Source organism: Salarias fasciatus, chromosome 13, assembly GCF_902148845.1.
Source record: "Salarias fasciatus chromosome 13, fSalaFa1.1, whole genome shotgun sequence".
In the NCBI taxonomy this organism is placed as follows: domain Eukaryota; kingdom Metazoa; phylum Chordata; class Actinopteri; order Blenniiformes; family Blenniidae; genus Salarias; species Salarias fasciatus.
In genome coordinates, this window is record NC_043757.1 from 21,356,523 (window position 1) to 21,412,934 (window position 56,412).

Below are 56,412 nucleotides of genomic sequence, written 5' to 3' on the forward strand. Positions count from 1 at the left end.
TTTGTTCATCTGATTGTTGTTGTGGCAATGCCGGAAGCTGAACTGAACACAGAACTGTATGATTTCATTAGAAGGAAGACACTGAACTCGTGTCGATTTAGCTAACCTACAGAACAGTGAATGCAATGTCATATCTGGAAAAAAAAAAAGAGAAAAACACTTAAACAAGTCCAAATCCAGTGTGTGCACTATTTATGGCAGAGGCCAGTGCTTCCTTGAAGTCCATGGAGGTTTTGAAATGAGCTGGCAGCTTGAGTGCTTCAGAGCATGTGGAGGACGTAGAAAGGCTTCCGCACAAATCTCCACGTTCAGTTGAGGAGGAAGCATCTCCCAGCTTTTTCTGATTAACCATGTTTTCTGATGGATTTCCCCCCAGGTCCCTCGAAGGAAAGTCTTAAATAAACTGACTCCGGAGAGGTTCGACCGGCTGGTGGAGCAGGTGCAGGAGCTGAACATCGACACCGAGGAGAGGCTCAACAGTGTTATGGACTTGGTGTTCGAGAAGGCCATCGACCAGCTCAGCTTCTCCGTCATGTACGGCCAGCTGTGCCACCGCCTTGCCCCTGTAAGGACACTTTATTATTGATCATAATTAGATAAGAATCAAAGTGTTAATTTTAAAACAGAATATAGGCTTACAGTTGTAAATTTGTCTATTTAAATATCAAGTTGCTTGTGTGATCTTCAGAGCCCTGATTGTGTTAATCTCTTGTTTTGGAGACTAATTCATTTGGTAATGAATGTTGAGAAAGTGGACTGACTGTTGGGATTAGATTTCTAATAAATGCGTTTTGTTGTCATGAAACAGAGAAGCAATATTATCACTTTCTCTCATCTTCCCCATGTTTTTCTTTCGATTAGCCACAAATGGATCAGATGTTTGCCAGATGGTGAAACTGATCAAGGAGCACCAGACGTCGCATTGATTCGGTTCCTGTTGCAGGACATCACCGAGTTAAAACAGGAGAGTTTTTGGTTTAGAGATTTGTTCCAGTCTGAGGTCCTGGCAAACTTTGACCCACACTGATTCATTTTCTGGATTTCTTGAACCTCTTGATTCAGAAGACTTGTGTACTGGCCACATTTTTATTGCCATCTACTTGAAGTAATAGTTTTTGCAAAATGTTTAGAAAAGAAAGCAGTCAACCAGGCTGGGATCTTTTTTTAGTCTATGAGTGGTTTTTAAGTTGGTTAAACAGAAGATAATTCAGAATATTCTTTGGATATTTAATGTGAAAGTGCAGAATCTGAAACAACTCTAACTCCTCAGCTGACAATAATAAAATCAATTTATTCATCTCAGAAAAACTGGGTTCCTCGGAAGGCCGACCAGGGCCCAAAGACCATCTTCCAGGTCCACAAAGAGGCTGCGATGGAGGAACAGGAGGGGCAGCGTTAAAGGAATACTCCGAAGATTTTGGACCCATGCCCTTTCCCTATCATTGACAAAGTGAGATAAGCTCATAAATACCTTTTTTGTGTCTGTGCATCCAGTGGCTGGATCCCAGCTATTAGCATCGTAGTTAGCTTAGCTCAATTGCTAGAGGGCAATAGGAGACAGAGCCGGACTGACGAAAGTGGACAAAATACTCCTTCCAGTGGTCCAGGGGACGGCGTATTAGTACGTGAAGTAAATCTGAATGGTTATAAAACATTTTAAAAGAAGTGTTTTCTTTTCAATCTGTTAAAATAACGTTTTCGTACACACAGACCTGCGCATGCGCAGTGCTCCGCGGAAGGATATACCGGAGCACAGCAGTAGAAGCCATAGACTCAGCCGCTGTGCTCCGGTATATCCTTCCGCGGAGCACATGCGCATGCGCAGGTCTGTGTCAAAACGTTATTCTAACGAATTGAAAAGAAAACGCGTATTTTAAAATGTTTTATAACCATTCGGATTTACTTTACGTGCTAATACGACATCCCCTGGACCACTGGAAGGAGTATTTTGTCCACTTTCGTCAGTCCAGCTCTGACTCCTATTCACCTCAAGCAATTGAGCTAAGCTAACTACGATGCTAACAGCTGGGATCCAGCCACTGGACGCACACACACAAAAAAGGTATTTATGAGCTTATCTCACTTTGTCAATTGATAGGGAAAGGGCGTGGGTCCAAAATCTTCGGAGTGTTCCTTTAAGTAAACCAGAAGCTTCTCTCCAAAGACGGCAGGAGGTCAGTCCCTCAGTGGAAATCCTCTATAAGGCTGAGAATCACTTCCTTGTCAGAAAGACCACCAGGACCTTCGTCTCTCGCGAGACCCCCAAGATTTCAAAAGTGAGACCCACTGCAGGCAGGGTGAACTCCACCTCCAGCAACTGGATGGAAACGACTGATTTTTCACTGATTTTTTACCACCGGTCACACTGACCTCCTCCAGAAATGTATTTCTCCAAATGGAGCAGCATGAGCACATTTTTATTGTTTTAAGAAAAGACTGATAGAATACACTTCTTTTTCTGAGTGTGACATCTCTTCAAGACTACAGAATCCTTAAGAATCTCTCTATTTTCCTTTTGCAGCCACAGTTGGATGAAAAGATTGTGCTCACAGGGTCAGAGGTCATGGGCAAAGAGATGGAGAGGATGGACTCGAGCCAGCAACTCTGGTAAGATCTTCCACTGAGCTGAGGAAGCCTCCATCATGCAAGAAAACACTTTTTTCCTCTCAAATTTGACGTGAAATCAATTTTTTCCTCGATTTCTGTCTTTTGTTTTATCAGAAGTATCCCAGAGCTCTGGCATTCACCGATACCCTGCGGTGAGGTCCACACCTGGGGAGCAAGAGGCAGCTGGAGACCGAAGGTCATGAAAGGACTCCCGGATGTGGAACGTAGCAGAGTGGAGCCAGGTGAGACGACTGTGCTCAATTCCAAACCTGCATGACGCAAACACACATTTTAATATGATTGTTTCGTAATTTCCAGGAACAAATAGTTAGCTTCTCCATTAGTTGCTAGGATTGATATTTTTGCAGAGGCTGCAGCTATTTGATTTTGGAGCTCCAGAAGTTCCTTTTCTTGTGAGCTCCTGTTCCTGTTTCTCCCGGTGTCGTTTCTCTTCCACAGCTGTTGCACATGCGACCAGCGCAGCTCTCAGCCTCAGCTCTCAGGCTCGAAGAACCTGTTGAGCTTCAGCTTTTCCTGCTCCAAGCGATCCCTTTGCTGGCAGCATTCCTCACACCACACTGCTGGAGTCAGGTAGGACACAGATGATCAACATAGATGAGACACAGAACAGAGGATCCATGATGGAGACTCGCAGGAGCAGAAGCCACATCAAGACGTCACGAGCACGGACAGGATGCTGACGTCGGTGGAGCAGACGACGTGTTGTTTACAACTTCTGTGCTTTTCCAAAACATGCTGACATTTAAAATTTCCATTAAATATTAAAGACTGAAAATGGTACATGTTTCCACGAACCCAGCATAAAAATCATAGAAACCCAGACCAGGCTGGCATCCTCCCTGCTGCAGTGCCTACAGACAGCGGCTGAGCTGTCACAATATTTCTTTAACTTTATTTGTTGACCGGCGGTGCTCCAGCAGTCCCGACTTACGACTTCTCCTGCTGTAGGCCCCAATGGTGGCGATTTTCATGATGCTCAGTGCCATGCCATGTCTCCTCTTTGTAAGCAACAAAAATGGGAGTGTGTGTATGTGTGTGCATGCACACGACTTGGACGAAGGTGTGGCCTTGTTTTTATACCGAGTTTTGTTCTTAAAACTAGAGGTGTGACGAGATCTTGCGATATTAAATCATGACGATATTTCTCGTTTAAACAAAAAGCCGTCTGGTGGGCACAAGGCAGAAGCCTATCAGACTGCGAGCACACACCGAACGGAGCGGACACCTTACCAAACGTGGACAACTGACGAGTTTTTCTGGCAAATTTCTGTCAGAGCGGACAGGAAAAAGGCCATAATATGGTCGAAATACAGATTTTAAGTCCATCTTCCCAGTGTCCTGCAGAAGCTCCTGATGTTCTTTGGTTTAATAAAGCATTATCTTCTTGTGTTGCATTTGTTTACAGAACATGTACTATAGAGCTCATGTCTTCTTCTGTGGTGTATTTCTGGCAGAGTTACAGCACCACCTAAAAGAAGGGCATATGAACTACCTCATTTTGAGTTTGATGCAGACACACTTAAGCCCAAAATGATTTATATTCCTGACTAATTTAGACTGAAAGTTACTTTAATTTCAACCAGAAAGTTTTTTTTTTCTATTTTTATTTACCAGATATGATTCAGGCATTTTCCGAAAGTTAACAAGATGATGTACAAGAAGAAAAAAAAAATATTGATTTGCTTTTATTCACATTTGAAAAAAAAAAGTGGCATGTCTAAAACTATTTACATCCTTCTCAATGATTAAAAGAAAAGTCTTCATTAGCTATTACAGCCATCAAACTCTTCCTATAATTAAGGAACAGCTTTTGGCATGTCTGCACTGGTATTTTTGACTTTTCATTTCCAGCAATAAGCACAAAGTCTTTTGTTTTAAATATGTCCTCCATTTAGTCCTCATAGCATGTCCCTCTAAAGAGACACCTGTCTCCAAAGGACACTGCCACTTGGATTTTAGGGTGTCCCCTCATTATACCTGTGCACAAAATACACCTGTATTGTTTTGTGACTGTTCAATAAGAAAATCCTTTTTTCTCAGTCATATATTTTGTCATTTTAGTTTACTTGAAAGTAAAGCGAGAATTTCGTCTCGTCTCGTCTCGTCTCGTCTCGAGAGCTGAGCTAAGTTGTTTCACCCAATTAACCTTAAACGTATTATTCAGAGTCTGAAAATCTGGAAAATAAAGACCACCATTATCTTCAGGATTCATAACAAAAGACTTCTTTAGGTAATGAATTCCATTCTTCCATATAAAGTCCAACAGCAATTTGTCAGTCTCTCTTAGCTTCTTGTCATCAAGATGCAGAGCCAAAGATTCCCTCTGCTTTTGTTAAAAGAATTCCACCTCAACAACAAATCACCTAACAGCCACTGGTTTAGTTTGCATTGGGGTTTTTTGTAACTTAAAAAGCTTCTTTAGTTGTGATCTTTAGTAATTAAAATGCCTAAATTTTGCACTCCATTTTTAACTGAGATGTTATAAAGATCAGATTAAGAGCGATCTTTAAGCTCAGTGAGCTTCCAGTCATAAGACAGACAACCATGTCTATGAATAACTTTGGAGCGCATTGCTTCATCGCCTTTAAACTATGAAACCAGGAACACATGTGAGAAAACAAAAGCAAGCTATCAGCTGTTTGGTCAGGGAGGCGTCCGTTCTGGGAGTTTACAGTGAGCAAACAGCTCTGATTGATCGTATGTATACTGACTCCTTTCTTGAGTCATGATAAGAGCAGAGAAAAAGACCACTTCTGCATAGCAAGTGTGAAAGTAAAAGGGTTTCTCTGTATCCTCGGTGGGCCCAGCAGGGTGTCGCCATGAGTGTTTAGCAGGTGTGAAGATATTTGCTTGATATGGAGGAAAGCCTAGAGGGTTTGTCCAGTGGACTTACATTACACACAGTATAAAACCTGGACAGAATATAACTTAAGGCAGATTTCAAACCAGTCTAATCAATTATTACCAGAATTTAGACCTAATAAATCTAACTCTGTTGACTCTGTGTGCGACAAAGTCAATTTATGATTCACAGGATTCGTCATCTTTGTCTTATTATTAGTCATTTATAAGTGATGTCGAAACTCCTTGACAACTCACGCAACATTGTTGTTTCAAACAGTGAGGCAGCCGCAGAAATGTGAGCTCAGGGGGCTAAATCAGTGAAACAACCTGTGACTGCCGATAAAACAAGGCTTCGCCCCCGAGAGCAGCAGCTGAAACATCTCCGGAGAATTTATGCTATCCAGGGATTTGATTTCAGAAACAGTGGTTAATAAATCACAGCAGCTGTAAAGAGAACAACTCCACTTCGCTAAGAGTGTATTTCAGCGCCGATACTGCCTGCTGGGTTCAGTATTGATAATAAACTCACCCGTGATTCTGTTTCAGGCATTTAGAAGGCTTTTCAAAAGCACAGTGTACTGCAGTTGTGTGTCCTGCTTCTGTTTTGGAGGGTTTGATATTTAGTTAAATGTGTGAGACGGACTTTTAAAACTTTAATTCATAGTTTTTAATGTCGTCTGTCGTTTCAGGCTCTGCGGCTTCCCATCCTCGTGCCTGATGCTGTTCCCTGCCCTGATGTCGTTCACCTGTGCCTGATTGGTCACTGCTGTCACCTGGTGCTTTGGGCCTATAGGAGGCTCTCTGTCTTTGCCCAGGTTGTTGGATTGTCCTGTCTCCATGCCACGTTTGCTTGTCTCATGCTCATGTCTTTTCAGTGGTGTCAGTTTGATCGTCGCACCATTTTCACCTTGTTTTTGTAGCAGTTGTGAGCAAAGTTGCCAGGAATATCACATTTGAATGATAATTTGACCGCTTTGTACAGTGTATTATCAATAACCCTTTAAAAGGTGGAATGCACATTCAGTTGATCATGTTAATGAAGCAGCTAAATTCTCTTGCACAAGTGACATTTGTCCTAAAATGTGCAACACCAGGCTTGTTTTTTTTTTAATCTGATGAATATACGATGCAGTAATATTGATTTGATGTTCCTACATGTACCGACTTTCCACACCGGCTTTTAAAAACTGTTACCATCATCAGAATGCTCTCAGTTTAGATGTTTAAAATGTATTTATGGTTGTCTTGTATCCGAAAAATGAACAAGGTAATAAAAATGCAAAACACAGAGAGAAACCTCTGCGGTAAACACAGCTCGCACATTATCTTTATCAGTTTGCCCCCATGGGAAAGATACGGATACGCTTTATGAAGTGTGTACACAAATCACAGATAAGATCCCTAATAAAGTTGTGCAATATCAAGCTTGTAGGATTATGTGATTTATTGGAAAAATAAATAACTTGTCACAAAAATATGTGAAAGATTTCACTTTTGAGAAATCTTTGTAGTCGCAGCTTGACACTTAACTTTTTTTTTTTTTGTCTTTTCTGTTCAGGCCATTTATGCTCATTGCTTGCTTTTCTGTATCTCCAATTATTAATCCTCTGATTTATTGTCTTCATTGGACTTGAATAGCTGAAAATCCTGAAGGGACCGGATGTGTTTCAACACAGTCGTCTGAACTGAGGAATCCGTCCTCACTGTCTGCAGTGTTTACGGATCGTGTTTCTTTTAAATGTGCGTGCACGGCCCTCCACATCACAAATCACGGTGCACTGACATCTCTGAATACAACCTGGCCCAGAGAGGATATCTTTGTGGCTTTCTCAATACAAAGCAAGTAACAAGAGCAATGTAAACACTAAATAAACAGCAATGGTGAAAACACTTTGTTACACTTGGCTTTGTCCTTCAGCCCTGACGGTTAACTCTTTATTTAGATTCATGACACTTTTTTTAACCTCAGTGTGTCACTCAACTTTCTTACATTTTTTTGTGAAAATCACACGAAATAAACAAACCCTATGAAACCATTCTCCAAATAAAGTTTCCTCTTCTGCATGTGTTTTGCCATGTTAAATAATTTTCGTGTAATTTCACAACGTTCTCTCACAGTTCTCCTGGAGTCTGTCTGAGGGAATAGAGAGAACATCTATCCTTAAAAGATTCACTTTGAAAGACGAACACTTGATTTGTTGAACTCAGATCGAATGTAGACATCTTTAAGCTTCACAAAAGGTTTAAAACATCTTGAGTTTGTTTTGCACCGGTCTTCATGACTTACGACTCAAGACCGACTTGAAAAACGACAAACTGATCTTCTGAGCCCCCGGGCTCAAAATTCCTCTGATAGATCTGGTTTGATGCAGCAACTTCTGGATTTCAATCAGAATTCAAAATATGAAAGGATCTGGTCTCAACCGTTTCAGATGCTTTCCTCGTCTCCAAAGATAGAGAAGTGTGCTGGATTGAAGAAAAAAAAAAAGACAGAACATCAGTTTGTAATCAGCGCTTCTGCAGCTGGTCTCTGCTAAAAATAGACTGTGACACAAAGGTTCCATAAAAAAACATATAGAGCAACATTCAGGCTTTTTTTTTTTTTTTCCTTTTTTTTGACTAAACTTGTTCAAGTAGAACACCTGAAAGTGAAGAACTGGGATTGCAATACCACTTTCCATTTCACAGAGTTGGTGAGGATTCTTTCACTGAGATGATTGAACTGTCAAACCTTCGAGAGCTGGCGAGACATCACCACACACACCGAAGAGTCATTCACAGTCAGCATTAGACCCATTACCAAAGGCTGGTGAACCGAAAAGAGTACGAGAACTCAAGCACACACACACAGGGAGAACATGCAAAGTCCACACAGGACGGCATCTGACCCTCTGGAGCAGAATACACCTCCAGATATCAGGTCATCCCTCTAAGAAGACCGACTGTAATGCAACGCTGACTTCCCTTTTCCCCCTCTGTAAGTCCGACTCTCTGCACGGGACTTGTTTGAACGACGCTAATAAATGTAGAAGATCTACAGTAGATATCAGCGCTCATGCCACCGTTCTGCTTTCTCATGTTTGATTTGAAGAATACTTTCCTAACGACGGAGCGGTTCACCTGAGGCAACATTTTTGGGAGCATACGTAACGTCTTGAAATGAGATCCTCTTCGATTTTTTGATATTATCTTTAACTTTGTGTCAGCGACTCAGCTGTTCTCGTATCTCGCCGATCTGCGATAACAACATGTTCTATTCTGAGAATATTGGGAAGGGTTGATTTTGGAGGGAGTTGCATATAGTGTGTGTGTGTGTGTGTGTGTGTGTGTGTGTGTGTATCTGGACTCCCCGTGGTCACTCTATTGGTCTTCTGAGTGGGTGGTCCGTTCCAAGAGAAGAGGACTGGAAACTTTATACCAATATGCACTCACACACACACACACACACACACACACACACACACACACACACAAACACACACACACACACACACACACACACACACACACACACACAGATTTACAGACGTGCACAAAGGGAAACTGGGAATCACACCAACGCAGCACAGCAGAGGGTGGAGCAGGCAGGAGCCTTCTTCCAGATGTGTGACATTAATTTAGTTGATCCAAAACATGAACCGGTAGCTCCCACTCACTCATCACCACTGTGTGAGTGTGTGTGTGTGTGTGTGTGTGTGTGTGTGTGTGTGTGTGTGAGTGTGTGTGTCCTAATTCTTTAGGAGTCACATGCTTAGAAAACACCTGCAAGTCCACATTATCATCCTCTGTATTCAGAGAAAGTGAAGGGATGAAAAAGGAGGAGAAGGAGAGACATGAGATTCAAGGCTGAAGGAAAAGGTGCAGCAGACTGAAGGGAGAAGAGGGGCATGATGGGGAAAAGATGAGGAGTGGAGCAGGTTATGAGAACAGCCTCCACTCTGACCTGCGGAGCGGCGCCCCTGGACTTTCATACAATACGCTCCGCCGGGGAGGAGAGGGGGATACGGTGCGTGGAAAGACAAAGAGAGAGAAAAAATGAAATTAAATAAGAAAAAGCGGAGGAGGCGGAGATGGAGAGGAGATGTAGGAGGACGGAAGTGGTTGATTGGGTCCCTCCAGAGATTCTTTTGTTTAGATTGTTCTGCATTTCACTGCTTTCACTCTCTCCCCTCCACCTCCTCCTGCTCCTGCTCCGACATCTGAGGTAGATTACAGCAGAGACCCTGGGTCACATTTATGACTTAAACCAAGAACATATGGTGTGTGTGTGTGTGTGTGTGTGTGTTTGTACGTCCATTTGGATGTGGTGGGATTCCCCACCGGTCCCCGAGTGCTGGTCAGATTTATTTTCTTGTTCATTGTGTCTTGCTGGGATATCAAAGGCCTATTGTTTGTTGATCAGCGAGGGTGCTGCAGGTTACCGGCAGGTCTCGTTTGAGAGCGCTTCACCTCTTTCTCCACATCTTCGTTTCATATCTCTTCCTGCTTAAACTTCACTTTTCTTTTTTTTTTTTTTAAAGCATGTTTAATCCCGGCCGGGCCGTACAGTTTCTTCCTGAACAAACTACGAATCGCCGCCACATGTAATTAACAGGAAACAGCAGAAAAATCTCCCCATTAATTTCAGCACAAAGGGACATGTGTAAAAGTGTCAGTTGACTTTATTAGCATCGGCTTCACTCAGTTGAAGAAAAACAACTTTTGTCTTTGGAACGTTTACCATGGAACAAAAAACAAAACAAAAAAAAATCTACAAAAGAAGTTGTTGGAAGGACAATATATAAAACAATGGCATCAAAATAGCTTTGACAAGAGAACAAAAGAGGCTCAATTGTGTGTGTGTGAGTGTGTGTTTTTTTTTCTTTTGGATGCGGGGCATTTTACTCTTTTTTGCCCTGTTGTTTTACAAAATAATAACAAAAAGAGGAAAATCAAACAAAACAAAAAGGTATTTACAGTGCATATATTTACATTAAGGCATTTTTTTGCTGGGGAGAAAGACGGTTGATCTGATACAACCCCCGCTTCTACACAATCAAATAAATAGTCAGATTTACCATGATACAATACAGTGCTATATTATCGTTAGTCTACCTGCAGTGAATGAACAAGTACAGTTATAGGTGCGGGCCGGATCACGCCGTCAAACAGACTGGGTGGATATTAAAGGGAAGGTTCGTGTAATTTTTTTTTTTGCATCTCTTCATCTCCACCAAATCTACAAAGAATTGAACCTTTCCTTAAAAACATCCACGAGTCCATGTCCGATTGCCCGATAGAGTCGAGTTGCAAGTTAGCTGTGTACAGAGGGAAAAAAACAAAAAAACAAAAAAACAATCCACACAACGTCGGGACGTCTGAGACATGGTCGGAGCTGTCGCCTTACAATGAGATCAAGACTCGAGATTTTGAAAGAAATGCACTTTTAGTTTTTCAGAGATGAGTCTGCAAATAGGATCTTTTTAAGAAATAAAAACAGCACCATGTACATATATGTAAAAAAAAAAAAAAAAAGGACTTTCTACGCTGATCACAGCTCTGCTACCACAGGACAAAAAACAAAACAAAACACATGAATCAGACGAGGAGGCACTTAATAAGGTGTCAACCGTGGAGATGATACTTTGGTTAAAAGAAGTAAAAAGCCTGACGAGACACGTGTACAGTAATAGTCTTTTAAAGACGCTTAATTCAAGCTTGTGCATCAAATACAGTCGATTCTGTTTTAAGTGAATGAATTCTGGGCTTCGTCTACGAATTCTGCTTACATTTCTCTGGCTGGAGATCCATCGAAAGGCAACCTGAATAATTCATCACCTAATTGCTGCTCTTTAGCATCCATCCACCTCCTTTTGTTCCTCAGTCGTCCTCAGTGCTTCTCTCTCTCTCTCTCTCTCTGATCGCAAATCTTTCTATCTCCCCTTCTCCAACCTCCCGCGTCTCATTTTTTCCCCCCTTGCTCTATCTTCCCTCTCCAGAGTACAAATGCCTTCAATTTTTAATATCTGAAAAGTGATGATTTGTGTGGCCTTCTCAGACATCCAGTCCAGTGGCGATAACGATCGTTCCAGTGGTGAGTGAGATACATGGGTCAAAATAAAAGAAAACAAAAAAAGAGAAAAAGTCTTAGACTTGGATTAGCAATTCTAGTGCAAACCTAAGGATTTGATTAAAAATAAAAATAAAAATCTGGACATTCCAGTTATTTTAACAAACTAACAAACCAATGAGTAAACAAATATTTGGCTTGAATAGTTTTGCGAAAGCTTTTTTTTTTGTCATTATTAAAACAAAAGGAAGCCTGATCTACCTTAGAATAATGACAAGATGTGGTTTTAATGCTTTCATTCCAGCCACAAATGAGTCGGAGTGACTGGAAAGCGCACCGTGGAGCTACCGTTTTCTCTCGTTCCGTCATCGTCCCACCCAACAGCTACAGTGAGTTTGAAGGCCGACAGACCGGGAGCTTCATCCGGTCGCTCCCTTCCTGCTGTGCAGCCTCCACACCGTCCCGCTCTGGATTAAGAACGGCGCGTCTGTCGGGCCATCGTACGGTTCGAGCCCCCGACAGCAGCACCGAGGCGAGCCGGGACGCGGGCCGCCGCGGCTCGCAACGCCGTGGTAAAATGGGAGTGAGTGCTTTCATGTGTCAAGATAGTGCTAGGATGTGTGTTTGCACGTGTATGTGTGTGTGTGTGTTTTGTGTGTGTGTGTGTGTGTGTGTGTGTGTGCAAACGCCGCTAGTTCTGGTGCCTCTTCATGTGCAGGGCGAGGTGGTCGGACCGGGAGAAGGAGCGCGAGCACACGGCGCACTGGAACGGCTTGGCGCCCGTGTGCTTCCTGTAGTGCCGCGTCAGCTCGTCCGACCTGGCGAAGCGCCAGTCGCAGCTGTCCCACGTGCACCTGTACGGCTTCTCACCTGCACAGCAGAGAGAAAAGAAAAGAAAGATAAAAAAGAGCGAGTGAGTCCGGCTGCTTTGTGACCAGACGGAATGGAGAGGCTAATTCCCTAACTTACATGATTCATACAATTGGGTGGAGGAACAGGGAAAACAGGCTGCACTGAAAACTCCTCCGGTCTGCCAACATATACAATCACAACACTGTCGCTGACAGGCATTCATCAGCCGCTCAAACACCGACGCTGCACAAGTTTCTCACGGAGACTCGTCTGCATGCCGTCTGACTTCCCTCTGACGGACGCAGTATTCTCGCGTGTCACTCCCGTCATTCCACTGAGATTCGTAAAAGCTGGCAGCAGTGTGAACCTCTGACTTCAGGACCAGCACCGTCTCCTGGCCAAAAAACCATTCCAGGTGCCGGAGCACCAACATGGGGTTTCGTATAATCAGTTGAGGCAAAATAATGACACTAAAGAAACCTGCAGTTTTAGTGAAATCTCTCCACACACTGAAAAGCTAAACGTGACGATCAATATACAATCTCCACATGGAGAAATAAGCAATTTAGCAATGCAACGTGGGAAATTTAAAGGAACTTGACCCTTGTTTTCAAAGTATTTGATTACTTCTCTTTTATTTGCATTTTAAATTATTAGGTGTGGCACCATCCAACTGCAAGAGATAAAGCAGTGCAGACGCCTGTGCATTTAATCATCTAATTACATCATAATGACGACCAAAGAGAGGCTGCGACTGTATGTAACCCTCCTGAAAATATCAAGTATTCCTGCAAAAGCACTGTATCTGTCAGGAAACACTGATGCATTACTCCACAAATCTCCCCAGTAAACAGTTCCCGGTGGATTGAATGGAAAAAAAAAAAAAAAATTCAAAAAATGCTGACAGTGTTTTCTGTGGCTGTTTTCAGCCCACGGGCCTTAACCTAAAAATATTGATGATAAAATGGTTTTGTTATAAACATAATTTCAGGCACCGCCATTAAATCACAGTGGTAGCAGGGATCTCAGAGATTGATGCTTTAAAACCTGAACAAATACAAACACGGCGCTCCGCATGACTGGATACTGCTGGAGGTGCCAAAGAAAATATGTTTTGGCCATTTGTGTGAGCCAACTCTCTAAACAAGCACAGCAAGCTCTGCAGCGTTCTTAAAACAACCACAGTGAGGCTGATACACACTGGAAACACACACACACACACACACACACGCACACAATGACAAACAACAAAGAAAAGTCACTGAGAGAAAAGGAGAGTTCAGTTCCTCGTAATACACACAGACACACAAACAATCAGGGTAATGGATGTTGATGGAGATTAGAGTGGGAACTCCCACTGGGACCCAAACGCATTAGGAATCATCTCATACAGATTACTGACAGGTGTGTGTGTGTGTGTGTGTGTGTGTGTGTGTGTGTGTGTGTGTGGGGAAGTGTCTCATGTGTGAGTGCGTAAGTGTGCATTCAGGCGGCTGAATAAGAGAAGTTGAATGAGTAACAGACAAAGATAGAAATAAAAAGAAAGGGGAGGGGCAGCCGAGGAGGGTTGAAGGTGGAAGGATGGCACAAAAAAAAAAGAGAGAGAGAGAGAGAGAAGGATCCCAGACATGAAAGAGGAGAGAAATTTACAAGTGAAGCTGAAAAAGCGGGCGAGGATGTGTGTGAGCCGCCGCTCCGTAACCTTTTACATGCCGTGCTCTCGTCTTGCGGTTGGTAATAACGGCAATAACCTCAAATCAGCCTGCAGCGTGAATGACGCCAGATCTAATTGTCGTGTCATGTTCCCCGCGCTGAAATGCACGGCACGCACGCCCACGCCAGCTCCCTGCTTTCTGAACAAGCCGTTCGCGTTCATGAGAAGAGTAGATTTTGGGAAACGGTTAAGTTTTGTGCATGTGTGTGTGTGAGTGTGTGTGTAACTCCACGTGAGGGAGGAATGTGTAGATATCAACAGAAGCCGTGTTTTGTTAGCTGGACTAAGGAGAGGCCCAACACCTAAGGGCTTGTTTGTTGACGTTGCCTGTGCAAAAAAAAAGAAAGAAAAACAAAAACACCTAAATCACAACAATAACAGTGATTAAAGAAGATTGTAAGAAATTGAGTAAAAAAAAAAGAACCATTTTGGTGAATTCCCCGACACATTTTGTGACGTTAATAGCAATAAACAAGCTTAATGAGTCTGTAAAAAGTGTATCAAAGCATTTCAAGTATTTCTGAGGAGGCAACGGGATCCTGAGGGAGATGGCACCGCGCGTCTAGCACCGGCCGCATAGCCCGAGAGTCATCCCCTGGCAGAAGTGTGTCACTTCCACCTGTTTTGATGGAATAGTATATTGGGCAGAGGATGGGAATGGGGTAGGATACATTTACACACACATGCCAAGAACACAACACTCTGCCTAGCAACATGGTGCCCGTGCAGAACCTGAAACGCGAGTCCTATGGACGGCGTCAATTTTGATCGCTCTCTTTTTTTTGATGGAAAAAAAAGACATTAATCTTACCGGTGTGAGTCCTGAGGTGGGCTTTCAGATGGGACGACTTGGTGTAGACCTTCTTGCAGCCTGACGACAGACACAAACACACGACTTAGTCCAAATAACTCAGACATTCATCTACTGAGGAGTCGACTGAGAGAAATCTGTCCGAATGGTGAACAGAAGCCGTTTTGAATGAAACAGAGCGAATGTTTGTTTTGTGGAAGCTCGAAAATGGGAGCAGCGTGCGTCGTACTTTTCCGAACATATACACATGTAACACTGTTACCAAAGTCTGATGTGGTTCACCACAAGCTGATAATTACGCTGTACAAAGAGCTGATCAAAACTTGGGTTGGGTTGGCAATAAGGTCGAGGCATTTTATGTTTGTGGAATCCAAAGTACGTAGATTGCATTTTCAGAGGCTGGAAAGACATTAAAATTTTGCCAAAATCAAGGTGAGAGCAGAAGCGGCAGTGCGTCTAATATACACTCGGGTGAAGTGTGGATCCGCGGACGCGACGGATCTGCTTCATTTGACTTTAAAGGGGGGTAGACGTGCGCCGACATGCTGCGGGAGGTTCTGCTTAAGCCTACTTTACATGCTGCCACAGGCGAGTTGACATTACACGTCCTACAAGTAGCTGCACATCGTACTGCCACGGTGCGTGTGTGTAAAAAATAAAACCTTAATAGGAGTGAGTAATCCCAAATGTAACTGTACCGAACCTTGTGTGGGAAAAAATGATCAAATAACTCGAGGAGGAGGACGAGATCATTAACACACTCACACACGCACACATGACTTTAAAGCCACAACGTTGTGCTGCAGCTCATGAGTAAAGAGTGCCACCGTCATCTGAGGTGTGATAATGAATGCAAAGCGCTGTTTGAACTAGATTCTTCAATGACAAGCACTTTCAGGCTGTCTGCGCTGCCAAAACATTGTGATTTTAGGACAGCGTGTTCGCAGCTGCGGCTCAACGACATAATGTGACCCAAAGGCCAGAGCCACTCTTTCAAGGCGCAACATGTAATTTCCCAAAAATGCATGCGAGTTTTAAAAATAAAGCCGGTTTTTATACGGCTGACCTTTTGTGAGAGGCCAGACGTTCACCTGACCGCAGTGCGGCGAAAGAAGAAAAAGCAAAACAAACACACTCAAAGGCGACAGCAAACCGACACAGACGTGTTCCTCTCTAACCTGGGTAATCACAGTGGTGGATTCGCCGTTTCTCCAGGTCCGGGTTGTTCCTCCGGTTGTAGCGAACTGGCGCGGGGTTCGGCGCCGGGGTCGGGGCCTGGGCCGTCGTCGGAGGGTGGGGAAAGACGGCGGCCTGGCCCGGAGCCGCCGAGGAACCTGTGGTTACGGACATGGCCAAGCCGCCCGGTCCCGGGCCGGGTCCCAGTCCCGGGGTGCTACCTGCCAGCTTGGAGGCGATGGTCGCCGCGTACGAAGGCGGCGGGGACATGGTGTGGAGCAGCTCCTTCTGCCTGTCGGGACTGCCGGGCTCTGAATTTGGCGGAGAGGGCGGAAGGTATGGCACCTGCTGCTGCTGCTGCTGGAGGAAATGCGGGTGAGCTTGAGAGTGAGGGTGCGTGTACACGCCGCCGCCCAGGCTACAGTACGCCGGCTTGGCAGTTTGCTCCTGTTGTGACGCAGAAGAGGCGACGGGCAAATCGTGGAAAGGCGAGTGGATTGCGGTGGTGGAAGTGTGCTGTAACTGCTGCTGCTGCTGCTGATGATGATGATGATGATGCTGATGCTGGGGCTCCATGCCGCCGCCGTGGTGTTGATCCAAGCCGGAGTTTAGGAGCTGATACAGGGATCCGCCGCTGTGTTGGTGAAGAGCGTGCTGCTCGTACTGCGACGGCATCTCCTGCTTCACGAAGACCTCGGGCACCGAACCGCCGCCGGCCCGGCTGCCTCCCGACTGGTTGAAAACACTGGTGAAGTCCGGTAACCCTGTTAACGTCATGTTTATGGCTGAAGATTCCATGGCGCCGGCGCCGGGGCCGGGGCCGTGCCCAGATGTGGAGCAGCTACTCGTGGGCGTCGTGTTGGGGCAGTGAGGCTGGAGGCTGGAGGGGGAGAAGCACGAGGAGGCAGACTCGGTTTTGATCTGAGCCAGGCCCGTGTGGTTGAGGTGCTGCGGGGCCCGCGCCTGCTGGGACAGACCCATCCTCAGGTAGGCCACGTTGGGGAGGTAAAGATTCATGTTGAGGGTGTAGGGGGCCCCGCTTTGGTCTTCAGCGAAGAACTGATCCACCGCAGACGTTCCGTCCCTGTGTGGCTTCTGCTGGCTGTCTGCGGCAGGCGGAAGGGGAAGAGGCTGAGGGGAGAGATACCTGTCCATCTCACACTTGGCCTGCAGATAAAAAAAAGAGAGAGAGAAGGAAAAACACACTTTTAAAAATGGGAAACTGCTCTGACTTCAGCCAGCACTTGTCCCTAGCGACCAAGAGGCATTATTTTGAGAGGACAAAGGTTTGATAGGGGGAGTCATCACGAAAACATTTATCAAGTAGTCATCAATAGGCGGCTGCCACATTCCCTCTTCGCCTGCAAGGGTGAACTCAGAAACCCAGCAGCTGAGAGGCCAGCAAGTTAAGGGTCGGGCCGTGTTCTGATGGGAATAAAGAAATAAATTAAAGCGCTTCTTTTTATCGCCACGAGGAACTGAACACACGTGTAGTTCAAAGAAAACTGGGAGCCATCTGTCACGGGTCAGGTGAGCGACCCGCTCAGTGATATTATCCTTATTCACGGCCTTATGGGGCAACTCCTGCGATCGAGGAGAATTTTGAAAGTTAGAGGAGCCCTGCAGCAAAAGGATGAAACAGCAAACATGAAAGAGAATGGGGAAACACCCATGCCTCCCTGTCCTCTGCTGCTGCTGCTGCTGCAGTCTGGGGATGGGCTGCTATTTGAGGCTGCTGATCCGACCAGCTGTTATACAGCCCCTCGCTCTGCTGTTGCACAAGTTTCCCTGCTCACGACCTGGGGGTGGGTGGAGGTGGAGATGGTGGTGGTGGAGGCGGGGGGGGGACACAGAGTTGCCGGGACCTTTTCTGTCCGAAGTCAGTTGTTGTCAGCGTGGTATGATGGTGAGAGGAGAGCCCGACAACTGGCGACCAACTGGCTGCCATACGAGAAAACATGCGGTGAATGCAGGCGGCGCGCGCTCCGCTCATCGCCGCTAAATAATGCAAATATAAATCCATTTAAATAATCAAGAAAGCGGAGTCAAATCCCCAGGAGCAGAAGAGAAAATCAAAACAACAACCTCTATTTTTTTTTTTTTTTTTTTTTTTCATTTTTACAACCGATCTGCCACGCCCCATTCAATGAAACACATCACCGCGGCGTGAAGCGGCGCCTTCTGCCCGTACCTGCGTGTAGTCGTGCGGTCCAGCCTTGTCCGGCTCGGGGATCTTGCAGTCCAGGCCGAACAGCGCGGACTCCTCCAGGGGGAAGCAGCCAGCCTTGTGCAGCTGGTAGAAGGGGTCCTCCTGCTGCTGCTGCACGCCGCCGCTCATCGCCAGTGTCGCGGCCATGAAGCTCCCGACGCAGCGCCGCAGAAAGAAGAAGGAAAAAAAAAAAACAAAAAAAAGAAAAAGAAACACACGCACACACGCGCGCGTCTGGCTCGTCCTGTTTACTCAAACACACGGAGGATGCGGAGCGACGTGTGCGGCGGTGTTGGAGGAGCGATCACACCGTGCCTGTCGGCTTCATCTCCTTCCACTTGTTTCATCCCTCCGGCCCGCAGACAGTTTTCTATGGGCCGCGGCAGGGCGGAGTGTAGTGGCCCGGGGTAAACACACCGCCCACCAGCGCGAGCGGCTTTGATCCCTCACTCGGCGGCCACCGCCCTTCGCTCCATCTCCAGCGCATTAAAACACACCGAGCAACCGGCCGGACCGCTTCCAGGTGGAACCCGTTCACCAGCCTTCCAAACGACTGTTTTTACACATTTTCTTTTCTCCACTTGGAGCGTTGCAAATGATGAAAGCGCCACACACTGAACAAGATGAGGGGGGAAAAAAAATCCTCCCGAAACCAGTTTTCCATTGGTTTGGTGAACTCTTGGTTCCAGGACAGTTTCTTGTCATTTTGAAAATCACTTTTATACAACAAATAATGACTGAATGCAACTGAAACATCAAAACACTTTATATAAAGACACATCTTTAAGGTTTAAGGTTCTTATATTCCACATTCGTACATTTAATCAAAATTAACCAGGATTTAACAAAAAAAAATTCACAATTTCAATAAAATAACTCCAACCGAGCCCAAACTACAAATGTAAATAAACCAAAAGCACATATTTGTGTATCTTAACACAGTGACATTGTTAAGTGTTCTGAGGAGATAATCAATCTGCAAAAGGCAGTAGTGGATGTAGTAATCACTCCTTCAAGGTGACAATAGCTGTACTTAATACAAAGTGTCCAAAGATGAACAAACTGTGCTGTATTTTATAAGTATGGCTAGTCATTTGGTCATTACAGTCAACTGTCCTGGGCCAACAGGCTGTCTCAAAGAGACGCCTCCCCAACCAAAAACTGAGACTGTTCTAATCTGGAGGAATAGAACTTTATATATATATATATATCAAACTCCCTTTCTGGTCATTTTAGCATACTTTTAAGGTAGTTGGATGTAATTTTTTCTCTAGTTTTCAGACTGATTTCTTTAATGCTAGCAGATCGTTATACCATGGAGCGAACCTCCTCTGAATTGTTGAAGCATGGGGCAAAGTGAGACTGCTGCACCATCTACGATGAAATCACCGAATTCAGTTTTTCTTAATTGAAATAGCTGGGGAACAGACAGTCTCTACAGGATAAACACATGTTTGGTTGTTGGAGGATGACAGATGCAAGGAAGCAGCGGCGGAGCGTGTCAGGCTGCGACTGTCTGTAGACTCCTGGCCTGAACTCTGGATTGTCAAGAATTTGATGGTGTAATGAAATCGGCCATATTCCTGTTCCCCCCCATCAGACCAGGCTATCCCCCGGAAGATTTTTCCAGTTGTTTATGAAGCCCACGTTGCTTGTAGGACAGTCGGCCGTTAGACAGCCGGAGGTTAAACGACAGCAATGACGCTTTACTTCCACCCACAGTTTGCTGGGTTTGGCTCCAGCACCTTTCAACCCTAAGCTCGAACAAAGATGGACTGACGCACGAATCATGTAACCCATTGATAAGCAATGACTATATGTGTAAAGTAAAAGCTATATTTGCTTTCAAAAAGCAATGGGACAGAGGTAGACTGAAAGATAGAGTAGCCCTGAAGTACACTGTAAGTATACCAAAGATACAAAAGGTGCAGCATTTCATCTGTAATCATTTTTTCTAAAAAAAAAAAAAAAAAAAAAATCCAGATCATGTCCAAAAAGACATGAAAATGGAAAAAGAAAATCTGAGCTGCACAATCTGAAAAACTCAGATTTCAAATGTAATAAGATGAGTCAAGCTAAAAAAAAGCCTCCCCACGTAATACACATTTTATTGGATTGAGTTCTCTAACGCTCACTACATGTAAAACCATACCAGCAGGTTCTCAAGCAAGTTCTCTTTAATAAAAAAAAAAAAAAAGTAATCTTAAGCTGAGATGACTTTCTCTTTCAGAATCACAGAGAGGCAGTTGTTATTTTCAAGTTCAGTGGTGAACGCCTTTATGAAATGTTACTGTTAATATACAATCGAAGTGTCAATACAGCTGATTGCTTTTACGAGGGTAGACATCAAGTTATTGCGTCTGCGCCACACCCCGTCTCATTTTTACGCAGGCTGATTTGAACCCGAGTCCCCCTTAATGAAGGGAATGACTCAAAGCGACGTGCCACCGGGTGCAACATTTCGGGATTTATGGATCTGTTGAAAGAACATCTCGTCTAATCAGGTAGGAGTGGCAGGAGTGGGAACAGTGGCCTTTCTACACATTCTGAAAGCTTTTAAACCTCCTCAGGGCCATTTATATATGTATAAAAGTCTCTTTTTCACATCAACAAACAAACTGTCATTAGATTTAAAGAAAAGCTTGTAGTATGATGAGTCTAGTATCAAATTTATAGCTCAAAAACAGATTTACAGAAGTAAAAAACTGCTGAAAAGGACCAGACAAGCGTCGCAGCAATCCCCTGACCGAGTTTAATTTGACACCGATAAGAACGTGGTCTGAAATGATAAAGGTATGCCTACTATGTCTATATTTAAAGCCAAAGGAGCCTCGGCCCATGCAAATCAAAGGCCGAGGACCCTGCAGTGTTGTTTGTCGGCAGCAACCAGTATCTGCAAAACCTGGAAAAGATGAAGAAATAATGATAGACAGACCTAATAAAAGAGACCACTGCCAAGAAAGAGGAATTCTTGGGCAGTCAGTTAGCGAGGAATGTGTACCCAGTGGAAGGTAATACTTCTGATTTTAGACCAGAACAAAGGAAATGTATCCTCTGGACAACATTTAAAAAAAAAAAGGACACAACAAAACCAAAACAGTCAAACACAAGTAGCCGTTTGTGCTTCTGTATTTGATAAGTCTTTATCAAACGTCTTTAAGAAGTGTATTTTACAAGGTAAAAACAAACAAGTCTCAGTAAAAGTGCACAGTTGTTGAAGTCCTGAGTGGGAAATGGTGGTGAGAATTTTTCATTTGGGTTTCTGCCTCAGCTTTTGGTACCAATCAGGAGCTTCTTTATTGGTCTGTAAAAACAGAAGAAAAAAAAAAAAATACAAAAAAGGGAAAGAATGAAGTGCATGAGTGCTGCAGTTTCTCACAACGTTCTCCTGTTTGCCTTTCTCATGATTCAAACGTACAGACGACAGGAAGTTTCTACTCAGAAGAGTAAAACTGAAAGGCTAGAAAGTCATTTGTCATTTTCAGTGAATCTCTCGTACTGCTGAAGCAGGTTCAGGTGGCGTGACTCACGCCAGGGTGTAGCCGATCAGACACTTACAAACACCGTGGGCTTAGGTTTGTTTGGCGATTCTTCTTCTTCTTGTGTGATCCGGACGTGTTTCGAGTGTCGTTTCCCTGAAGCGGCGGCCCGCACTGCAGTTTGATCGGTTCCCAAGAGGCTGAGGGCTTCTCCCTCTCTGGGCCGCATGCTGAGCAGGACCTGCTTCATCATCGCGATCTCCTGATGAATCACACACATGATGAATAGAGGTGATGTGGAAACACGACCAAAGGAGGACATTACTTGAAATGTTGTGTTTAAAAGGCCAGAAATTTCATCTGTGGTGCATTTCTTCATACGTTCGTTTAAAAATTCCCACAAACTTAAAAATGCGTCACCAGAGATTTTTTTTTTTTTTTTTTTTTTTTTTAAAGTTCGATTCTTGAGATCCAACTGAAGGACGACTTCAGGCCGAAGGGTCTGCAGGGGCGGCAGCAGTGGGGCAGAGGGGAGGACTCTGGGCCATTTCACCGTTCTATTTATCACCTCTGAGGACATGAGCCCTGGCATGTTGCACACACGCACGGGCACACGCGCATACACACAAACACACACGCACCCCAGTGGCATCCCAAACAGCCAGGCTGAGGAACAGCTGTCTGTGACAGGGCGCATACTTCATACAGCAAACGGCTGGCTTGGGGCGAGGGAAACGCACACACACACACACACACACACACACACACACACACACACACACACACACACGCACGCACGCACGCACGCACGCACGCACGCACGCACGCACGCACGCACACGCACACGCACACGCACACACAGTCTTGAAGGAAACACAGCAGCAATGTGCAATGACTTGCATTTTGTGGCTGTAAAAATCGGACGTGTATTTACAGGCTGCTTAAATCAAACTTTTACATAACTAATTTTTATCTTATTTTCAACTCCTGTGTTTTGACTGTGACTTTGACACTATTTTTCCACTCCAGCTCTTCTAAAGTATTTGTTTTTGGTTGCTGATAAAAAGAAAAACTCAACTTGTCAACTCAGAAATGAAATCTCCTGAGAACTAATACAACTTCATTTAACACCAGAGTAATCGATAATACTCAATTCTGTACCTTTAAATTGTAACACCTTCCCACCAAGTGGAACCCTTTATAGTTTAAGGAACTGTTACTGCACCGTTGGCGCTTATTTCTAAAATTAAATTTCACTTGTAGATGTAGAAGTAGGTTCTTGTCTATTAAATTGTTTAAATGATAATAAAAGTTTTTAAAAATTACGCGTTGACCTTTTATCATTAACTTTACACGGTCACACTTCAAATCTTACAATTGCCCATCAATAAGGAACTCGCCTTCAACTGGGGTAAACTTAAGATATGACGTCTTTTCCAAGGACATTTTTGCAGATGATTTATTCATCTCAAATGACCAATCTAGGGTTTTGATCACAGCAGGCACTGCACCGCCACCTGCGCCACAAATGATAGCATGCTTTAACAAAACAGTAGCTTTGCTTCAAGATCTTTCACTGTTTAACTTCAACAATTAGTCTGTGTGTGTAAATGAGGCTCACCTTTAGTAAGCATAGCTGAATCACTGACTGCAGAGTTTTGAATGTTATCATCACCATGTTTTTTTTAATTGTGCACGGTGGCCTTGAGTGCCCTGATAAATAAAATGCAATATTATTATTAGCTATAGAGACAAAAAAGTATGACTGGATCTGCTTCTCAACTCTGCTGCTATGAATTTTCTTTGATATATGCAACCGCCGTACACACAAACGAAGTGAATTATACACAACACATCTGACTGTAAGCAGAATGCATCAATTTAATTTTTTTTTTTTTAGGTTAATTTTGGAATTTCCCTCCCGAACAATCAGTAAACAACAGCACTGTGTGTGTGTGTGTGTGTGTGTGTGTGTGTGTGTGTGTGTGTGTGTGTGTGTGTACCTCTCGATGGTTGAGAAATCGCTCCAGGTCGGCGGCCATGCCGTTTTTCACCTGCTCCAGGGCGCTCCGCTCTTTCCTCAGAGAACTGTCATCAGATCAACAGTTTAATCAATCAGACCAGTAATTTCACATTTCACTAGTTTCTATCATGTCTCATGTACCAGATCATCATCAAACCAAAAAAAGGTTTCATTTTGCCTGAAATGGGTGATAACAGGGTCAGATGTGTTAATCCTTAGTATATTTAATTTATGAGACTCCAAAACAAACTCAGTTCTGAGCCGGTCAGCACAAAAACACAGAGTTTGGTTTCCTCACTCAGGAAAAAAAAAAAAAAAAATCAAGTCAAAACAATAATTCACAAACCCAGGAGTTCTGAAAGTCTGAAACATAGAAAACAATCAGAGCAGATTTCCGAGGCTTTTATCTTTCCACATTACTGCCTCGCCGCCGTTTCCCTCGGGCTGTGGAACGGTGTAAGAAGCTTGACAGCGTTTAAACAGGATTTGCTCCCCGCTCTTCCTCCTGCCCCGGGACAGCGCTCGATGGCGGCGAGCAGCAAGAGAGGACCTGCAGCCGCTCACTTTGCATATCTGTCAGGTTAAAATGCAGCAGGTGACGGCAGGGATTTAGGTCAGAGCCGGGTGAGCGGAGGCATGTGGGAAAAACTCAACTATCTGGCGTAGACGGACCAGCGCGCACACACACACACACACACACAGGTCTGGAGGAAGGCGTGGAGTGACAGATGACGGCGAGGGGAGATAAGGACACGGCGATGACAATTAAGGGTGGATAGGTGTGGTTCACCAACATAATCAGTAAATTATAGGATACAGCACGTTACAATTTCAAAAAAAACAAAAAACAGTCACCAATAGGCTTTAATTAAAAAGTGCAGGGACGTCCGTCTTAATGCGGGTGGACAGACGGGTTGTTTATGTGGTTGTGTGACTGTACCTGACTTGGTCCTCCAGCGAGCCGACGCGCTCCTTCAGCACGCCGATCTGCGCGTCCCTCTGTCTCACCGTCTCGATCATGTAGCTATACGGCTGCTGCGTCTGCTGCAGCAGCTGGTTCGCTGCCAGCAGCTACAAAACAACAGGCATAACTGTGTAATTGGTGCAATTACAGAACAAAACGCTTCACCTGTACAATGAGGCCGGCTTGGACAATGAGGATACATCAGGCTGACATTTTCCCACAGAGAGGACAGAGACATCTGCTATGATGGGTTGACATACATTAAGACAGGAGTTTGTAATGTGACAGATTTGTTGATTTTAGCAGTCAAGGAGTTCTTTCTTTAAAATATATTTCATGTTTGGAATTGAAAATCGTGCACCACCTGCAGCCAGTGCATCTGCATCTTTGCAGACATCAGGTTTCATCCGAGCTGTGTCGTTCTTTTGTTTTTTTTTTTATTAAAAGTGTGTACAGTTGTTGCTCTTTCAGCGTCGCGATTCAAACCTGCCAACAATAGTTATAGTTCGGGTGTTACACATTAGCCACTTTTACAGCCAGTCAGTAGTGAGCAACACTGGGTGGGAAGGTGAGGACAATGGATGTGTGGGTGGCTAAAGCGGTTAACACCCTTCGCTCTTTCGAGTGAAAAAGAGGTGCAATTCTTCAACCTTTTTTTTTTTTTTTCCCCTTTCACAGCCGGTGAATCATAAGGTATTCCAGACGAGCGCCAGTCAATCACCGCTGACAGCTGAATGGCTGGTTGATTTAGCCTTTTAAAAGTGTCCGCCTTCTCGTTCCTGCCTTGCACAAAGCTCTCCTCTTCGTTCGGAGTGCGGCGAGAAGCGAGGCGCGCCGGTTGGCTGCCGGAGCCGTCAGTCTCGCGATCTGAGCCCTCACTGGGCGCCTTCGCGGCACGAGCGGCGGCCACGTGACCCCACCCAACCCCCGTGCACGCCGCCCCACCTGTAATCAAAGTCTCCGTGTTGCACTGGCATGAACATGATGCGACAAATACCACAAAAGCTCAATGATTAGTGCAGTGAGCTGTTTGGAGAGCGAGCAGCTCGTGGGAGGCTCCTGGCAGGCTTTGCCTCTGTGTCAACAAGGGTGGCAGGTATGATGGGTAACTCCACGCACCCCTGCTAAGCTGCACGAAGCTTCCACTTTGCTGACAAGGCGTAAAAAAGCAGATGTGCAGTTTTTGCTGGGGGTTGAACTTGCACCCAAGTTTTTTTAGAGTTTTCAAGAGTTTGCCCGAGCAAAATTACCCATGTGATTCTTGATGCATGAAACTCAATGTCCAGAGTTATGTAACCACATGGAAATAATAGTCGCTGATTAAACAAACATCAGATCTTGTCCACGCCTAGCTCTGACATTTGATTCACAAGATTTTAACAAAGGTTATTCAAATGCAACTATGGCATTTACACATGATGAAAATTGTTAAAAACCATTATACTTATTAAAATAAAACATATTTGACTATTTCTACCAAAAAAAAAAAAAAAAAAAAAATCCAAATTTGGATGGATTTGTGAAATGCAGAGGTCACATCAGGTCACTTTCCCATTGAAGCCCGCTCAGATTTTTGACTATTTTTCACATTTAAAATGAATAACTTGATTAATAAACAGCACTTGGCAGAAAGGTTGATCTAAAAGATCCTGTATAAGTTGCTTCACGTCTTTTATGGATCAAAGTCCGCTTGCATCTTTATCCCTACAAATTTTCAGATTTACTCCAGCGATCCGAGTTCCCCAGCAGAAAACTAATGAAGAACTTTTATTCAACTTATCCCATGCTTAACATCTGTCTGACAGGACGCTCGGCTACTTCTTCCCCTCCAGTGCAACACGCAAAACATCCAAAATCATGCTGAACATGATGGATTCCAGGAAGCTTCGCCAACTGTCGTGACGACGAGGAGAGGTAAAACCAGGTGAAACTGTTTTGCTGCTGCGACTATAATCTAAACTGCAGTGAAAGATTTATGTTTGGCAGGAGAGCAAACGGAGTTTGCAGGTGGCGGCCTGCACCGCCCCGAGATCTCTGTTGATTTTGATAATTAGCTGTAAATTCGACGTTCTCCTAATGGGCGCAGGCCTGTGTGTCTGTACCTCTTCAGACATCTCTCCCGCCTGCGCCTTGCGCTGCTCCAGCTCTCTCCTCAGGGACGTGTTCTGCCTCTCGAGCTGCAGCACCCTGCGGGCCAGATGGACGCTGCACGGCGGCAACGCATTCCCAAAACATGACAAACACCAACAAGACGACACTCGTGTGCGTTTCTTGCATTATGTAACTGCAACGGTGAAGCGAACGGACGATACTCCACCTCTGTTTCAGACGTCTCCGGGCCGTCGTCGGGACATTCGCTCCGTAGCCGTATGAAAACAAAACTCGCTCTGCCTCCTCTTCATTCTCAACTGGTAACGAAGGGAAACACAATACTGTTTGGACTGTTCAAAAAAAAAAAAAAATCACACAGAACTTAGAAACATATATTTTGTTGCTTAACTGAACATAATTTTTAAGTATATGTTAAAATCCATGATCAGAGTTTGAATCGGGTGCAACCCAAAATGTCAGGCCCTGGTTGGATTTACTGGAACGGCACGGGTTCCTCCTGGTCGGTGGTTTTGCCTGAAAACGCTGCTGCTGCTGCTGCTGCTGCTGCTGTGTTCTTACTCTCGGCGGCCTGCATGGTGACCTCGTCCAGCTCCCGCTCCAGCTTTTCGTACGTCTCCAGGCGGGCGGCCTGCTCGGCGCTCTGGGCCTGCAGCTCCGTCACGCGCTTCTCCGACGACGACTGGAGCCGGTAGAACTCCTGAGTGAGGAGCTGCGGGACGGGAGGGGAGCAGGGAGGAAATGAAGGACCGAACAGGTGGGTTTTCCTTCGCTACGTTTCAAAAAAATTCACTGGGCATTACAGGAATTTTTAACACATGTTCACACATTGGGCAAAAAAAAATACACCGTTTTCAATAGGTTTGGTGACAACAGATCAAGTAACATGAGTGGATAATACGATAAAGGAAGAAGTTTATGCCTCATATTGTTGCGACATTTTGAAATGATACTTCTGTTAAAGGGAAAACCTTGAGTGTTATGTACTCACAATACCGCCTGACTTCATCCAATAAAGAATCAACATGACACAACATGAATTAATGTGTGTGATGATCTGTTCCATCTACATGTTGTATCATCAATCCACACTTCTAAACCAGGAGTAATCTCATGGAAAAAAAAAAAAAAAGAAAAAGAGCAACTCCGCTGTGCTCATAGGTGGGTTTGCTCTCTGATTTTTTTTTTTTTGCCCGGGTATACCTCCAGCTTCTTCTGCTGCTTCTCACACTCCACCTGGCACTGGGCCAGCGCCTTCGCCGTCTCGTCCTTGACCAGATGAGCTCGCTCGGCTTCGAAGGAGTGCAGCTTGGCCTGGCTGGACATTTCTGCCACGCGGCTCTCCGTCCCCAGCTGGAGCTGACGGTACCTGGAAGAACGGCGGCAGCGACAAGCCGATAATCCGCTTGATGACATCTTTCTTTAAAAACGGGCATGGTTTGGACTGTCTGCTGCGCCTTTTGCAGTGAATCTTTCATGGGTTTTTTTATGTTGATGATTTGCCACCTATGATGCCCCAAGTTAGCAGGCAGCAAAGCCAAGTCTTAAATCACTTCTGGAACAAACAGGATTTCTCAACACTGACGGCTCTTTCTGCTTCATGGTTGATCTTACGTGAATTTACCTGGCAGCAACGGAAAGATCTTTTTTTAAAATAAAACGACCGGCAATTAAAAAAGAATGAAAGAGCAAGGCCATACTTTCGTCTTTAGAGGTTTCTCATGATGCACAATGCAACAAGAGCGACGAGAATAACTTGAATTGCAGCCTCTGCCATGTGTTTGCATTTGGATTTAAACGCGCATTTGTCCAGAGACGTACACTCCATGTGTTCGGTGGCTCCGGTGAAAGCTGTGAGCGTTGATTTCTGTGGTTTTAAATGATAAAATGTAAGGCTTTCTCACGCTTTTTCGACATAGCAGAAGAGAAAATCTACAAAATCCTGGGCTTCAGGTGGACATGCAGCATTAGTGTGACTAATGTGGTGTAAAGGTTCGGTTTGATTTTACTTTGCTGAGTCACTGTGATGAACGATGTTGGAAAAATGTGTTTTAGGGACACATCAAGACGTCACGGTGAAGACAGGGTTTCATCTCTTGGATAGCAATGGCATCATTTAGTCCTTTTTATATCATTTTAAAATGTCAAAACCTTTTGGAATTGCTCAGCGTTGAGTCACAGACATCTGTCAGGAGGCCACACTGACCTTGACGTTTCAGTTTTACCGAAGAAATCTCCAAAAGGGAGAAATCACAGTCACAGAAACAAGGCTGAGCCTTTATACGTTAACATTCATAGTTAACTATTTTCTGTAATATAAAAATGGCATTTTTAGTCTTGGATGAATTTTCAAAAATGAAAAAAACCACCGACTGATAACAAAAAAAATACAGATTTTAGCCGCGAGCCCAAGAAGCACGGTCGCCAGAAGGCAGCGGTTTTCCAGCTCACTGCTCGTCCTCGGGCAGCTTTCAAGCCGGCGCGCGCGCGCACACACACACACACACACACACACACACACACACACACACACACACACACACACACACACACACACACACACACACACACACACACACACACACACACACCATCCAGCCATGGAAGTTGGTTGGATAATATTAATAACTCTCGATTACAGCTGACCTGATAAGATTTCATCATCCATAGAGCGCAGGCCTGAGCTATGTCCTCCCTGACAGACATGTACACATGGTCCACGTTTTATGCTTTCTTTTATCAATGGCGGCTGCAGTTTAGGAGGACAGGAAGTCAAATTTAAAGGATAAAAAACATGATTAATGTATTTTCTCGGGGGTGTAGATCAATCAGTTGTCCATCTTTCTGTATGCTGATGTTATTGGGAGGATTACCAGCGACGGCAGGTAATAGAAGCTGAGTGCCGGGAATCCCTGAGGCGGTTTGATCACAGTCACTTCAAACCTGCTTTTTCTTTGTCTGTGACAAATTGATCACGGCAAAAACAAACAAACAAACAAAAAAAAACAGTCTTGTTCAATTAGACTGGAACTGGCCGCATGTGCTTCAATCATCTGACGCCATTTCAAGCTTGTCCCCCTCATTCTTTGCCCCCCAAAAATAGGGGCAACGCGTGGGGTTAGGGGTTAAGGGCTTGAGGCGAGCATCTGTCGTTGCTGGCTCGCGATACGACGCAGGGAGGGAATGCGATCGCGGCCGAGAGAGTGCAAGGGAGAGTGAAGTCTGTGTGTATGGAAAGACCAACAGCTGGTGGTTTGGATCTAAAGAAATGACTGGCATGTCGTAGTAACCCGGGACAGTCAGGCGCACTACTGCTGCTGCTGCTGCTGCTGCTGTGTATGTGTGTGTTTGTTGACAAATGAAAGCTCAAGAACTAGGAGAAAAAAAATATTAGCTAAGAAATGCAGATAAAACATATCATCTAATCTCTAAAGATAGATTATTTTTAAATAATATAACACTTTGTAGTTGACATGATGTCAGTGCAGAAGCATTTGGAGCGAGTTTCCCGGCTGCTGTTATGAGCTCATCGCTGTGTTTCACTGCTGTGAATGAGAAGTCGGCGAAACGTCTGCCGCCTGACTTGGTGTGACCTCTGACTTCCACACAACCTCCCCGATCCCACACTTACAGCGAAGCGCTCATGTGATCTTTAGTGAGCGCCGGTAAAACCACAGCCACTAGTCCCGCCGCGCCCACAACATTCACTAATGACAGACCGTCGCTGCCTCGCACATCAGCAGCGGCAGCGCACCGACAAGCTCACAGCTTTGAGGGAATTCACAGAATTTAAGCTGGGAAAGAAAAAAAAAGATACATATTACTCTGTCGACGTGCCGTCAAAGACTATTAGTAACTAGAAAATATGATGTGGCTCAACGCCACATCAAATACTGGCGCAGGCCTTCGGGTGAAACGTTTTAATTGTCCATTAGACTCAGGAAGTAACCTATTTTAAAGAGCAGCGGTTGTATAAGGAGGAGTGGGGACCTGATCCTCCTCCTGCTTTGATTTACGACAGGAAGGAAATAAAAAAAAACTGTTTTCAGAGGAGGACAAGTCAGTGCATCGAATTCAGACACACAGGTACATCGTAAAGCCGTGTGCACTTATGTCAAATATTAATCCGACGCATGTCGTTTCTGTGTGGGTGGAGAGTCGCTCACTGTTCCAGCAGCTGGTCGTATCGGGACTGGGTGTCCCTCTCTGCAGTGACGGCTCGGTCTTTCTCCAGCACGGCGTTATCCCTGGCTTCACGCAAATGCCTTATCAACACACACAAACACGCAAATTAACATCTGGAAAATCGAACACCATTACTGTCGTTCAATATCCACCAAACGCAACTTTCTCCAGAGTCTGAGGCTGTCAGGTTTAGCAGGCAGCTTTGAGAGAAGGGGTCCGGTACCTGTTTTCTCTCTCGTACATCTCCCTGGAGGTCCGCTGCAGGTGTTCGATCTCCTGACTGGTCTTCAGTCTGATGTTCTCCAGCTCCTCCCTCAGCTTGTTCTCATACTCGGACTTGTAGTGGTCTCTACAGCAGGACAAAAAAAAAAAAAAGATGAGAAACAAACATGACAAGGATAAAGGGACCGATAGTTTACCTGAAGACGGTCATTCAGAAGAGAAATGTAGACATTAGAGGACATCCTAACCTGGATGCTACATATTTCTCGTAGGCATTCTCCCTGGCTTTCTTAGTTTCCTCCAGCTGAACCTGAAACACAAACAGAAAAGAGAGAAAACGTGTTTTTTCCACTAAGAGCTTCCCGCTGCAGTGAAAAAGCTGCCAGCTGAGACGCTGCTGCATGGACCTGCAGCCTCTCCAAGCGGTCCTCCTCGTGCGCACAGCGAACGCTGAGCTCCATGTTCTGCCTGTGGAGGTACTCCTTGTCCTTCTGGAGGAGAGTCACTGACTGCTGCAATGTCGCCACCTGCAGGGTGAGAGGAGAGAAACAGCCAAATCATGGTGAATTCTCATCTTGTGGCACAGTGTGTCGGTAAAGTGAGTCCATCATATTGTCATAGATGAGGACAACGTCCGCCCAATTCATGACCTCTGACACGGGAAGCACAGCCACAGCCTGCGACCGCAGGGCTTCTGAACGTGTAACGCACCTCTTTGCTGAGCGTGTCTCGCTCTCTGATCACTGCCGTGTGAGCCAAGTCCAGGGTGTCGAACCTCCTCTTCAGCTCCTTCAGCTCCGCATCAAAGTGGTCACGCTCACTGACAAAAAACAAAACAAAACAAAACAATAAAAACCTCGAATTTGACCTCAAGGAGGAATCAGTGGTAGTGTTTCTGCATTACAGGCATCACATGTTTTTGTGGGGAGGAGTCAGGACCTAAAAACCATAAAACTGTCAAACAGGCTCACACACCGCTTGATGTTTGGGTAGTTTTCTCTGCGATAGTCTCCCTCCTGGATTTGCTGCTTGGCGTCGGCCAGCTGTAAGGTCAACCTCTGGCTCCTCAGCTCCAGCTCTGAACGCAGCCGCCGCTCCTCCTCGTAGCTCTGTCGGCAAAACAGAAGACGGATTTTCACGTCGCACGTTGCGTGTCAGAACATTTCCATCCACATCGAGGTGGAGTCCAGGCTTTTTAATGTCTGTGTGTATGGCGTACCTCCATCAAGTCCTTCGTCTTGGTTCTGTGTAGATTCAGCTCTTCGGTCAAATTGTTTTTCAGCGCAGTGAGATCAGCCAGCTGACTCCGCAGAGGATTCACCACTTCATAAAAATGCATCTGAAGGCCAAAAAATAAAAGTCAGATTATTTTTTGACAAGTTTTCTCTCTCTTGTGTTTCTTAGAAGAGAAGAGATGGTGCAGACTTACTGAAACGTAGTCCTGTATGGAGATTTTGTCATCGGGGAGTCCACGGAGCTCCTGGTACCTGTCCTCGGAGATGTCCAGATCCCTGAGGGACCTCCGCAGCTTCTCGCACAGCTGTCGGTTGGTCTCCTCCAGCTGCTGCTGCCTGAGCAGGATGGTCTCCATCTCCTGCTTCCGCTGGCTCTGCTGCCGCCTGGAGGGAACAAGCTTCATGAAAACCACTAACAACGGTGCTCACGAGCAAATGATGGGACAGATTTCCTGGAAATCTCTGAACTCCAGTCAACAGTCACATTGCTCAAACTTTCAACAAAACTGAGATCTTTAAGATCCACACAAGAAACAAGTCAAATGACAAAACGGTAACATTATTTTTCCCTCTCACCTGTTCTCCTCCTGAGCAAGCTGAAGCTGACTGTCCAGCCTGAGGGACAACACCTGCTTCTGATGGATAGTGTCATTCAGCTTCTCCTCCAACTCTTCAACCTGAATGGTGAGAAACAGCTGATCAGTGGCAGGGCATCCTATAGGACACTCATGCACAATGTGAATCACAAAGTGAGCAGAAAAAGACACAAAACAACGACAGAGATGAAGACACGTCTGCAAAGTGACAGAACACAAAATACACAAGATAAAACAAAGAGACCAAGAGCTACAGAGACAAACAAATGACAGGAGGAAAGATGACAATGATACATGTAAACACAAAAACACACAAAACCACCAGAAAGACACACAAACTACAACATTTAAAAACATCTCCTGAAGAAATATAAAAATGACAATGTAAATGCATAAAACCACCAGGGAAGAAAAACTGCAATGATAAGAAGCAAAGACGGCCGCAGTAAACAACAACAAAGACACAGAGAAACACACAAACTTGCTGGAAATGCACATGAACAAAAAAAAAAAATGCCATAAAAGAATCTCAAATGCAACAGATCGCACACATCGACCCCAAAAGCACAAACCAAACACTGAAAAGTAACAATACAGTAAACATTGAAACAGAAGTGTGATACAATGTAACAACTATGTAGCAACCAAGACTATTTTGTGACACTGCAACACTATATAAGTCACATAAAGAAGGAAGTGGGTCTTTTAAGTTTACAATGTTTGACATGTGAGGAATATTCAGCTGGTGTCCACTGTGTCCAGCCTGCAGCCGCAGCATCCCTCCGGTACCTTGGACATGTGGTCAGCCTTCATGTTGTCTATGATGAGGTTCTTCTGGGACAGCTCGATCTTCAGCAGCTGGACGGTGTGCAGCAGCTCCTTCCTCTCGATCAGCTGCCGGGTCACCTTCTGGGAGCGCTGCTCGTCGGAGGAGGACACGTCCTCCGTGGTGGGCACGGTGGTCTCCAGGCTGATGTCCTCAGACTCCAGGTCCAAGGAGCTGGAGGCGTTGGCCGCAGTCGGCTTCAGTTGCTGCCTCTTCGGAGGCATCGTGTCTCTGGATAGTCCCAAATGCCGTTAACTTAAAAATGTCTGAAAACCATCCGTAGCGAAAAAAAGTTCTTCCTCGAACAATTGTTTTTGTTTTCAAGAGTCCCGCTCCGAGTTGCCTACTGGCCGCCAAAGATCCGGACGGACACTTCGTGTTGATGGTTACAGCGCCTCCTCTTGGTGATAACCCTACATTACAATCAGCGCCCGCTACACCACGGTCTGTGATAACGCAGAGTGACTGCAGTACTCCCTCCGACCGCTTGGGTCGCTGTAAAATAAACAACACTTAGCAAACCGGATCTGTCCATGACATCCGGTTTGGTTTGGTGGCCTAATCAGATGGCCAAACAAAATGAACCCTAAAAATGAAATTACACAAAATCATGCATTTTTAGACGTCACTCGTTTAAATAATCAACATATATATTTGATTTTACACAAACTCTATCAAAACTAAAAGTGTACAACTTTGTAAATCTCAAAATGTAAGCTTTGTGAATTTCCCAAAGCACTTGGATTTTTTGTGTCGGCCCATTTCGATGTTTTGGATTAGCTGGTTTTCGTGTTAACTGGTGACCAACTTCCTTCTGCGTTCGTAATAGTTGCTAGTGATATCGTTTGTTAAAAAATAGACTGACAAAACGTAAGACACTTCGAACCTTCTTTGTAAATGCGGTTAAAGATCGCTCGCTAGAACAAATACGGGTTTCTATCGGGGTTTTAAGCCCGACTACAGCAAGAGACGCTAAAGGAAGTTGTCACCAGTTAACAAGAAAACCAATTGTTCCGAAACACCGGGTCAGTTTACACATGGACTGCTAAGTTCTTGCTCTGTGTGACGAATTTTATTAAAAAACCAAATATTTTTGAGGACTTGAGACATCATGTTGAAATCGAAAACTTTCGTGAAGAAGACCCGGTCGGGCGGGGTGATGAAAATAGTGCGGGAGCATTATCTGAGGGATGACATTTGGTGTGGAAGTGAAGTTTGCACTGGATGCAAACAGGAATCCACAGTGCTGCAGAAAGACGCGTGTATAGAGAGCAATCTGTGCTCCTATCCACACTATCTGATCCCAGACACTAATGTGGTGCTGCATCAGGTAAATCTGTGTGCAATTCTAATATGATTTCAATGCCAGTTTGGATTGTGTAGTTATTACTCACACTGCCATATTACACTCTTGTGTCTGAGTGTTCATGTTCTCAATGACAGCTATCACAAACTAATGACTCGTGGCTTTATGCTTCGCTATGGACGTGGATCTGAAATGATCAGTCATTCTCTGTTTTTAATTCGTCCTGTAGATCGACGTGTTGGAGGATCCTGTCATCCGCAACGTGATCATCCTCCAGACAGTGCTGCAGGAGGTGCGACATCGCAGTGCGCCCATCTACAAACGTGTGAAGGACATGATACATGAGAAGGAGAAGCACTTCTACACCTTCACCAATGAACACCACAGGTACGAAACGCATGTCTGGTGTACATCCCAAGCACAAACTTGTGATGGGTTAATTAAGTGACCAGATTGCATACTCAGATGATGAAATACTCTTGATAATGCTGAGATTACTGCGCAATGATTTAGTTGTGTTTAATTACATGAAAGATGGATTTTCACTTTGTACTTTTCTCCACTTGACATTCATTTTCCTGCTGTGAATTTCGCAGAGAAACGTTCATTGAGCGTGAGCCAGGAGAGACCGCCAACGACCGAAACGACCGCGCAATCCGCGTCTCAGCGAAGTGGTACAGCCAGCACCTGAAGCCGTTCGAAGCAGACACCGAAGGCCTCAAAGTGGTCCTTCTCACTAATGATCTGAGGAACAAACAAACTGCAGAGGAGAGTGGATTGCTGGTGTACAAATGTAATTATTCTAAATCTCATGGGGGAAAAAAAAGATACAACTTTTTATGCTCTGGTGGACACAAGTGTTCAGTCGGATGTCATCAGCCACAGTATTTATCATTTCAGGTGAAGAGTACATCAAGAGTTTGATTGCGAACCCCGAGCTTGTGGATCGTCTGGCTTTGTCAAATGATGAAAAGGTAACCGCAGCTTCCATCTGCTCAAGCTTTGCATGTGTTTTTCTTTTCACATCACTTTTGGTTTGTTCTCAAGCTGCCAGACATCATTCTGCCACTTTGATTTTTCTCTGTTCCTCAGAACGAGATCACCAGCAGTAAATTGTTGTATCCAGAGCACCTCCCTCTCTCCAGGATCCAGGCAGGAATCAAGAGCGGCTCCTTTCTCCAGGGTACCTTCAGGGCGAGTAGGGACAACTATCTGGAAGCTACTGTCTTCGTCCAAGGAGAAGGAGAAGACGGCACAGAGGTGCGTGTGAACTGTTTGGATCACTTCAACACTTGTACAAATGGAGGAATCACTCTGTGTTAACTGGGACGGTATGGTTTTCCAGGTTCTCCTCCAGGGCCTGCAGAACCTCAACAGAGCCGTGCACCAGGACGTCGTTGCCGTGCAGCTGTTGCCACGTAATCAGTGGGTTGCCCCGTCCTCGGTCGTGCTCCAGGATGAAGGCGCAGCAAAAGATGATAACGTTGACGAGGAGGAGGAGGAGAACACGGTAAATTGTTTTTGCTGTATTGGAGAAAATGAATTTTCAGTCATGCTGTTTCTCTTTACCAGGGGTGAATTTATGTTGATGAAAAAAATGTAAAGGTTTACAATACAAAAATATCTCTGTCTTGTTGTTATATATCTTGGAAACCTTAGTTTAGTCTTTGTATCTTTGAAAAACCTCCTGCTTTTCTTTGAGCAGCTGAAGGAATCGGCCACGGAATCAGTCCGGAAACCCACCGGGAAGGTCGTCGGGATCATCAAGAGGAACTGGAGGCCGTTCTGTGGAATGCTCAATGTGTCCCAAATCAAAGAGGTAGTTCAGTTTATGTTGTTTATAGTGTTTCCCTGCCTTTTATCATCATTTCTAACTGTTCCTCTTTCTTTCTTTTTTTTTCCTTCAGTCCACCCGTCACCTGTTCACCCCCGCAGACCGTCGAATCCCACGCATCCGCATTGAGACCCGTCAGGCCGCCACTCTGGCCGGCCAGAGGATCATGGTGGCCATCGACGGCTGGCCGAAGGACTCCAGATACCCAAACGTGAGTCTGGAACTCTTCACACTGTGAACAGCCCTGAACTTGCATCACATGCTCACTTGGAAAAGTTTGAAACATGAAAAAAATCTGATTTGTTTTTGTTTATTTATGATACAAAACAGTCAACAGTCTTTTCTTTTTTTTTAATGTCAGGGTCACTTTGTGCGCAGTCTGGGAAGTGCAGGAGAAAAGGAGACGGAGGAGGAGGTGCTGCTGCTGGAGCATGACGTTCCACATCAGGCCTTCTCTCAAGCCGTTCTCAGTTTTCTTCCCAAGATGCCGTGGGCCATCACTCCAGAGGTGTTTCTATTTCTCCGATGCATCGTTTTCATGTACTTTTATTTGTTTTCCTTTGTCTAAATGACCGCGCGCGCGTGTGTGTGTGTGTGTGTGTGTGTGTGTGTGTGTGGTACAGGAGATGGCAAAGAGAATGGACCTGAGGCATCTGACCGTGTGCAGTGTGGATCCTCCAGGATGTACAGATATCGACGATGCGCTGCACTGCAGAGAGCTGGAAAATGGGAACCTTGAGGTACACATTGAGTGTTGTATTATTAGGGATGCATGACACTGGATGTGTGCTGATGTTTTTAGAATAAGATTTTGCAGATTACTGATGCCGATATCATCGTGCTTCCTCAGTTTGCACGAGGTGTGAGTCTCTGTGCGTGTCATGTGCCTGCTGCAGGTGGGCGTCCACATCGCCGACGTCAGCCACTTCATCAGACCTGGCAACGCTCTGGACAAAGAGGCGGCCAACCGCGGCACCACCGTGTACTTGTGTGGCAAGGTAAGAAAATCAGACTTCTACATTTCCATCGTTGAAACAGTGCGAACCTCAAGGCAAACAATGATGTCTTAACTGTTGAGTTATTTCATCATAATAATCCATGTATCTGATAAAATGTGTTTTGAGTGTAGATAATTATTCAAGCGATAGTAATAAGGGTTTAGGCAGTCGAGTTAAGTTTTAATTGAAGATATTCAGATTTTATTATTATGTTCTGTTTAATTTTGTGCTTGACAGAGGATAGACATGGTTCCTGAGCTGCTCAGCTCCAACCTTTGTTCTCTACGTTCAAATGTAGAGAGGTGAGGAGCACACACACACACACACACACACACACATCTATTTTGTCCATCCAGGTGTTCCATAAGTTTTTTTTTCTCGGACTGTTTGTCTCAGGGGATTCATGTGAATTAATCTTCACCTCTTCCCAGGCTGGCTTTCTCATGCATTTGGGAAATGAACCACAAGGCAGAGATTCTGAGCACCAAATTCACAAAGAGCATCATCAACTCCAAGGTATCGTGCTTTTCTCTTGTTGCTGTTGAAGTATTGTCGGGAAGCTTTACGCTCATGCTGTCTCGTCTCGTCCAGGCGTCCCTCACCTACGCCGAGGCTCAGATGAGGATTGACGACACCAGCATGAATGACGAGATCACCACCAGCTTGCGGGGTCTGAACAAACTGGCCAAAATCCTCAAGAGGCAAAGGATAGAGAAAGGGTGAGGACCTCCAGTAGAAATGCCAATGCCCAGATTTATTACACATCAATTTTGTTTTGCTTTTTTCAATTGCCCATGTTATGTCATAGTCGTGTTTTATACAAAGCTGTCTCCGTTGGGCCATTGAAGAACTCTTCTCCAGTAACCATTCTCTCATCATGAATGGCTTTCAGGGCGCTGACGCTGTCCTCCTTAGAGGTCCGATTCCACATGGACAGTGAGACTCACGACCCCATCGAGCTCCAGACCAAAGAACTCATGTGAGTTCACCTCCAGAGGCGCTTCCAGCGGAGCTCGATTCAGCGAGTCTTCGTGTGTTACATGTTCAGAAACGGACTCGTCTCTTATTTTCCAGGGAGACAAATTCCATGGTGGAGGAATTCATGTTGCTGGCCAATATCTCCGTTGCCCAGAAGATTTATGATGAATTTTCAGAGTGCGCCCTGCTGAGGAAACATCCAGCGCCGCCTCCATCCAACTATGACATTCTGCTGAAGGCTGCGAAATCCAAGGTGAGCGGACAGAAATTCTGTCTTAGACTCATTTTCTTTATTTGCTTTTTGATAAAATAGGACTTTTATGGCAAACGTGTGCTTCTTCATCATAAAATACAAAAGAAAAAAAAGATTTTCTTTCCATGGATTGTCAGAACGTGGAGATCCACACGGACTCGGCGAAGGCGCTGGCAGACTCTCTGGACGGAGCCAGGGTGAAGGACTTCCCGTACTTCAACACGCTCCTGCGCATCCTGGCCACCCGCTGCATGATGCAGGCCGTGTACTTCTGCTCGGGCATGGACAGCGACTTCCACCATTACGGCCTGGCTTCGCCCATTTACACACACTTCACATCGCCCATCAGGAGGTATTTGGGGGAAATCCGGAGAGACTGGCTGTCCTCAGTCCGCACCACATGTTGATAGAAAGTAAAAGTAAGAATGCTACGTAGAATATTGCGCTCATGATTGCAGGTATGCAGACATCATCGTGCACCGCCTGCTGGCGGTCGCCATCGGAGCGGACAGCACCTACGCAGATTTGATGGACAAACACAAGCAGTCGGCGCTCTGCAACAACCTCAACTACAGACACAAGATGGCTCAGTACGCACAGCGGTCGTCGGTGGCCTTCCACACGCAGGTGAGCACACGGGAAGGTGCCGGCGGCCATATTGAAATGATAATATTCAACCATCGTGCATGCATTAATTGGAATTCTGCCTTTCCAGTTGTTCTTCAAGAGTCGAGGCATCTTGAATGAAGAGGGATTCGTTCTGTTTGTGAGGAAGAACGCCATCATCGTTCTCATTCCTAAGTTTGGCCTGGAGGGAACGGTCTTCTTTGACAGCAAAGACAAAACTGCTCCAAATATTGTTTTTGATGAAGAGGTAAACACTTTTTTTTCCCCCCCTGTGGTCTGTAACTATTCAGGAGCTGAGATTGATTCATAAATGTTGAAAATGTGTCTTCTGCTTATGCGTAGGGTCCGACTCTCACCGTGGAGCAACACACGTTTCACATATTTGACAAAGTCAAGGTCACCATCAGCCTCGACGCTTCAAATATTCAGCACCAGAAGATCCGCATGGCTCTGACTGAACCTGTGGTGAGCTTCTGCTAAACCGCTTCAATTCTCTGTGTGTGAAGCTGCTGGTGGCATTTTGTGTTTACTAATTATTTCTTTATTCAGATTCCCGGTGTGAGTGTTCCGGTGCCAGATGTTGAACCACAGGCCAAGAAACCGAAGCTGGACCGCTGATGGAAAGAAGTGCAGTGAATCACCTGAACTACAGGACTTCTCTCTACGTCGGGTGTCAGTTTGTCACAGCAGGGTCACTCCGCCTTTTACCACAGTACTTTTTAACTTTTAGGAGTGGACACTCATTTGTCAAATACAAAGATTTTTTTTTTTTTTTTACCTACTCTGCCAGTCAAAAGTTCACATGCCTTCTCATTCAGTGTATTTTTCTTTATCTTGACTGTTTACGTTGTACATTCTCACTGAAGGCATCAGAACTGTGGATTAAAAAAAGTATGACAGAACTCAAAATGTTTCCGATTCCTCAATTAGCCACCGTTTGCTGAAATCAGGTTGGTACACAGCTTACAGCCCGATATGACAATGTGAGAATTGATATGGTGAGAACTAATCAGCTAAGCAAAGAGAAACAGTCCATTACTTTAAAGAACTGAAGGTCAGTTAATCTGGAAAATTGAAAAACTGTGAATGTGTCCCCAAGTGATGGTCATGGATCAACGGCAAAACAAAGGGCCTCAGGATCTCGTCACGGTATCTTTTAGCATTCAAAATGTCATCAATAAAATGCACGAGTGTTCTTCGTCCATATCATAACCCCGCCACGACCACGGGTCACTTGATTCATGTTACAGCGTGATAATTGACGGCCCCATGTTGCAAGGATAGACACAGTTCCATCCCAGTCAGGGTATGATTTTAGGTACAACAGTTTTGCTGAAGAAACGGCACATTCAGCATGTGATTTATTAGTGGCATTATTCAGTGCATCTTATTCTGAAATAATATTCCAAAATCTCAAAAAATAAAAAAATCAACTTGGATTTTAAACAATGCTTCAGAATTCTGTAATGTAAAGAGGATACAAATACCATGAGGTGAATTTAATGAAAAAAAAAACAAACAAATACAGTACAGAATCATTAAGTCATTTGTGTTTTCACCAAATAATGTTGAAATTATGATTAGCATCAATACAGCACTCAAGGTTGATCAAGAACCGATATTCTGTCATTTCCCTTTAAAACTGTCAGCATCACAGATCCGACCGTGCAGCTGATTCTTAAAGTTTCAATGTGCTTCAGCGGGGATAAGATCATCTGTTGATTAGACTTCCCTTTGATGAACGAGAGGCGATGGAACACTTTCAAATGCTGACTCGCCATTTGTGAACATGGAGTTCCAGTCATGCCTTTTTTAACAGTTGCTACCTTTCTGTTTAACCCGTTTATCAAGAACAGTTCCGTCGTACAAAAAAAATTTGGTGTTTGATTTCAAGTTAAAAAAAAAATAAAAAATTCGAGCTTCCACTGCAGAAGAATCCCTTCGAATGGATAAACGAGGTGGCTCAGTGATGAGGATAAAATACCTGGAGAGGAAAAAAAAAAAAAAAAACTTTCAGTGACAGTAAAGACAATAAGGATTTATTGAAATATATGAAAACTCGTAATTTTCTACCAGGAATGGTATTGAGGGACAATTCATGACTTCTTTTGTGATTTTTTCAATTTGGTCTTAACAAAAATAATAGAGCACAGTACAAGGATTTGCTAAAACGTCAGTGTCTATACTCTCAAGTACAAATGGATCATAGCCTGTGAATCTGAGTAGAGTCAAACGCACCTTCACTTTAGTGTGTCGAGGAACTTGGAACGCGTCTTCCATGAGGTTGGAACTGTGACAGTCGGAGCTGAGGCCGTCAATAAGACTGGCAGTTCCCGCTGAGGTAGTGTTGTAGCCGCTGTCCACCTGAACACACACCAATCGGCCGTGAGACACATGTAATAGCAAACCGGTGGCTATTCACAAACGCTCTCACATACCTGCATGCTGGAGTCGCACCGTATGCTGCTTCCTTCTATAAGAAGAGACACAAACATCTGAGAGCCTTCTATTGTCGACATGTTGCCCATACGAGAGCTGGTAAGCTGGCCGAGGGGTCTTCTATCTTCCTCTTCCTCATTTCCCAGCTTCTCTTTTGTCTCCCCCTCCTTGTCTTCATCGATTATCAAAGCTTCTGCAGCAGTCGGGCTAACTCCTTCAGCGTCAGCAGAGCGGCCGCACCGGGCCAGCGGCGAAGACTGATCTAGTTCCATAGGATGGAGGGAGGAGGTGGAGAATGAGAGGTGGTCTTCAGCCTCTTGATTCTCCTGAAGGTCTCGGCTGGGGGCCGCGGAGAGGAGGGGAGGTGAAGCCCAGCAGTGCATTCGGGGTCTGGGTTTGGATCTGGAGTTGTACTGGGGATAATTGCGGCAGTGCAGCTGGAGCGGGGAGCAGCTGTGGATGGGAGAGCAGCCTTCCACAAAGGGACTCTCATTGCAGGAGGCGCCGCCCACCTCCAGAGGAGCACCGAGCGGGGTCAAATGGGTTTGTAGCTTCTCAGCTGGAAAAAAAGTATACAACACTTTGTTACCTCAAATATTTACATCCTGCTCATTTTTGCAAAAAAGCAAATAGTCTACCTGAGTTGGTGGGCGTGTGTGCTGTGTGGGCAACGATCGGAGAAATCGTCGGGGAGCCGAGGCCTGCTGGAGATGAACGGTCAGGAAACAGAGGACTACTAATGCTGCCGAGGCTGCAGTCTCGAAAGCGGCCACGCTGGATGGGACTGGAGGAGAACTGGCCCTGTGGTGAAAAAGGAAATAACGTGTTATTGTGAGGTCGTCATTTCTTATTGTGCAGAGGTTTTAGCTGCGGATTTCAGTTACTATTTACGAAAACTGCTACAAATGCAAATTGAAATACTGCTTTACACAGATAGCCAAAGTTATGCGTTTTCTTTGATCTAAAGTGCATCTAAAGTGAATGGAATGTCATGAATCCAACAAAATAATCATTTGCGTCACTCTACTTCTTGACTCACCGTAGAGGGAGTCTGAGCCGAGATGCCACAGGGCAAAGGCGAAGAAAAGATGGATAAAGCCTCTTCCTGGGAATCTGTAACAGCCTCGTCTCTTTTATGGAAAGAAGATCTCCCCGGCTCTGCACTGTTCCTCTCGGGGCTGGATGCGCCAGAACTGTCGCCGCTGCTGTAACTGCTCTGACCATCAAGGAAGAGTTTTCTCCTCAACGAGGAGGAGCTGAGGCTCTCTGTCACAGCGTCACACGCTTCATCATAACGGTAATAGTCTCCTGAGAGAGAGAGGGAAAAAAAGGAGATGTTTAATGAGAATGTCACTGATTTAAATCCAGGCTTTCTGCATCAGGTTTGCATGTTCAGTACAAATCAGAATATATGGAAAGATACACACATAACTGTGATCCAGACACCTACCAAGTATTTTCTCCAGATCAAATTCCAAAGGCAATGAAAGCGTTGTCTGACATGAAACTGTAAATGAAAGCAAAAAGAAGTGAATTTCTGCTTAACAAATTAGAGAAAGGATTTTTAATTCAAGTTAGAAAATGCTCATCTACCTGAGACCTTTTCTGGCTCTTCAATCATTGCTGACAAAGAGGCTATAAATACCAGGATAGGATAAAGGGGAAAAAACATCAAATCAATCATAAAATTATAGAACATTCTAAAACAAAAGGGCTTAAGAACAAATGCTCAAAGACAGTCTGTGAAAAGTAACAAGGACAGAAACATGACTCACTTTTCTTATATGTGTGTGTGCCTTTGCGTGAGTCTGGTGGGGCCCACGGAGACGGAACAATGGTTCCTTTGGTGAAAAACTTCATTGATTGACAAGGGAGGATATGATTAGAATGTACAAAACACCAAAATAATGCAAAAAGTAACGTGATGGATTTGATTATAATGCCATACCTCCTCAATAGCATTCTGACGTTTCTCCTCAATGTCAGAATCCGTCCTGAAATATAGCAGAGAGAAAATGAATTCTCTGCAATCCACAGATAAAAAAACATTTAAGATCTTGTTTAAAAGAAATAACAGTGCTTTTCCCTCCAGTACCTACCTTGTCTGGCTGAGGTAGAAAGACTGCCGCTGGATGTCTTCTGGGTCGATGTGTACAGGAAGAAGACTGGCCATTTCATCAATGGACCAGTTAAATTTAGGAGGAGTCTTTGGAGGAGGAAGAAGAGGATGTGACTATTGGACAACTGTCAACACAAAAGAACCTCCAGACATAACTCAATCAACCATAACAGTATTATCGAGGGGTATCATTTCCACATTTACGGTGTGATGGACTGGTGAAATGTCCAGAGAGTCCCCTGCTTTCATCCATAGGCAGCTGGCATTGGCTCCAGCACCCTTGAACACCCTGTTGGTCTGCACTGTTTGAATTCCTTTGATAATTATTTGATTGGCTCCTTCAGTGACATGTTTAGGTGGAGATGCACTGTGATTTTTGGAGCTTTGTTTGTATTGTTTGGGGTGTTAAAGAGGTGATGATTGCTACCTTGGAAACTAAAGCGTGATTGTGACAAATCCATGATTCTGATGGGATATTGACATAAACAACAACATAAAGCAGTGTGTCGAGACTTACAGCTTTCACAAAATTGGACTTGAAGACAGATGGAGACGGTACCAGCGGTTCCCGGAGTTGATGGTAGTCATTGGGACTTTCAAATGGGTTTCTAATGGAAGGCCTTCCTGGAGTCTCTGGAGTGATCTGGATCTCAACATGATCCCCCATTTTAAGCTAAAAAAAAAGGAAAAGAAAAAATACAGCAAGCCTTCCAGTGAATACGAATGAAAGTCACATTCCAAGCATCACTAAAGCCATTAAAACAACAGTCGACTCATTTCGAGCGTGAGGAGCCTTCAGTTACGGCGTCACGGTTCAAACATGGTTACAAAACCGATGATGAGCGCCTTCAACATAGAAACATCTTCCCGTTAGTACTTACATCGGTCAATGCAGCAGATCGTTGTATTCGGAGATTAAAAAGATCATTAAAGAGCCAGCAGAAGGCAACCCGCACAGACGTTTATTTCAATTTCGGCTACAAGGCGAGTTATCCAATCGAGACGCAGCAGGAAGTGGCGAAAGCCAATCAAAACAATGCGTGTCGTCACTTCCGCCACCAGTTTCCTTTGCTAGCTGTGTAACTAGCAGCTAATGCTAATACGCTGATTATTATACGTCTAGTGTTTTTGTAATATTCCATATGTAGCGAATGCAGAACGCTTAGCTTTAATTCAACCTTTGTCATAATCGTAGACACCTTTAGTCGCGTCTGAGACGTTTTTTAATCAACTCTCGAGTTTTGGCTAACTGTTTTCATTCATCACTATGGCGAGTGCAGCTAATGCAAACCTGAACGCAGTCCGGGAAACTATGGATGGTAAATATTTATTAAAAGCACCCGCTAGCTCATTTGTTCAATTCTGTCTGGAAATAGATGATTATGTTTGCGCAACGCAGAATATGACAGCATCGTTGCTCAAGAGCTGCAACCATCTGGTGTGGTGTTGACAGTGAGATATTAAAGCTGTCTTTCTTCAACAGTGCTGCTGGAGATCTCAAGGCTTCTGAACACTGGTTTGGACATGGAGTCTCTGTCGATATGTGTGCGACTCTGTGAGCAGGGCATCAACCCGGAGGCCCTGTCTGCGGTCATCAAGGAGCTGAGGAAAACATCAGAGTCTCTGAAGGTACAGCACAGAATCAGCATAAAAAGACTTTACAAGCAGATCAATTACTGTAAATCAAACTGACCTGATTAAAATTTGTGGGGAGATAGTCAAGATTGTCTTTTTAGATGTGAATTGGACAAATTATTAAATCATATTCTTGGGCTTTTGTGTGGTGAACCTCCCACTCATCCTCATCCAAATAACTAAAGCAATATGCAATGCAATCCTAAATGACTACATTATATCAGCATTCTACAAAGTAACAATCCATTGTTTGTGGTTTTCCCTTTTGATACCCAGCAGCTCTATTCGCTCACTTTTACGTAGACGAGGGTCGAAGGGACTGTCCCACCGTCGACAGGTTGAAGGCAAAATGCAAACAAAGAGGGACAGACAATTGCTCACAGATCAATACCACCTTGTAATTGCAAGCAGGACAACAGGTTTTTTTTTTCTGTTACTCAAGAAAATGCTTGCAGGACAGGGAGAAAATGGGGTCTTCACTTCCAAAGTGTTTTGTACCCACTTGCTGTGCTGCTTGTCTTTTTGCACTTCCTTTCGTTTTTACAACAGAACTGCCTTTTTGTGCCAATTAAATCTGGCAGATATTTGGTTCAGTTTTCTTGGAATAGAAGATATTTGTTGCTGCAAATATGTCACACAACTCACAATGAGTTAAGGAGATTTGACTTTTTGGGAAAATACCAGGATGAACCTAAAATACACAGACTTTTTTTAGGTGAACATAATTGTGGCCTTCTCTAAACTTCTGAATGTCCAACTGCTCATTGTTTCAGTACTTTTGCACAACTTGATGTTCTCTTACAAAGAGTTTAGTTAAAAAATTCACAGGTGTTCGGTCCATGAATTGACTGATAAATTAACTGGTTCTGCTAGAATTGGTATATAAACACTGCTCTTCTTCATACGGTTTACATTCGGACTTCATTAGATCAAGAAAGACAACACAAAACAATTGATCAACAGTATCTTGCGATCAACATCAAACAGGATGTTGTCACTCGGATGAGCTCAGCGTCATCAGCAGTTGAACAGAGACACAGAGAGCCTGGGGAAGTCGCAGAAAGGCAGAGAAGTGTTTGTCCTTCGGCCACATCCCACGCTGATGGCCGTTTCATTGTCAATAGTGCCCTGCTCAGCTGGATGGTGAATTCCCCTCAAATCCAGGCACATTTAATGGAGGTGAGAAGGATCCAAGTGTCACGTCAGACCATTGGAAACCTTTAACATCAGCGCAGCCTTCTTGCTAGACAACTTGCAAGGGTACCGGACCACACCACCAGGCCCATCGTCTTATTTTGGTCATTATAAGGAAACGGCCCCTCGAGACTGGGGTGCCTCAAATGGAGCAGCCTGCACTTTTTTCAGGTCTCAGTCCCATAGAAAACCTCCGGGATCATTTGAGTCGCTGTTTAGAGGCTCATAACTCTGTACCCCAGAACCTCAATGACCTGTGGGTCCTGAAATTGTTTCAGCTGTTGTTGGATTTTGTTTCAATAAATTGTGTGAGATGAGGAAATCCTCATTGCATGCTTCTACTTGAATGTGCTCCTTCGATGATGCAGGGTCACTGGAGCATGAACTTTTTAGGTTTTCCATACATTTCACCCAGAAGCCAAATATCCCTGTCTATATGTGGTGCAGGATCCAATAAACAGACACAAAGTCTGTATCTTGCTTCAGCCAATTTTTATGTTTTCTAATATATTGTGCAATTTCTGATGATTAAACAATAACACTGACTTACTCGTGTGTGTTTATTTCTACTTCAGGCCTCCGAGAACAGCACAAGCTGAAGATAAAGCCAGACCTACCTCAGTGTGGGACTTTGAAAGGCATCGTGGGAACATGCCCTATCTTTTGGATCTATTCCTACCATGAACTCTCCAGCTCGTCTGAGTCGTCTTTGTTTTGGCACTTCGTCGTCTCTGCCTCTTCAGTGACTCATGTGCTGCGCTTTGACTTGTGTCGAGGCATCAACCTGAGTCCTCTGCCTGACGCACAAGGCTGCTCCTGAAATAAGACCTATTTCAGCCATCTAGGTGCAGTTCAAGGTTTTCTTTTTTTGTTTTCTGCCATAATTTGTAATCTGTCGGTTCATGTTTCTATTTACATTCTGCTGATATCTCTGAACTACTCGTTGATGATCTCCAGCATGTGTTGCACTTTTCATGCAGTGGGGTTAAAATGCCTGTAAAATGATTATGAATTGGTTTAAATAATAAATTTCTTGTCAGAAAAAATATGCGTTTGAAGTTAATTGGTGACTCTAAATGTCCCATGTGTGTGTCTTTGTTTTGACACAAACATTTTCAGTCCACCCTTCAGTCCTGAATTGGTTAAAACTGCGTAGAAAATGTATGGATGTTTATGAATTTGTCCATTTTCCCAACAAAATCAATTTTACCATGTTCGTTTTCCATATGACTGAAGATGGTTCAGATTAAATTAAAATGTTACAGTCAATGTCCACCAGATGGTGTTGTGTCTTTCTCTTTGTATTTGATGTCTGCGTTTTTGGCAAGTCTCAACAGTTCTAACATTTTTTTTTTCAATAACCAGTCCTATAAGTATATTTGGTTTCAGATTATTTTTTTTAAATGAATATATATAATACTTAATTTGCTTATGTTTCAATGTGGTCTTGATCCAAATTTAGGATGTAACAAGAGTGTATTTCCAAGTGATAGCCGGACAGGAATTTCATTAATGGGAGGTAATTTTCAGGAAGGACTTACGAAAAGGAAATGCTCTTTCCTGTCAGACCAGGTGAAAAGGACAAAGATTTTAGTCGAACATTCGTACAATGCAGGGCAAGTCTGCTGCACCAAAAAGAAGACATGAACAAGGGTCATTCTTTGCAGCAGGATGTCCTGTTGCACTCAAGATTTTTGCTCCTTTATTCTCTTGCTCCATCCACAAAAAGTACTTAAGATATATTGCAAACTTGACAAAAAAAACACGCTTCTTTGATCAACAAGAAATGAAGCTCCTACCTCAACTAACCAATCGCACTGCATTGTTTTGTCTCTTCCCCCGTCTGTAAAATAGCTCTATTCATCTTCTGGGTGAGGAAAAATGCTGAGAGCACAGAACATTCCTCCACAGGCCAATATACGGGCTACGAGCGACCTCTTATCCGCGCAGGCCCGCGTCTGCAGCCTGTAAATGTCTGTGTGTGTCCTCCTTTTGTGTTAGAGTTTAGGTGTTCACGCCGTGCTGTGGATGTCTACAAATGAGTAGCCCCTGAGCCATCTGACAGTAGCGCCTCACCCCTCGCAGGCTCGCCACGGAGAGAGCCGGCGAGCGAGCAGGAGAGTATGTGTGTGTGTAAGCACTTCTGTCTCCTTGCGCTTTGTCTCGCCATCTTGACTGACAAGCTGCGAGTCTAAATCTCGCCGCTGCCGCTTTGATCTCTTAACACAGTATCTCTCTGTTCCTCAATGCAAGCATCGTGTTCGCCAAGCATGAGAGACATACAGATTGGGCGCCGTGGCTCTCCTTGATAGTCCATAAGCCTAAACAACCCCTGGTCTCTGTGGGGGGGCGAGCTGCATGAGATGCTGATGGAGGGAGACCCATACCGAGAATCCTTTTCTCTTTACAAAGGAAAAAGAGGTGTGCATGGCTTGATTGGCTACTATGGGCGTGGGATTCAGGATGCATTGCTCTCTGTTTGATGTGTTTTGAGGGTTTTTACTTATCCAAGCCAGCTACTTTGATCTCTGTTAAACAAAATATTCCCAAATCCCACAGTCCTGACAGAGATTAGCGTCCATATATGCATAAACATCTAAGAGGTGTTCAACTAGGGCACTGGTCAGGTCACATGACTGTATCAACTTAAGAGGCAAGCAGGCCCTCACATCACAACTTCTAAAGGTGTTTATATTTGTATGTCTGATAATTATCCAGGCCGATGATTATTTTCCTGATAAATGAGGGCAGTCTCATTTAAAAAGTGCAAGATCTATGTGTTGCAATTACAGTTCAGGTGTGCGGGATGGATATTAAGAAAATAATTGGACTGGACTGATTAGAAGTTCCCGATGTCAAAGGGAAGATCGTCTGTTGATGTTTTTTTACAACCGCATTGTCTCATGAAAACAACCACTGGTCTATTTGAAGCAGAGTTTAACCAAAAGTCAAAGACTGCTGTGTGCCGAGTTATGTTTAGGTCACTAATTACCACGAGCAATAAACAGGTCGGTTTAATGGTCTCCCTGCAGAGGCAGGGCGTTGTTTGTCCATTTCATCTTTTATTGCTCATTACAAGATAATTTCAGGGCAAGAGTTTTTAACTTTAAAAAGTATCATTTCTGATGAGCTCTTTCACTTGAAGGTGCATATAGTTTAAAAAAAAAACAGCGCAGAAACATTTGATTTTATCAGCAGATTGGAGATAGCTCAATGTTTGTGATTTGATATTTTTAAAACTTGTATATGTGCCTGCTTCACGCTGTGGTAAATGGTTACTGAAAAGGACTTCAGTGTAAAATACAGAAATGAGCGGAAACTTTTAAGATTGTCTCTTTTATCATTAGACGTGATTCTTGGACTTACTTCCAACTTGTTAAGTTTTTTTTTTTGTAATGCATTCCACAAGTGATAAAGCCACTTAAAAAAAAAAAATCTCTGAAGCTTTAATCGTCAACACACAGATTGCAAATGTAATGTGGGACCAAAAACAGGGAAAAATTAATAATTTTCTCTAGATGTTCACACAGGTTTGGTTTTGTTTTTGTTAAGAAGTGAGAGAAATGTAGTATTGTCTGTTTTACATCTGTCTTAATTTTTCATCAGTTTCAATATTGTCCGTCTCAACTAATTTGATCTTTGATCACTTTGTGAGTCTGCAGAATGATGAGGCTGGCGACAAATTACATTACATTCACCCCCAAAAGATGATACAACCTTTAAAATAGGGTATTTGGAGCTATGGGAACATTTTACAGAAGATATTTTGATGAGCTGATGAGAGGTGAAACACAGTTTTAAGGTGGATTCAACCTTTGTTGCTTTTTCTGACATTAGTGGCATCAAGTGGAGGGCAGCATTAATTCAGTGGTGTAAAATGTCATAGATTACAACTTTGAGGTTACCTCCAGTGTTTTTTAATTAAAAAAGTTCAAAATGATTGATAAACACAGACAAAAAATAGCCCAAGCATTCAGTGGAACATGTTTACAAGCTGTTAAAAAGGTTTTCCTGGAAATTAAACAAGAACTCAGGATTCTAGAACAACAGACTGCAAAGATACAAAAGCTAGCAATATGTTTTAGACATCATCTGAGTCCTGAAAAGCTGTCCAAGCGAAATCTCAGATTATTAAAAATAAAACTACAACAGATCCTCCTCAACCACCATAAACTCCTGACAATATCCAGAATAATTCTGCAGAGGTTTGAATAAACTGACCTATAAATGAGTTTTATTGAAAGACGTGCTCAAAAAGCAACATGTGGAGTGTAGAAGTTTAATATCTTATTTAGCGTTTCTTCCTCATTTCTTTTATTAATTCCGAAAATGAGGATGGATGAAGTCAAACATGTCTGAAGTAATCTGGTGTTTAACTGTTAGAACCGTGCGACAGTGAATTTTACTAAAGATCACGCCGATCGTACTTCACTCCGGCTGAAGTGACTGTTTTTATGAATGTCCCTGTAACTGATCGAGCCTTTTCTGGCCCTCATCCTTCAGCAGAGTGAAGCTTCGCCGGCTGTATTTGCCCTGAGAGGAGCTCTGTGACCTTGTTGCGGCTTCGTCTTCGATACACCACCGTTGATTAAATATGGGACACACTTTCACACCGTAAGATTATACTATTTAGGTCCCAATTAAATTCATAGCAAGGAAATTGGATCATAAACTCTTTAAAGGATCGTTAACAATCATTAAACAGGATAATAGCATGGCAATCAAAATATGTAAAAAAAAAACTTCCAAAGTCTTTTGGTGACTTTGTTGTTTTTGGACATTTTCCAACCTGATTAATGTAGAATTGATTGATTTACAGTTGTAATTAGCCGTACTCTGCATAGATGCATAATAATCATACATCTCCCTGCTTGTTTTAATGTATTAATTGGTTTCATTAACAAAAGCAGTTAATTGAATAACAATTAACAAAGTTGATGATGGTATTGATGCGGTGCTTGCAAACTCCCTTGTGTTTTCTCCTATGATGATAATGAAACCACCTTTTTTATCAGATTGAAATTTTGTGTGTTGGACTATGTAATGACTAATATGATATTGGGCTTATTAGTTTATTCTAGTGGCTCACTGAGGCGTTAAGCTGGTATTGAACACATTGTGTTTAACAGGTAGGCACCATATGCTGCCTTAATCAGACATTGGAATCACATTTGGTTGTTAAATTGACTTCTAATAAAAGCAGGTAGTAAAACAACTTCAGCTAATTCAATTTCGAGAGAGTTTGGGTGAAGTGAACAGCTGTTCATATTTGTTGAATTGTTTTTAACAATCCCCTTGTTCTCTTCTCGCCTATTTTTTTTTCTCCAAGGTTCAACTTCAACAGCCTGTTTGTTCTTCAACTTTTTTTATGTGGAAAATAGAGATTGAGGGTGGACGAGCTGTCCACTCTCCTTAAAAGAAGACAATACCAGGCATATTGTAGTGACAGCTTGCATTGTGTGTATGTGTCTGTGTGTATGTGTGTGTGTGTGTGTAAAAGAAAGAGAGTGAAAGAAAGGAGAAAAGAGAGTGCATGTTAGGAAAACAGAAAAATATAGAGAATGTGTGCGTGTGTGTGTGTGTGCATGTGTGTTACAGTGACAGCTTGTATTCTCCGTGATTAATGATGTGCTGTGTGACTTGATAAGTGCTTCGGAGGACCAACGCTTGTTTCAATTAGACCTTGTGAAGGTCGCGACGCCGCGCCGGCCTCTCATTATCATATCCATAATCAATCCACATTATCATAGGGGAATGTGGAATGGATGCGTGATATCTTGGTCATGCACGCACACACACACACACACACACACACACACACACGCACACATAAGGAGATGAGTACACACATGCACAGACACCTAATCACAAACCAAAACACAATGACATACTCCCTCACTCACACACACACACGCACATACACACACACCCTTCACTCCAAGTTGATTTGAATCATAACAGCGGCTGTCGGAACGGATTGTCTGTTCAGATTAAGAGTATGTTTCTGAGAATTAAGCAGCATTGATGGTGGTGGCATTTCAGATCCCCATTGCAGACACAAATGCCAAAACATCATTCTGTCAGGCTCCCCCCCCCCACTCCTCCCGTCTCTTCCACACAACCACATATATGACCACACACACACACACACACATACAGTCTCACACACACACTTAACCAAGACCCTGGGGCATTTTTAATAGAGGCGAAGTGATTTGTATGTTTTTACTCCTCTAATGAGAACAGATTGAGTGGTATTTACACTTCATCGGCTGATCTAACCACCTACACATTTCCCTCATGCTTCTGCTGCTCACTGGCCAAAACAGACATGTGGAAAGGACCAGAGCCTGGCTTTGAAACAGCGACACAACATGAACATTATCTTAGTCTCTTTGGCTCGGGATGAAAACAGGAATACTGCAGCAGACTGAGGCTCCTTAAGGATGCTGGTGCCTTTCTAAAATAAAAATGAAAACTAAGGTGTCTGAAAGTAGATTAAAATCTTTGGTCCAGGTGGGTGACCCACTTGGGAGGTGACTGTAGACTCTCAATTAATCTTCGAATTAACTAATAAATCTACATGAAATGAAAACAACATCCAAAAAGTGACAAACACGGGTCACCTCCATCCATCTTCCCCTGTATCAACTTTAGGGTCGAGAAGGTCTAGAGAAAATCCGAGCTGACGACATGTGGAGGCACTCAACACCCTGGATAAGACACGAAGCCATACACAATCTCACATTCCTGTCCACTAAGAACGCACAAACTCCACACAGAAAGGCCCCACAATCCCAACACCAGGGACACCCTCGCTCTGAAGCAGGAGTGCTAACCACTACACCACTGTACAGCCTCTTTAGAGTCACCTATTTACTCCAAATACAACTCAGCAGCGAGCTATTTAAAAAGATGTGAAATTAGAAAACCTAGGACCCATGTTGGAGGTTAAAACGTAATCATATGGTTCAGGAACAATTAGAGGAACTGAAGAAGACATAAAACATTAATTAACTCTAATATTCATTGAAGTTGGAATCTTCCCAGGTAGTCGAGATAGATAGTCCTGTAAAGTAGGAGGGAATAAACCAAAGAATTAGCAATTTAGCACATTTAGAGTTTAAGATGAAGAGATAGAGAGATTAAAACTGATCCAGTAAAAACGGTCTGTCTTCATTTCATGCATTTGTCCTACCAAAACGATACACCTGCAGTAACCCATAATGCTGCTCCACTGTCAACAGTCTGTCAGCATTGAAAAAAACAGCGAGAATCTGTCTAGGGGTCGGTTACTTCTTCTTTCAATATTAATTATTGAGTTTGGATAATTTACTTCCTTCTACATGGCACGCTTTAGTAACTAAAGAGATATTGCATCAAGTATCGTCTCATTGTTTCATTTCAGGGGAGTTCAAGCACAATGGCTGCTGTATGAATTAAACCTATGACCTTACTTTGACTAGACAAAGTCACTTCCCACCAGGGCATCCTGCTACCCACTGCGAGCGCCGCACTCCTAAAAACAACAGCGGCTTACAGGACTGCAGATGGATGAGTCCAAATTGAAAGTTTAATTAAATTAGGACTGTAAACACAAATTAATTCTTTAAATTGAAATATTACTCATCGGGTTCTTGTTTATACCCCGGCTGTAACCTAACTGAGTTTATCATTTATGAATGAATTTATTATCGGAGGATGCCACGAGCCGAAAAAAAGTTGCGAAACGCTGGCTTGAGAGGTTAAAAACTGAACATTTTACGACTTATTAACAACACTGAGGTGGGAATTTACAACATGAATCAGCTCCACTCAACGCTGATGGCTTTATCTGTGTGTTTTCTACAGATGGAGAAAGAGAGTCGTGACATTTCTTTTTGGCAAGGAAAAGGCCATACTCAGCAGGAGTTATCAAAGGCAAAAAGTAAAAAGTTCGAGTTAGCTATCTCTCTCTCTCTCTCTCTCTCTCCCTCTCTCTTCCCCTGGAGATACTCATGTTAAGCATAATTAAGCAGATTTGATTAGCATCAAGCCTGGCTTCCTCTCTTGACTTTTAATGAATGTAAATCTACCATCTACATCCTAAAGATTAATTTCTGCCAATTAAAAAACACAAGAGGGCTTATTCGAGAGAGGGGGGGGGAGGTTGGGAGGAAAAGAGTGTTGAAGTCCTTTGAGTTGGAGTACAGTCGGAGTTTTATCCTCTTCCCCCTTGTCTTTTGGTGAGATGGTCTCTGGAGATCTGTGTCTCTCTCTCCCTCACGACCAAGATCATTATCAACACAATGTTCCGTGAAAGCCACTTTGAAAAGACTGCAAGCTCCATATGTAAATGATGGGATCGTGTGTGTGTGTGTGTGTGTGTGTGTGTGTGTGTGTGTGTGTGTGTGTGTGTGTGTGTGTGCGTGTGTGTGCGCCTGAGCGAGAGTGTGTGCGGATTGGATGAGGTACAGGGAACAGGTAACGGGGTCAATTTGTCAAACCAAGGTTATTGGCCCCTGTATGAGCTCATGTACAGCTCTCTCTCATCTCTATGATTCACACTTCAGGACATAAATTAATTGAAAAAAGGCATATCATTCTCTCTAAGAAGGCATCCAATCCGTGTGTGTGTGTGTGTGTGTGTGTGTGTATACATACATGACTTTTTCCCCTTTATTCCTGTAATAAATAATTCTATTTAAGGTGCTGTAATTTAACAGCACCCTGTAAGCCTCAATCAATTCCCGCAACGTCTCTAATCTCTTCGAATCAGACTTTAAACATTACAATGGATAGCAGGTGCAAACCAAATTAACTGTAAAAACAGTATTAGATCCTCCATGAAACAGTAATGGCTTTTTGTTGGCTGATCTATACACACATAGTGAAAACAGGGGAAGTAATTTCATCTATATTTATCTAACTTGTAATGCACAAATTATCACTGTTTTTTTCCCACTTAGTGAACCGAGGGCAATTCACAGGTTCATCATGGGACAAATAGAGACAATTACAAATATTCAGGTGATTTATAACAACCCATTAGCCTCAAAAGCGTGCTTGTGAACTGTTGGAAGAAACCATGAGTGTGTCGAGTACTCAAGAGAGACACAGGGAGAACA

General features: G+C 44.0%; 5 protein-coding genes across 5 annotated transcripts; 2 read left to right on the forward strand and 3 right to left on the reverse strand.

Annotated features, from left to right (window-relative positions):
• Positions 1–10,356: 10,356 nt before the first annotated feature.
• klf5a (Kruppel like factor 5a) lies at positions 10,357–18,767 on the reverse strand. Its single transcript, XM_030107178.1, has 4 exons — positions 18,266–18,767; positions 16,077–17,241; positions 14,899–14,958; positions 10,357–12,391 (listed from the first exon to the last, which is right to left on the reverse strand). The coding sequence occupies exons 1-4, from the start codon at positions 18,428–18,430 to the stop codon at positions 12,213–12,215; spliced, it is 1,569 nt and encodes a 522-aa protein (XP_029963038.1). The 5' UTR covers positions 18,431–18,767; the 3' UTR covers positions 10,357–12,212.
• Positions 18,768–21,402: 2,635 nt separating this feature from the next.
• Positions 21,403–34,282, reverse strand: pibf1 (progesterone immunomodulatory binding factor 1). Its single transcript, XM_030107289.1, has 18 exons — positions 33,886–34,282; positions 33,077–33,177; positions 32,695–32,884; positions 32,485–32,604; positions 32,241–32,374; positions 31,977–32,085; positions 31,673–31,792; positions 31,514–31,575; positions 31,267–31,392; positions 31,025–31,123; positions 28,062–28,227; positions 27,420–27,570; positions 27,067–27,157; positions 26,852–26,954; positions 24,726–24,856; positions 23,766–23,850; positions 21,842–22,024; positions 21,403–21,587 (listed from the first exon to the last, which is right to left on the reverse strand). The coding sequence occupies exons 1-18, from the start codon at positions 34,144–34,146 to the stop codon at positions 21,534–21,536; spliced, it is 2,286 nt and encodes a 761-aa protein (XP_029963149.1). The 5' UTR covers positions 34,147–34,282; the 3' UTR covers positions 21,403–21,533.
• A 555-nt stretch (positions 34,283–34,837) lies between these two features.
• Positions 34,838–40,817, forward strand: dis3 (DIS3 exosome endoribonuclease and 3'-5' exoribonuclease). The gene is made up of 21 exons (XM_030107312.1): positions 34,838–35,252; positions 35,458–35,615; positions 35,825–36,021; positions 36,129–36,202; positions 36,321–36,488; positions 36,574–36,738; positions 36,934–37,047; positions 37,136–37,273; positions 37,424–37,570; positions 37,686–37,802; positions 37,959–38,060; positions 38,298–38,362; positions 38,492–38,576; positions 38,652–38,779; positions 38,953–39,039; positions 39,135–39,291; positions 39,429–39,643; positions 39,750–39,918; positions 40,007–40,165; positions 40,261–40,383; positions 40,468–40,817. Exons 1-21 carry the CDS (start codon positions 35,034–35,036, stop codon positions 40,534–40,536), a joined length of 2,856 nt encoding a protein of 951 aa, XP_029963172.1. The 5' UTR covers positions 34,838–35,033; the 3' UTR covers positions 40,537–40,817.
• Positions 40,818–41,444: 627 nt separating this feature from the next.
• Positions 41,445–45,435, reverse strand: bora (bora aurora kinase A activator). Its single transcript, XM_030106970.1, has 12 exons — positions 45,358–45,435; positions 44,994–45,149; positions 44,457–44,563; positions 44,306–44,351; positions 44,133–44,211; positions 43,951–43,992; positions 43,808–43,864; positions 43,397–43,665; positions 42,996–43,158; positions 42,357–42,916; positions 42,157–42,282; positions 41,445–41,902 (listed from the first exon to the last, which is right to left on the reverse strand). The coding sequence occupies exons 2-12, from the start codon at positions 45,141–45,143 to the stop codon at positions 41,882–41,884; spliced, it is 1,620 nt and encodes a 539-aa protein (XP_029962830.1). The 5' UTR covers positions 45,144–45,149; positions 45,358–45,435; the 3' UTR covers positions 41,445–41,881.
• A 96-nt stretch (positions 45,436–45,531) lies between these two features.
• mzt1 (mitotic spindle organizing protein 1) lies at positions 45,532–48,575 on the forward strand. The gene is made up of 3 exons (XM_030106882.1): positions 45,532–45,795; positions 45,960–46,105; positions 47,881–48,575. Exons 1-3 carry the CDS (start codon positions 45,744–45,746, stop codon positions 47,902–47,904), a joined length of 222 nt encoding a protein of 73 aa, XP_029962742.1. The 5' UTR covers positions 45,532–45,743; the 3' UTR covers positions 47,905–48,575.
• The last annotated feature ends 7,837 nt before the right edge of the window (positions 48,576–56,412 follow it).

Coding starts and splice junctions, on each gene's coding strand:
- bora (XM_030106970.1), bottom strand. CDS start 45,143: ATGGGGGATCATGTTGAGATCCAGATCACTCCAGAGACTCCAGGAAGG. Junction 43,666..43,807: donor TGATCTGGAGAAAATACTTG/GTAGGTGTCTGG, acceptor TCTCTCTCTCAG/GAGACTATTACCGTTATGAT. Junction 42,917..42,995: donor ACACACGCCCACCAACTCAG/GTAGACTATTTG, acceptor CTTTTTTTCCAG/CTGAGAAGCTACAAACCCAT.
- pibf1 (XM_030107289.1), bottom strand. CDS start 34,146: ATGCCTCCGAAGAGGCAGCAACTGAAGCCGACTGCGGCCAACGCCTCC. Junction 22,025..23,765: donor GATTTCTCAACCATCGAGAG/GTACACACACAC, acceptor GTGATTCATCAG/GAGATCGCGATGATGAAGCA. Junction 21,588..21,841: donor AACCTAAGCCCACGGTGTTT/GTAAGTGTCTGA, acceptor CTGTTTTTACAG/ACCAATAAAGAAGCTCCTGA.
- dis3 (XM_030107312.1), top strand. CDS start 35,034: ATGTTGAAATCGAAAACTTTCGTGAAGAAGACCCGGTCGGGCGGGGTG. Junction 37,274..37,423: donor AGGACTCCAGATACCCAAAC/GTGAGTCTGGAA, acceptor TTTTAATGTCAG/GGTCACTTTGTGCGCAGTCT. Junction 39,644..39,749: donor TTCACATCGCCCATCAGGAG/GTATTTGGGGGA, acceptor TCATGATTGCAG/GTATGCAGACATCATCGTGC.
- klf5a (XM_030107178.1), bottom strand. CDS start 18,430: ATGGCCGCGACACTGGCGATGAGCGGCGGCGTGCAGCAGCAGCAGGAG. Junction 17,242..18,265: donor GACCGCACGACTACACGCAG/GTACGGGCAGAA, acceptor TTTTATCTGCAG/GCCAAGTGTGAGATGGACAG. Junction 12,392..14,898: donor CCACCTCAGGACTCACACCG/GTAAGATTAATG, acceptor TCTGCTGTGCAG/GTGAGAAGCCGTACAGGTGC.
- mzt1 (XM_030106882.1), top strand. CDS start 45,744: ATGGCGAGTGCAGCTAATGCAAACCTGAACGCAGTCCGGGAAACTATG. Junction 45,796..45,959: donor AGTCCGGGAAACTATGGATG/GTAAATATTTAT, acceptor TTTCTTCAACAG/TGCTGCTGGAGATCTCAAGG. Junction 46,106..47,880: donor AAACATCAGAGTCTCTGAAG/GTACAGCACAGA, acceptor TTTCTACTTCAG/GCCTCCGAGAACAGCACAAG.